Here is a 72089-nt window from a genome sequence, read left to right as displayed (position 1 = left end):
AATATCTCAATGAACACAAAAACAATTTCCAAAATGTTGACAAGATTAAGTTTTATATAACATCTGTTTAACTTATAACATGAAAGTAAGGTTAATAATATAACTTAGAGAACAAAATTTTTAGTTTTACTCAAATTAGGGTGATGCAAAAATGAGTACACCCCACTGAAAGTCTCTGGAGCAAAGCTAAATTTTAGACTACAAATGTCTAATTTAACAAGAATTCAACCATAGGTGAGTCTAATTATTCATTACACCTGTGTCCAGCAAACAGTTGACTATAAAAGGGTGTTAAAACCCCTTCCTATTTCATGCTGTCAGCAATGGCACCACATGGAAGAGAAATGTCACGAGAAAATAATTTCTTTACACCAGAAAGGTGAAGGCTACAAGAAGATCAGCAAAGCTTTACTTATCAGTCAGAATACTGTAGCAAAAGTGGTACAAAAATTTAAAAAAGATGGAACTGTAACCATCTCACAGAGATGTCCAGGTCGTCCACGGAAGTGGAAGCACAAAAAAAAGCCCGCCTAGAGTTTGCCAGGGCCCATGCTGACAAAGATGAAGACTACTGGGACTCTATACTCTAGAGTAATGAGACCAAGATAAATGTTTTTGGAACTGATGGCTTCAAAACTGTATGGTGTCACAAAGGTGAAGAATACAAAGAAAAATGAATGGTGTCTACAGTGAAACATGGTGGTGGCAGTGTCCTTTTGTGGGGCTGCATGAGTGCTGCTGGTGTCGGGGAGCTGTATTTCATTGATGGCATCATGAATTCACAGATGTACTGCTCTATACTGAAAAAGATGTTACCATCACTCCTTGTCCTTGGTCGTCGTGTACTTTTCCAACATGACAATGATCCTAAACACACATCTAAGGCCACTGTTGGATTTCTGAAGAAGAGCAGGGTGAAAGTGATTCAGTGGCTCCTGATCTGAACCCAATCGAACACCTATGGGGAATTCTGAAGAGACAAGTTGAGCATCACTCTCCATCCAGCATCCAGTCTCTAAAAGAGGTCATTCCTGAAGAATGGAAAAAGATGTTGCAAAATGTCGCCAACTTGTTTATTCCATGTCTAGAAGACTTAGTGCTGTCATTAAAAATCATGGAGGCCATAAAAAGTACTACATGTAGTAGTTTTTGTTGTGGGGTGTACTCATTTTTGCATCACCCTAATTTGAGTAAAACTGAAAAATGTGTAATGTAAGTTATATTATTAAACTTACTTTCATGTTATAAGTTAAACAGACGTTATATTAAACTTAGTCTTGTCAAAATTTTGGAAATTGTTTTTGTGTTCATTGAGATATTGTTTAAAATGTTACTTTTCAAAGGGGGGGTACTCATTTACGCTGAGCACTGTATGTATCTATAACTGTTCTTATAATGTGGTATAGGTCTTAATGAGTCTTTCTAAATATGTTTATAAAATTGTAATACTTGCTTATAAATAAGTTAGATGGAGCTATAATTCATTAAAAGCATGGTCTTCATAGAAAGTGTTACCAAAGTGACTTATAAACATCTAAAAAGCTTTATAATGTGGTAATAATATTTATAAGTGGTCTTTGTCTGCTTTAAGTAACAAAAGTTAGGTATTCTTATAAACATCCATAAGATATCATGAATGGGCTATAAGACATTTCCATTAGGGTAAAATCAAAGTTGTGTGGAAAACACAAAACAGTTTTTTTTTTTTGTTTAAATAATTGGATAAATGCTGAAACTTAAAATATGGATGTGTTGACAACATTTGAATGTAGCATTATTACATTTTTACACCTAAAACATAAAATATTTATTACTCTTTCATATCATAAAGTCAGCTAAATAATTTTCCCTTTTACCATTTATAGACATATGTTAGATCCCTAAACCCTACCCAAACCTAAACCATTTCATAGAGCAGTGGTTCTCAAACCTGTCCTGGAGTACCACCAGCCCTGCACATTTTGTGTGTCTCCCTATATCTGACACACCCATTTCCGGTCTTGACGTCTCTAATGAGCTCATGAGTTAAATCAGGTATGATAGATGAGGGAGACATAAAAAAAATGTGTAGGGCTGGTGGGACTCCAGGACAGGTTTGAGAACCACTGTTATAGAGAATATAAGAATACAGTGTAATGGACAGAAAAGTGTAGCAAAATGACAATTTTAGAAACAATATAGCATTAAAAATAGTGGTTAAATGGATCGTTGTTGATCCGTGATCCGTACGGACCAAGCCCCACAGTTCGGGATGCATGTGATTCGCGGATCATTTGCATGTTTAACTGCAATAGAGTGAAAGGTTATCATTTGCACGTGATTTGTCTTGCTAGTTTACACATTAAATAGATATAAAACCATTCCAGCGCTAGAAGAGGCAAAAGAGGATTTAATTCGGTATCGCACGCCACGCTGTTATCGGTGCACACAGACGCACATACATACAAGGCTCACGCGCACACAAGAGAGAGAGAGAGGCGCGTTTCAGATAGCTCGCAAACTCCAAATTGATTTCTCTTTCGTGTCCTCAATGCACTTGAATGGACACATACACGCATTATGTCAGTCAAAATACACCCCTCAGCAAGTATTCCCTTAAACATGTCTTAATTGAACAAGGTGAGAATTCGGATGTGTTTCTATCGGATGTATGAGTGCATGGGGTCTTACTCTTAAAGTGACAGCAACCTATAAATACCTACTGTTGTCTGTCATGTAAATCAAACAACATAACAGCTTTAACAAAGATTAATCTACATTAAATTTATACAGTGAACAGTGTAATTTTACATTTAATTATTACATTTCTGTACATGAAAATTAATACTACAGTTAGACCTTATACTTTATTTGTAACTATGTTGTATTTACCTATGCTTGTAATTGGTGTACAGTATTTGTTCTTTTTACAGCCTGTTCACTTGCCTTTAATAATGTATTAGTTAGGCTAGTAGTTTCTGCTGTGGTATCGGAGTAGTTAAAGTGGGCTAAGTAATAAATGCAAAAGTTCTCTTTGCTCTTCTCTGGGTGTATATAATAGTTTTGTATGAGGTACAGAGCAGAATTTAAGTTATTATTTGATGAAAATCTTATTTCCAACCAAGGCACGCATTTCTCATTCAAACCCCCAAATCACGGCATGTCGCAATCTGTGACGAAGCAGACAAGAGTCATTGAGCGTTTGATATCACTGCCGTAAAATGTGTTCTAACACTTCTTGACGTGGAAATTTAAATTCAAAAATTTTTTATGTTTATGGCCAATGTTTAGGACGGAGATAAGGATCAATGGAAAAAAAGACTTGAAATTGGATTTGTTCTTGCAATACTGATTCTAAATATTTGGATTACAGTGAACAAATGAATGTCTTTGGGAATTAATTTGGTGTATTTTATGGTTGTACAAACAAAATAAATATTGCATGATAATGTTTAAGCGATTACAGAAATGTTATTCATGGTAAGGTTTTAAAGTTTAGGTCTTTTTAACATTATGTGTAATCCTTCAAAACAAGTGCAGCACAAGTCACAAACAGAGTGAATGCTATTTCATATTAGTAGAATGAGTAAACTGCATTTAATAAATGTGACTGAAAATAAGTATATGCCTTCAATAGAATCAAAACATTATTGCCACGATTTTAATATTCGTAAAAAAAAAAAAAAATCTCTACACATTTGTGCATCTTGTTCATTCATAAGTAGTGTACATTTTAATGCTGTCAATATGTAAATAAGTAGTGAAAGTAAATGTATGTGTGGTAGAACAACACTTTATGTAAAAACATTTAAGTTGCAATAAAATCGCAATAAAAAAAAAGTTAAAAGCATTCATGATATCTTATGGATGTTTATAAGAATACCTAACTTTTACCTAACTTTAAAGCAGACAAAGACCACTTATAAATATTACTACTACATTATAAAGCTTTTTAGATGTTTATAGGATTTTGTTTTGTCACCATAAGCAGTAAAATTCCACTCATAAGATGTAGTATGATACTATGCAGATCTTCAGTAAACAAAAAGATATGAGACTTGGGAAATTAAAATATTAAACTATGGTATATACAATCCATTATAACTTAAGTGGATACAATTATGTTCATTTTGTGTTATAAATCATATTCTGGGTGATTTTAAATGTTCATGTTTGCTGTCTGTATAATCCTTTATCGCAGGAGTTTTTTTTTTTTTTTTTTTTTTTTTTTAATCTAATTGACGCTTTTAATTTATCTCAGTGGATCAAAGACTCAACTCATATTCAGGGCCATACGTTGAATCTTGTACTCTCTTATGGGTTTGACGTTACTGATATTGTGCTTTCAAACTTTTTACTCTCTGATCATAAGCTTATATTATTCTCACTGTCTTTTCCAGATCTATCTCAACTTTCTATGACATCTGTAACATTGTCTCAGTTCTACTCTCCACAGTTTAGCACAAACTTCAATTTGTGCTTTGCTGAATTTTGCTCACAGTTGCACTTGGATCAACCATTATCTCACTTGGATACTGATCAACATCTTAGCCTTTTAAATTCTGCCTGCCTCAAGGTAGCAAATGTGATTGCTCCCCTTAAGCCTCACAAGCACAAACCAAAATATGAATTTTGGCAAAATTCTGACACACGGCACCTAAGACAAAACTGTAGAAAGTTAGATTGCAAATGGAAAAAGGACAGGCTGCATATCTCTTTTCAAATTTTCAAAGACTCTCTGACATCTTAACAGAATGCTGCCCAGTCTGCGGAAACTGCATATTTTTCTAATTTAATTGAAACCAATCACTGTAAACCAAAGATCTTGTTTTCAGTTATTCAATCTGTTGTAAATCCTTCTGTTAACACCTTGTCTGCTGCCTCTGATGTTCTATGTGAAAGATTTGTTGAGATATTTCAGTAACAAAATTACTAACTTAAGACTTAGCGCCTGCCCTAATTTAACTGTCTCCCCAATCCCGTCTCTTGCTTCTGCTTTTTGGGATGTTTTCGAACCTATCAATTTCCAGGCACAGAAGGAAGTGATTGTCAAGCTCAAACCCTCATTTTGCCCTAACGATATCATCCACCCAAGCTTTTTAAAATTAATTATTGATTCGACTGGGCCGGGTTTGGTGTCTCTTATCAACAAGTGTCTCCAAACGGGCTCTGTTCATGCCAATCTTAAAGTGGCTACGGTCACTCCTTTGCTCAAGAAGCCTTCACTGGATCCTTCTGTTTTAAAAAAAATTCTGTCTTACCTTTCATTTCAAAGGTATTGGAGAAAATTGTGCTGCATCAACTCCAACATTTTCTGACAAGTAATTGTATCTATGAGGTTTTTCAATCTGGTTTTAAGCACTCAGCACTGAGTCTGCCCTCTTGAGAGTGTTAAACGATATTTATCTCTCTACTGATTCCGGAGATTCTGTGGTTCTGATTCTTTTAGATTTATCGACTGCATTTGATACAATCAACCACCCTACTCTATTATCTAGATTAGAGTCTTGGGTGGGTCTAAAAGCAACTGTTCTGAAATGGTTTCAGTCATACCTGTCTGACAGAAAGTTCTTAGTGAAGATGGGTAATTTCACCTCCTCCATGGCACTTTTGACCTGAAGGCCTTCCGCAGGGCTCTATTTTGGCTCCCTCTCTATTTTCTCTCCACATGCTTCCTCTGGGTTCTATTGTAAGGAAACATGGTGTGTCTTTTCATTTCTATGCGGACGACACTCAAATTTATCTACCAATCAAAAGAAACAATTCTGCAGTGATTACATCTCTTCTGCTATGTTTAGAGGAGGTTAAATGATGGCTAGCGAAAATATTTCCTCTTCTTAAATGAAGATAAGACTGAGGTTATTGTTTTCGGCCCAAATGAGAATTCTCAGCGTATACAAGTCCTGATTTGGAGAGTTTGTCCGTCTTTAGATCCTCACGGGTGCGGAACTTAGGTGTTCTTGTTGACCAGTCTTTAAAATTTGACAAACATATCTCCTCCGTAATTGGATCCAGCTTTTATCAGCTTCGTCTACTATCTAAAATCAAAGATTTTCTCACTCCAAAAACTTTAGAAATGGCTGTTCATGCATTTGTTACATTTCGGCTAGATTACTGCAACTCTTTATATTGCGGTATATCTAATTCTCAAATTGCTTGTCTTCAGCTAGTCCAAAACGCTGCGGCAGACTTCTTCACAAGTGTCGTAAACATGAACATATCACTCCTATTCTCAGATCTCTCCACTGATATATATCTCTCTCATATCTCTCATATAAATCTCTACATAACCTAGCTCCTGTCTACCTTTCTGAACTTCTTCATCCATACACTCCATCTAGAAGCCTAAGATCCTGCGACCGGGCTCTGCTGGTAGTCCCTCACTTTAGACTCAAGCGTAGAGGGGAGCGTGCATTTGCGTTGGCTGGACAACAACTCTGGAAAACCATGCTTCTAGAGATTAGAACGGCCCCTTCTTTGTCTGTTTTTAAATCTCTTTTAAACTCTCTAGTATATTGATTCTTTTTTCTGGTTGGTTTATTAATTTATATCTGGGTTTTGACTTCTGTTTTTGGTCCTGCTTTATGGTAACTCTTAGCTATGTTGCTCTTATTTTTTGTTTGATTTGTTTTCTATGCATGTTATATTTTCTTTTAATCTTGTTCTTCTGTAAAGCACTTTAGTCAGACTAGTGGCTGTTGTAAATGTGCTATATATATAAAATTGAACTTCTCTTAATAATTCTTAATAGTTATAACTACAAATAATTATTATTACTGCTGTCACGATTATTCATGATACAATACATTATAATTTTATTTATAATAAGGCATTATGTGTGCATTAAAAATACACTTATGATGCATTATAAATTCAGGGTTCATCTGGTGTTATACTGCATCAAAAGTTATAACCACAAATAGCTACGTAGTATTATGCACTATAACTACTGTTATGATTATTTATCAGTTGATACAACATGTTATAATGTTGTTTATAATGCATTATGCATGTATTATAATGCATTAAGTATACACTTATAATGCATTATAAATACAGGCTTCATAGAAAGTGTTACCATACTTTATTACTGTATACTTATTATAAAGTGTTACCCTCCAAACTGAACTTGTGATCGATAAACTTCATTTACTGCTATTGAGAATTAGTTTGGTCTAATCTGTAGTTAACTAATTCTCTAGGATCAAGTTGTGTTTTTAAATGAGAGTCTTAATAACAGTAAGCTTATTTAAATTTATAAATAAAAGTTTTTGGGGCATATCCTATTGACAATGATGAATTAATTACATTACCACTCTGTAGTCAGTTAAGTTGTCAGCGCCTTTACTTGTTTTTTTGTTTTTTTTCTTATCAGTGCAAAAGAGACTCGAAATAATAAGAGCTAATATATTATTAAAAACTGTGGAATGTCTTCTTTTATTTGTGTACACTCACAGTAAAAACAAAATGTTGTGCTTTTTGCAAAATAAAGAAAACTAACATGATGCGCGACCTGCCATCTCTATCTGAATGAAGTCCATTCTGATAGTTCTCAGAAAATGAACTGTAACTTAGAGAATACTAATCACAAACATGAGACATATGTCCAAAGAAACATTGAAATGTCAGGTTTTAATTCATCTAAGTCAAATCGAAAACAAATATTCTCTGTTTATGTAATCTGTTAGAAAAGAGAGATGGCAGTCGTTTGCGAGTCATCTCATTATCCACTAATGCGTCCACGCCCATGGAGCTCGTGCTCTATTCAAATGCAAATTTTGAGGCAAAATGCAACAGAGTGAACGCCTGCATCAGCTCGGAAAAATGCTTAGTCAGATTCATGTACATCATTTTGAGATGCAGTGAGCACTTTCAATTTCATTTCGATCGAGGATCAACTTGATCAAGCCGATGACTGTGAATGGTAAGTTTTTTTTATTCTTAAGTTCTTTATTCTAATCATCATATAGTGTCTGTGAATATTATAATACAGACATTTAGGCTCTATAACAAATATATTACATAAAATGTCACAGAGGTAATATGAATGTTTAGATGATTTCTTTGCATGCATATGATAATAAGATCACTGAGTGGAAGCAGTAGTTTTTTTTTTTTGTTTGTTTGTTTTTTCTTCCTGGATTTATTTCCAGGTATAACTGTGTACTCTAAATGTGTCTTTGACTCTCATTTATAACTATATTTTAAATAAACTACAAACAAAAAATATATATATATATTTTTTTTTGTCATTGCATTCTTTCTTAGTTCACTCAGTCACACTCCTGAATGAATGGCTCATATGTGGCTCATTAGGGGCAGGGTCTTAATCTCCTCAGGTGTGAATCACAGCATTATTCATGAAGATTCACACCTCAGGCCTTCCTAAACAAAAAGTGTCTTAGAAATTGAAAATCAATACATTGTTTTATGTGTCTGAGTAGGCAGATTGATAAAATCATCACTTTGAAGCAAAAACTCTAGACTAAAATATAAATTTCCCAAAAGTCTTGTGAAAAAATATTTAGTATGTGTTTTGAGGCCTTATTTCAGTGACTTATTTATTTTATAGTTTTTTTTGTTTTTTTGTTGTTGTTTTTTTCCAAAAACCATGCATATACATAATTCTCTCAAAAATACAAACATATACATACTTCTTGATCACATATTATTGTAGCCTAGTTTGTGCTGAATATAGTGTAATAAGACTTTTGTCATTAATGTGTGTATAAGCAACTGAAAAAAGCACAAATGTCAGGGCATGTCAAAATTTCTCCAGGGCCCCAAATGAGCCTCAGACCCCAGAAGGTTATGAAGACGATCTATAACTTCTGGAATCCTCTCTTTTAGCAGTTTAGTCGATTTAGGGTCTAACATGTTGTTGATTTAGAAGATTTAACAAGTTTAGACAATTCTTTCTCTCCTATTGCAAAGAATGAATGGAATTGTTCCTCATGGCAGGATCAGGGATAGCAGGAAGAAAGGCAAAAAGACATCGAGTTCACCTAGAGAAGAATAATCTGCTCAATGAGGGCAGCTAAACATGATGAATCCAATAAACAGAATAAGGCATAACGCAATACACGGGTAGATAAACCGTCTTCCTGAAGAAGAGAAAATCTGGTGAGTGATCACGTCCTTGGTTATGTTATGCTTCAGTGGGTGGTGCTAGTCTACACAAAAATTTAAATCTAATTATTTACTTACATGGACCATCAGAATGACAGTTTTCATAATAAGTTATAAGACAAATAATATATGTAACTTAATATATTATTCTATATTATTTTTTGATTAATCATTGAATAAAATAATTTCATTTACAACTAATTTAATCATTGAAAACTTGACTAATTCTGTTATTTATAATCAATTCTTCGGCATTTACTGGACAGCCAAGGTCATGCCATATGCGATTGAGGCCCCTGAAATCCCTTGAGGTTAACTGTTAGTTAGTTAAACATAGAAATAGTTTGTAACATTCTAAATGTCTTTACTCTCTATCATGATCTGTTTAATGCATGCTTGAAAGGAAAACAAAACTGACCCCAAACTTTTGAACGGTAGTGTACTTGTGCACTTTTCCAATGCAAATGTTCCAGCACATGCACAAAGACAATCCCCAAAACACACACACCAGCACCTCAACCCTCTGTCCTCTAGAGACACCGGGTGATTTTGGATGACTTCCTGGAGCTTGAAGCCCTTGAAGTCCTCACCCTTGAAAGGGACAATGTTTCAAAGCTCATTTGTTGTGCTTTTTCTTCGTGCCCAACTAGCGTGGCAAGGCTCACGCCAGCCTTCCTCTTCACAGTCACAAACAGGAGCCCATGCCAAGTGGCACTCAGTGACAAGACAGTCATGATAGAATGGTATCGTTCCCTTGTTAAATCCTGATGTTTTGACTTTTTTTTCATCTAAATTTTCCTCTTTTTCATGTTCTCCTGGGCCGTAACTTCAATTTGTGTGAGATAAGCTAATTTTACGACACAGAACACCTGTATTCATCTCCATATTAATCGAAAACAGGAAGTATAAATCCCAATTTAGCAGCAGCTGGTGTTGTGTTAGATGTACCTTCAGGGAGAAGTCTGTCTGCAGCACATTAAATATCACTCTATCCCCCTCTGTAGAGAGCTAAACTGCTCTGGTCCAAAACACATATCATAATTATGGTTGTCATCATAAAATCATCATTGTAAAACCTTTAAAAAAGGTGGCAGGTCTCAGCAAAGTGTACTATATCTAGTTTGAGTTAAAGGTACATGTGAGGCAGCAGCTTACAAGACATTTAAAAACATACTGTAACATACTCACATGCGCATAATGCAGAGGAGAGCCTATGCCAACTTAACAGAAGAGAGTACAGTCTATCAAATTGTACCACAGTACAGTAACAAATAGTAGTACTTCGATGTATACCATAGTGTAAAATCTTGGCCAGCATTTCTACAATTTAAGTCAACTTAAATACTTTTGTTCCTCTAATGAGTAACTCTAATTAGCATTTCAAGGTCTTTCACTTTTATGTTTGATTATCAAAGCCCACTACATGATATGGGCATTATTTGCCTCTTAAGTGGCAAACATATTACATATATTTCAATCATGACAACTCTCTGAGTAGCATGTTAATGAATATGGCCTTGTTAATGTATTTGGTCTCAGTGGACTAGATCTGCTACACATGCTGCTGCCGAGCAAGTATGGACTTGTTGCTGCCAACAGATACACAGACACGCTGCTGTGAACATGTAAGATATGCTGCTGCATGAATAGACATACATAAATCCAGTAACAGATCTAGCTAGGTGGAGCTGGGGGAGTAGGAGGGATCCAGGAAAGTAGCCTACAGTGAACACTGAACCAGACTATTTAAATGCTGAGCAAGCAATCAGAAATACAGTATGAAACTGTAAACCTTATGACAGCAAATTAACAGTAATAAATTAAACCTGTAAAATGTAAAGCAATGGTCATTTTTTTAATAATAGTTACCACATAATTTTTTAAAGCTGCAATGCAGGCTGAGGTCATGCACAATATATAACATGCACTGTAAAAATATTTGTTCATGACTCAATTCAAAAGGTTTTTATTATTATTAGTATTACTACTACTATTATTATTATTATTATTAGTCATCCATGCATTCATTACTTCACGCCTTGATTACTGCAATTCACTCTGTTATGGAGCTAACCAATCATCTATTGGGCATCTACAAATGGTTCAAAATGCTGCAGCCAGGCTGTTGACTGGAAGTCAAAAATTCGATCACATTATACTCCCCATTTTAACTTCTCTGCACTGGCTGCCGGTCAAATTGACAATAGAATTTAAATTTTTTAAATCATTACACGGCCTAGCACCAAGGCATCTATCTGATATTCTATATTGTCACAACCCATCTAGGTCACTTAGATCCGGCAACCTTGGATTGCTTTCTGTTTGTAGATCTAGGTTAAAACATTGAGGAGACCAAGCTTTTGCGATAACAGGCCCCAAACTCTGGAGTAGCCTACCAGTATTGATCCGAATGGTGTCATCACTCTCGACTTTTAAATCAAAACTTAAAACATATTTTCTTAATTTGGGTTTCTAATGTATTATTAGTTTTAAGTTTGTTACGTTATAGATTAAAATTTTTGTTTTTAATTGAGCATCATGATCTGTACAGCACTTTGGTCAACCTTGGGGTGTTTTTAAATGTGCTTTATAAATAAACAATGAATGAATGAATGTTTTTTTTTTTCAACATTTGTTAGAAAATCTTTTTGCAAGTTGGATTTTTACAGTGTACATATTGGTTCTTTTTTTTTGTTAGGACTGAGGGAACTTACAGAAGGATTTGACTGAATGAATGCTAATGTTCCCTTCATCCATCCTCTAATTCTCCTGCTTTCTATTCTGAGAGCCAGAAACTGTTGTAAGGTCACCCAGCACAAAGCTGGAATGATTGTAGGTGGTCTACCTCCACTCAATAAAAACATTACAGAGCATCAGTCTAATGAACTCAAGACAATGCTAATTACTGACAGAGAACAAAAGGCGCTTTAAGAATTCGATCCATGGGGCATGATCATGCTCAACACTAGCTCAACCATCATAATCTATTAGGAATATGTGGAGGTGCAGCATGTGTTGAGGCTAGTGCCAGGGTGGGTCAGAAGGGCTGGCAGTCTCAGAACCACGGATACATTCACCTGTGACAATCCTTTATGGATGCGATAAAATAAAGAAAGTCTCTCAAGGACCCGGAGAGATGACTCTGCTCCCAAACGTCCCTGGAGACCAAGTGTCAGAGTTGTCTATCAGCAGCTTGAAAGGAAAAAAGAAGTGTGTTAGCGGGAGCTATTGTGCTGCCGTTGTCATTGACTGATCGGGCCTATTTAACGAGCTTTCACAGAGAATGAAAGCACCTGAATGGATGAAAGAGACAGACTCCCCGACAAACAAGGAGTCCACGGAATATTCATGGAGGATCTGCACAGGAAAGATTAATGTATTAGAAATTAAAATGGGGCTCAGACATTATGATCTTGCTCTAACACTTGGCCAGACCCATGTCACCCGCGTTCGCGCTAACACCTGAAGTCGGCACGCCGCCGCTGCCAAGGTGGAGAGAAATCATTAAACGATCCGCTATTGTATGAGGAGAATAATCTAACTTCACCCCAGCCCAGCTGACAATGAATAATTCCAGAGCCATTTGCAATGTTAACAGCACCTATCGGAGCCATCCGTGCCGTTATGATAAGAGTGGCAAATATGCATTTCAACAGTTGGAACAGACGCCACCTCACCGGCATTTCAAAGGACACCTGTCATTCATCTGAAAGACCTGTCACTCTGTGTCTGGCACCTGAGCCAAAAAGAGACGAAAAGATAATCTTGACTTCCTTTCCCATTTTCCCCACCGTCTCTTTCTCTGGCTCAGCTGTTTATAAAAAGCTGTTTCAAGTAACGTGATAAAATGTGATACAGTGCTGCACTGATCATTGAATCTAACTGACTGAATCACATTGTACATGGTTCATTTAAATTAAGCATTTCAAAAATGTTTTATTAATGGCTTCAATGACTTCCCGATTAGATTATTGTAGTTCCCTTTTAATTGGTTTATCAATTAAACTGATAAATTACAATGTTCACAGCTTCCGCCAGACCACCTTCCTACGCCTACGCCTCCCCTATTCAACTTATGGAAAAAGTGTTAACTGACGCGACGCCAGTTTACACTTATTTCGTAACTTGAATACAGAAGGCAGTCTGGCGGAAGCTAGATATTTTACTTCATAACTTGTTTAAATATGGATTTTTTTTACACAAACGCATCACTTCGCTTCAGAAGGCCTTTATTAACGCCCCCCCCCCCGGAGCCGTGTGGAGTACATGTTTATGATGGATGGATGTGGATGGAAGCACTTTCTTCAGCTCATACTCGTAAACCCTGTTCACTGCCATTATAAAGCTTGGATGCGTCAGGATAATTATTAATATTTCTCCAATTATGTCAGAAATATGAATTATAAATTATGTCATAAAGAAGAAAGTCATATACACCTAGGATGGCTTGAGGGTGAGTAAAGCTTGGGATAATTTTCATTTGAAAGTGAACTAATCCTTTAATCTTCATTAAATGTTAATTTATTTACTAATACGTTATTAAAATCAAAAGTTGTATTTGTAAAACTAACTAAATTTAACAAGGATTAATAAATACTACACAAGTGTTGCTCATTGATAGTTACAGTTTTTTTTCAACTGCTTACACACTAAATCCTTACTTGCCACAATTTTTGAAACCTGACACTCAAACACCAGAACCACACACCAAATCTGCAAAACTATTCACTAATTTCCGGTCTTCAACTAAGTTTTCAATTTCATAAAACAGTTTTTGCACAACACAACACACAATTCTCTATGTAACACACAAAAATCTAACAGAAAGTATCTTGATTTCCTTTTCAAACACAACCATTGTTTCTATCCAACTACACATGGTTGATGTATTTCTTTTCTTTCGTACTGTGTAATACTGTATTCACAACCACAAATGCTTACAGTAAAAAAAAAAATATATATAGTTTGGTTTCAATCTTGTTTTCATGTTTACCATGAATTTTTCAACATCACTCTGCCAATTACTTGATCTTACTTATCAATCTTGTACAGAAATGTACATTAGAGCTCATGAAAGAAGAGCTTTAGGTTTTGAATAACTGTGTGTATATGATATATCCAAAAATTATGGCAAAGGTCTTTGCAACATAAAACAAATGTTTGCTTTTGAGATTTGTTTGTGATATTTTAAATGCAGTGTTTCATTTTGCAAGAGATGTGAGGCATTTTCTTGGATTTGTGTGTAAAGTTTTGAAGAAAAAAAAGAGGCAAAGTTTTGAAAATGTTGAAAACATAGAATGTCAGATAAACAGTAGTATAGATCAATGCGCATTATAGTTCCTTAAGTGCCACTGCTTCTAAACTTTGGAACAATCTTCCACAACATCTTGTGGTTGTCACGTTTGATCAAGTTATGTCTGAGTTTGAGTTTAGTTTCAGTTATTTTCTTTGTTGGTTTTACTTTTTTCCTTTTTTGTTTCCGTTGTTGGCATTTGTTTCCATGTTTATTCATTGGTTGATTTATGCACCACACCCGTTTCTCATTTCTTTCTTTGCTTTGAGTTAGTATATATTGAGCCTGTTTTCAGTTAGTATTTGTGCTGTTCTCGTCCGTGTATCATGGTTGTTATGTTTGTGTTTTTGAGATCTACAAGTATCCTGAGTACTTTGTCATCTGAGATTAAATAAACACTGTTGCGATTAGATCCTGCTCTTTTGTTTCTCTGCTGCAACTATTGGTGACAATTATTATTATTATTATTATTATTATTATTATTATTTATTTATTTTTTATTATTATTATTATTATTTTTTTTTTTTTTATTGTGTTAGTACAATACACACAATCACAAAGTATACTTTTCACTACACAAAATAAGTGTTTTTAAAGCTAAACTTTTCATTTGCATCTCTTCTTGTTCACTTTAATATATTTGTGTGTACGTGCGTGTGTGTGTGCGTGTGTGTGTGTGTGTGTGAGAGAGAGAGAGGGAGAGAGAGAGGGAGAGAGAGACTAAATAAAAAACATTGACTTTTACTTGAACATTTACTGTGCCATTATATACACTTTAATGGGAACTTATAAAACATTACATTTTTTACATGAGATACACTTTTACATAATGGCCAATAAACACATCTACACCATAACACTGAAAAAGTGTTCCAGTTTTTCTGAGATGTGCTCATGGCTTCATACGTGGGTCCTGTATGCCACCAGCAGCACCTGGCATTTACACTCCAGTGAAGTCGGCACACAATCTGGGTTTGGGCCCAGTCACTTTAACCCTACCAGCCTGTCCACAGGCTCTTCTCGCAGGGGAGGATGGGCTGGTCACAACGTGTTTGAGATGCTGGTGTCAGTCCTAAAGGCATGCTGGGAAGTCACACGCTTGGACAAACATACATGAGGACACACATTTTGTGGAGAACCTTGTCCAGCTAAACAAACATGGTTTTCGAAAAGGAAAAAAAAAAAAAAAAAAAAAAAAACATAATATTGTTATTATGTAAAGTGTTTGTGCTAGACAGCAATAAGATGAAATAGAGAGCAAATGCAGACTTTTGCTAAAGTCTCCAGCTTCTTAGATGTTTCTCCTAAGAAAAAGGTTACAGTAATCGCACGTGTCTCTTCCAGAGCTTCAAATGAGATCTCAACAATGTCCTAAACTGTGCTCAGATATGCCAAAATCTCTGCATAAGCAACACCATATTCACATTTAGCAGGTCTTAAAGGTAACTCTTCAAGTCTCATTTCTGTACCGTGTGCATTTAAATTAGGGATACAAATTCTCACCACCATTCAAAATATGACTACTTGGACAATTCAGTCCTAATCCTAGTCACAAATTAGTGTTCCTAATGGAGTCCTTTAGGAAAATAATTCAGCTTAACCACTAGAAACAGCACATTCAGCCTATAATTAGCTAATTTCAATTTGCTGCACTTAGTGTGCTCAGACTCGGCTCCATGTTGAGAGACGTGCTACACATTGCAGCCTTTCTGTATCCATTAAAAATAGCATATGGACCTGTCAACACATCACGGAAGTGCGTTGTAACGATGCCATTTAGCTGCACAGACTGGCCTGCCACTAGAATGAATGTGTGCAGCTGATGAATGCCCACAGACATCCAGCAATAGTAAGACACACTAGGACATCATCTGCCTGATTCCAAAAATGAGAGGTTTCACTGCATGTATTTTGTTTGTTGTTTTTTTTCCTCCCATAAATGTTAATACTACTTTCTGCACCCAAATTGCTATTTTGCATATTGTACATTTAGCTCAGATTTTTTAAAAAAGATTTAAATGGACTGAAAATAAGTTTAAGAATTTTGGTATAAAAAATACTTTGGCAGTGCAGAGCTGCAGAGAGCTGCCAACACACACAGGCAGCAATGCTTTGTTGTGGTATCATTGTTTGTGATGTGTGCGGAGAGCAGATATTGTTGTGCAGTGGGGCACAGCAGGGCAAGCTGCTATTGTTCAGGCTGGGTTTAAAAACACAAGCCTGGTTATCAATAACACACAGCCTCTCTTCAAGCAGTCTACTGTGCCTGACACCCCAGCATACCTCACTTTCAGACAGAATTTGCTTAATGCATTTACCATTTGTTCAAAGATCCTTCTGCTGTTTAATGAAAGCATACTCATGTGCTTATTTGTTAAAGGCCTGTTGACAACAGGAACGATCGGCATGAAAATTCGGCCATGAAAATTTTCGTATGTCTGTTTTCAATTTTTTTCTGTTCAGATCAATGCATAAAAAAGGGCAGAGGAGCTTAATGAAAATGCAGATTCAGATTAGTACCTGTGTCATCTTTTCATTAGGCTTGTTCGAGATGCAACGGCGCTGCACAGACCGATCGGCGTATGACATCAAAGTACCGCGAGAGTGATTCAAAAGAATAAGAAGTCGTCTGCTCTCTAATTGCTCTCGCAGCACTTCAATGTCATACGCCGATTGGTCTGTGCAGCGCCGGTGCATCTCAAACAAGCCTAATGGTTCTTTAGTTTATGTGTCATCTTCTCTCATTGATTCATTGTCTTATCAGTTCAGTTATTTCATTGGTTCTTGCTTCATTTGTTCTGTCTGTTCATTGGTTGTTTTTGTCATGTGATCCCCATAGTCATGTATTTAAGCCCTTTAGTTTGCCATGTTACTTTGTCGAGTATTAAAGTATGTTATGCTATTCCAGGTCATTGTCTCAAGTCAAGTTTATAGCTCATGTTTGTTTTGTTTCATGTTTTAGATTTATGTCATGGTTTCCTGTTTCACATTCTGGATTTTAGTTCACAGTAAATAAACTGCACTTAGGTTCACTAGATCATCACCTTCATCTGCTCTGTGTTGTTACAATAACTTTCTGTTTCTGACACCCATTTGTCACAGAGACGAAAGCCGCGAAGTCAAACCGTATTTATTTATTTATTTACCGTATCCATTCAGATTTTTGTATTCATTATTGTGTTGATCAAATAACACCAAATACAGTTAGAGAGAGAGTTAGAGAGAAGAGAGCTGATTCTGGGTTCTTTTCCCAGTAACTTGTAAAGTAACACATTACTTTTAACTTTACAACAAAATATGTGAGTTACTTTTTCAAATAAGTTACTTTGTTTTTCCATTTGTTGATTGACAGCTCTCCTGTCCCTATGTTGAGAGAAATCAGGAGTAAGTGCAGAGTGCATGCTGTGTGAACATGATAGTTACTGTAGTTTTAGAATAAATGTGAGCAGGCATCTTACTTGCAAAAAAAAAAAAAAAAAAAAACAGATTCAGCATTACTCAAAATGAATAAAAACTGTGAAATAAAAACTCAGAATATCAAACCTGCAATAATTAAATATATTAAATTACACAAATATACTTTATGTATTTAATCTCACATTATTAACCAATGTCTTTGCTGCTGACCTTCGATGATCCACTTCAACCATACTAATAAGCAAAAATTACTTTAGATAAACATCACATTTGTGTTTGTTTATTTATTTATTTAGTTAGTTAGTTAGTTAGTTGAAGTAAGAGTGTTAAACTTTTTTGTCCTGCAACCTATTCATCTTCAATCTGGAAAGGCAGCACAGCTGAAAGCCTTTTTTTAAACTGTGCCCTCTACTGTATGAATTAAGCATGAATTTGCATTTCTTTCAGCCTGAGGCTCATTCATTTCACTTTTGATGTGAAAGGGCCTTTACATTTGCCAAAAATAGAACTTTTTTGTTGTTATTTCAAAACAAACAAGCAAGCCCAGCCCAGATAAGAAAAAGTAATGCAAAAGTAATGTAAAGTATTACTTTCCATAAAAAGGAACACAATTAGTTACTTTTTAGGGTGTAACACAATATTGTAATGCATTACTTTTAAAAGTAACTTGCCCCAACACTGGCTGTTAGATCTTGGGTGTTATTTTTCAATTAAAGGGACCTATTATGCCCCTTTTTAAGATGTAAAGTAAGTCTCTAATGTCCCCAGAGTTTGTATGTGAAGTTTTAGCTCAAAATACCCCACAGATAATTTATTATAACATGTTAAAATTGCCACTTTTTGGGGTTGAGCAAAAATGCGCCGTTTTTGTGTGTCCCTTTAAATACAAATGAGCTACTGTTCCCGGCCTAAGAGAGCAGAGCTTCAAGAGCTGATGACCCGAGCTCTGGTGACAGAACAATCTCACGCACTAATAATGTCAGAAACACTTTGTAGCGGTGTTCAGTTCAAACCGGAGTCTGAAAATGAAGTTTACAGAGCCATAGAATACATGCTGCATGGAGATAGAACAGGTTTAGTTCAGTTTAATTGTGGTTATAACTTATGGATTTCATCTTGCTTTTATCCACTATTAGTACAAGCCTGTTGTACCAGACCCCGTCTGAATGATGGCCAAATCTTTACTGATGAGTTTTATAAAGTTTATTGTCTTTTATCTTTAAGTCTTTTATCTATAAACTCTCTCTCTGCCTTGTATTATCATCAACATACACAGCGAATTACACAAAAACACTCGTTACAACTAACAGTAAACAAATATACACAGACCTTGTGCCTTTTCAGGAGTGCTTAATGAACTGGTAAACTTTATATCCGTAAAACAACATGCGCACTCTCCCTTTATGTCGTGACCAGTATCGCCCCGGAGAGGATCACAAACAGTTTGTACTGATCCATCCTTGAGTAATAACTTCAACCATGGTGTCCTCCTCAGTGACTCAGATGGTGGGAGTCTATGGAGCCTTGTATGTTCGTTGGTACATGCAACAACAGAACATTTGTAATGTTTAAATTAAACTAATAAGTACAGTCAAATTAACTTTTATGAGTATTTAGCACTTTCTTTTTCTTTCAAGTTCACAGAACCAGCATATTTTGAGTAAACTGAACTGTTTCATTGTTTTTAGTTTTGTGAACTAATTTCTTTTAATTTAGAAAAACTTAAGTTTAACTGAAACTGGACTGGGATTTCTATTTCCCAGCATGCAGGATAATTTTAAGTTAAATGTATGAATTAGTTTACTCAAATATTTCAATTTAAGAACATTTAAAATGTATGAGTACAAAATAAAAATCTGCTAATTCTGCTTACTTAAACTTGGAATTTCTTCAAAATTTTGATGTAACCGATTGCCTCAATTTTTTTGATTGTGGCAAACTTATTCGGGTTTACAGTGAATAATCAAAAAGCAGTTAAAGGATGACATGCATTATTCAATTATTTATCTGACTTCTCTAAAATTAATCTGACTCAATTAAATTAGTAAAGAGTTGCACCCATATTCTCTCAGCCCTACAAGCTCAATCTTCACAGAGAGAGAGAGAGAGAGAGAGAGAGAGAGAGAGAGAGAGAGAGATGCTTTCTCCATACTGAAAGTAATTAATATAACTACATTTATCCTGTTGTTTGTCATATTTACTTATTTGACCAATGCTTTTTAGAAGTGTATTTTTGTATATTACTTGTAGGTCGTTAAATCAATCGGTCAAAAGATTCACTCAAAAAAAATAAAAAAAATATAAAAAAATAAATTAATTAATTAAAAAATGATGTAAAAAGATTCATTTAAAACAAATAATTGTTCACAACTAATACACAACTTGGGCTTACACTGTCTGCTTGCACTATTTTAAATCATTACATCCCTTTGGAAAGTGTGGTGTATATTAGGAGCTCGACAGGATTAAGACCTAATTAACCTGTGATCTGCATGTGACAGCAGAAACAGAGGCTGAGTGGCTGACTACAGCCCTGTGGAAGACCAGATCAGCCTGGAGGAGAAGAAGACGCTCTGTGCCTCTGCACTCTCTCTGTACCTGCAGCATAAAAGGAAATGTGTAAGCCTAGGGCGTCCTGTGATATTTCAACCATCCATTACGACCTGGACTACATCTAACAGAGCCAGACTGGGGGTCAGTGAGAAACAGAGGAAAGGGAAAAGAAGATCTTACAAGAAAATAAGAGAAAGAGATTGGGAATATGGAGAAACTGATAGCGAGAGAAAGAGTAAGGCCAGAATACTCAAACGCACAGACCTGAATGCTTGGCCAAGGCATTCCAAGTATGTGGTCATTTTAAAGTTGCAAGAGAAACAGTGGACAGTGAGTAGAATAAGACGGTTTATGCTAATGCCTGCAATGTCTACGCAAGCAAACAATGCAGTGCTATCTTTATTACTTTGTGCACTTGAAGTGTAGACAACTTTGCTTATATAAGGGCAGCATTCTAGTTTGATGTGTCGCCATGTCACATCACTCACTCTCAGTATAGATTTGGATTTTTTTTTCCCTCAAAGCATGCGTTTTCAGCAATATTGCCTTTAGATGTGCATTGTTTGGATTTGCTTTTAAGCATTAGCATCTAACTAAACTCATTAAGTTAAAATTCATTAATACTTCACTTTAGGGTTAATACATACTGTAAAAAAATGCTCTGACAGCTTTAGCCTCACATTCTTAGCCATGAACTGTAGTCTTCAGGAGGCACGGGGCCATGCGATGCATGTGCGTCTAATTACAGCCATCTCTCTGCTCTATTGTGTTATATTACCTCTCCTTTCTACCGCATTAAAGCCTAGTAGATGTGCTTTCATCCTGTCACTGTGCTTATTAAAACTTTACATATTCACAGCTCAGCAGGACAGATCCTTAATGAGCAGGAAAGGACTCACTAATGGAGTTTTTCCTGTCCGTTTCCATCACACAAACTTAGAGCAATAATGAGCAGGGTCCTAAAAGAGGGACATGGCTAGAAAAGGATCAGTTTCTATATAGTGCCAGTCAATAATATTCTACAGCGGGGAGAGTATCTTAAGCTATTGATTGCATTCATAATTGAAATACAAAAGTGAATTTGTGTAAGATTATTGAAGTGCTCTGGACACCAATACTATTCCTACACAATCAATTTAGATCCATGATCCTATTTTAGAGAGAGTTCCATAATACACAGCAACTCTCACATCAAAATCCTGAAGGAAACCAACTGCCTTATAGTGTGTAAGATGGTGGTTTTAAACAGGGCTCTGAAAACAAAATTTTAATAGGAACAAATTGTTTTTGTTTTGTTTTTTTTAAATGTAATCGTTCTAAAAAAAGAGGAGATCTGAAAAGTAAAATATTGTGTAATTATAGAAACTGATGGGTGTGAATGACAAAGAAACAGCATTGCTCAGAGTATATTGCAGGGTAGATCGATCTCCTGTGGGAGGTCCTAACAGTTTTCTGTTGTATGTAGCCCTTTTGTCTTCATGTATAAAGTTCTGTCCCTGTCTTGGGTTAAGATTCTTGAAGACCGACACGCTAACATCACTGCTGAAGAACTGTGCTATGCTACTACCTTCAATAAATTCTTCTCCCCACAAGAACTCAGGTCAAGCTAACTTATTTTATGTATTAGAGAAATCGAATACATTGGCGAGCCACCCAAACAACTGCTCGGCCAAATACAGCAAAATCTAACAAAAGTTTTATTTGACATTACCATTAACCTATTAATAATGTTTTTGTTTGTTTGTTCTGTTTAATATTTTAAAATTGGCTGTCAACCAATCATGAATTCAAATAGTCATCATAGGTATTTCGCAATGTCAGTGCACTGGTATTAGCTTTTGCATCTCAGGAGTTTTTCCAAGGATATGTCACCAACCGTTAAAGCATTACTTTCAGGTGAAAATGAATGGCGGGTTACATCCAGCATGGTGTGTTTTTAAACCAATGGAAATTGCAGGTTAGTGTAGTAAAACCACTACTATTTAGGAAATTAAATAAAAATTAATTTTTTTAAATAATTAAGTTGTCATTGTTTTATTATAATTTTACTAAAATCAAGCTCATATTTACAGTTGTATGGTGAAGAAAAAAGTATATGATGGGAGGAAAAATTATTTGTCAATGCTTTTGTGTTCCCTCACAAATGTTTTGCGTTCCCCAGAGAAACTTTGTGTTCACTTGCAAAATGTTTGTGTTCTCCCGAGAAATTTTGCGATCAACTTACAGGTTACAAAGTTTATTGTAGCTATGTGTGCGCTTATTTTTTTCTGTTGTTTAATGGGCCTACATTTGGCCAAGATCTTGTGTCATAAAAGATTAAGTGCTATGCACAGGCTGTAATGGATATGACTAGACAGCAAATACCAGGCGTGGGCATTTTCAGACCTGTAGATTGTTTGCTTTGTTCCGAAACAGGGACTTAAATTGTTACAATGTTGCATTTTCTTCTTGGTTCGGTTAGCTTTCACAAAGCAACATTTCAAAGCATACCAAAATGTGAATTTTTTTTAATGCATTTAACGCACTTGCCCCGCCCTCAGACCTACGTAGGTCATCTGACATTTCATACAGTTGATGAAGAATATGATGCAGGCTGGGCAACAACTCACTGTGTGATGGAGCCTATAGAAAGCAGAATGTCCATAAAATTCAAAATATGGGGGCAAAAATTCCCCTGTTTAAAGCTGCAATATGTAGATTTTTGCCACTAGAGGTCGCCTATTCAAAACAAAGGCGTAGCTTGATGGCGGCAAGTTTGAGCGTGGAAACTTAGGAGATGTCGTCTTCACCTCACAGTCAGTGGAAAAGAAGCAGTGTTGGGGGCAAGTCATGTTGGAGCTGAACGAGGCTGCTGGAATGACTGCTAATGAAAGAAGAACACGACACGTCTCGCGTGTAGCGGAACTTTTATTATGCCGCAGTCACCGCTTCCACTTCTTCCGGTCAAGCGTATGAGGTAACACAGCGCTGTTTATCATATTAGATACATTTGACTGTGTTGAAAATGGCTGCACGATTTATCGCAATTTTATCGCACGCGATTTGGCAAAGGCTGCGATTATTTTATGCACAGCTTGTCAAAGCTGTACAGCTCTATGATCAGTAGTAAATGCTTCTCCATCTGAAAGCCAGAGGGCGCTCTCGCGCAGAAACTGCCCTGCTGCCGAAGTAGAACACGCGTCATTCCAGGAAATCCCATACTATCGCTGTAGCTGAACAAACAGAAGATTGAAACATTTTGATTGATTAAACATGACTATTAAACACACGACTGCCTTATTCTGTGTAAGAAGCCACATCATCTCACAAAAGGATGCTCAACTATCGTTATGAAGTGAGTTTGGAGTAAAAACATATTATTAAATGTTGTCTTTTGTTGGACAAGATGTTAATAAATGCTTCTCATGTCTGGAAAGATGTTTGACGCGTGTTGCTTTTTCAAATGTACATTATAAGCGGTTCAAACTCGCAGTGCTTTCAGATGGATTAGCATTTGGAGCCATAGTTCATTGACAAGCCGCGCATAAAAAAAAATAAATAAATAAAATAATCGCACTAAGCCAAATAGTTTAAGTGCGATTTCAATGTTTTTTTTCTAATCGTCTGATTAATCGTGCAGCCCTACTTTCAGGACACAATAAAACATTTTGTGGCAAAAACCAAGACAATAATTTGTCATTTTCATCCTATTGTTTACTATATTTATTTGCTTGGTCAGTGATGTTGTGGGTTTTGTTTCTTTTGCGGTTGTAGGCTGTAGGACCTATTGAAATAACTGAAAACATTTGGCGAATTGATATGGAACTGCAGTGTGGTCAAGACCTGCCTAGAACTACTTTAGCTGTGCGTTTCCCTGAAAATAATTGCACACCTTAGAACGCTGGTCAACCAATCAGATTCGAGCATTCAGCAGCCCCATAGTATAAAAATATATATATATATATATATATATATATAATATTATATTATGTTATATTATATACACAACAAAAATTGTAGTTAGTAACATAATCCATTACTTTACACATTTATGGTGGTACAATCTGACTACTTTTAGATTACTTTTGACTAGAGATCGACCGATATGGGTTTTTCTATAACCGATGCCGATGTTTAGAGGTCAGGGTCAGCCGATGGCCGATATGTGCTGCCGATTTTTAGGGCCGATATCTTTTGAAGATATCGTTTCAAAAGATGAAGTTTTCCCCTTCATTTGCATGCTAAAATGTCACACTAATAATAAGTGGATGCACAACATTTCTAAACTTAACATCATTTATTGAACACTGACTTGATTTACATAAAAATTTTAGAGCATTTATCAAGCTGAATTTTTCAAGTTTGTAAACTTAAATGTAAACTTAAATATACATTTAAATAAAACAATTAAAAACTTTGTCATGTTGCACAGCCTTGTATGCAAGGACAGTGCTAAACTCTTAGTGATTTCTGACATTCTTGACGGTCAATGTTAGACAGGTTGGATGGAAACCCGGCTATTGTCTGCATCAAACCATGCTTCCTAACAAATGTCATACACTTCTGCGCAGTGGCGTAGCGCAAATCCGCGGGGGTTCAACCAAGAAGAGGAGCCAATGGATATCACACAAGAAGCAACGCGCAAACTTTGCGGAAAAGTTATGCCGGTAAAAGCTTAACCTCGGTCAGTATTTAAAGTGAAAGTAAAAGTGACGGAGCTGCCTGACGCTGCATTAACGGAGCATTTTCTCTCAGAGACGAATTTCAACATAATATGCTGATAACGGTATATAACTGTCTTAATTTATTCCATTATTTCTCTTGTTGCCCGTACATATAGTGAAACAAATGAGAAGAATAGTATTTCGTGTTAAACAGCTTGTTTTTTTTTTTTAAGTTGGTGCTTGAAGTAGCCTAAAGCTGCTCTTAATTTTCATTTATGACTGCAGTGTTAGGAAATATTATAGACTGTTAATAATTTTAATTATAGGTCTAATTCATTGTATAATAGACCTAAAAAATGTTTAAAACATTTTCAAAGAGGAGCTGATAGCCTAATCTTTTATTATCCTCACAGCACGTCAGTTATGCGGTGATGCGCTGTGAAATTATTGCGGGGCAAATTTATTATAATATTAATTTAAAAACAAAAGTAGCTTACCTAATAGTAATAATAATAGACTAGAAGAATGTAACAGGCTTACATTAATTGGAAATGCCAAATTCTCTTAATATTGCCAATATTTGTCGGAGTAGCCCTCAATCACGCTGCAGTGTTTGTCAGAGCTGCCGCCTTCTCCACCCCAAGCAGAGTGAAATTCTCCGACTCCGATACAGGAAAAATAAAACAGAACTTATAACTAATATGTTATGTATGGCTAATATGTTAGCAAGCAAGCTGCTGGTAGTTTTGGACTACAGTCCTTAAAGTTAACTACAAGTAAGCGAACCTTCAACCAGCTGTAGCATTATGCCAGTTCCCGACGGTTCTATGCTATCCGTTGTTTCTTTCACTAAGTGAAGCAACACTTCATAGTTTACTAGTAATATATAGTAAATATATGGCCATAGGACTTTGAAATATCAGAATTTAAGCCTTAGGCTACCTTTATCTCCCAGTACTTTTGTTGAATCTTCCAAAAGTTTCAAATCACATGCGGCAGCAGCACACTCCACCGCACCAATAACACAGGGCTGCCCGCGGACGTGCCTGGCTTTAAATCGGCGCTAGTAAACACGGATATCGGCCGATGCCGATATATTAAAAAAAGACAAATATCGGCCCGATATATCGGCCGACCGATATATCGGTCGACCTCTACTTTTGACCCGAATTTGTTTATCACATTGATTTGAATAGGAAAATCTTATACCATATTGGCATAAAAATACAAAGGGAATGAAAATATGTTCCATTCTTTGTTATAATCAACACGAAGTGCATTAAATATTATATTATGTCAGAGTTTCCCATACTGGGGTTTCATGATGGAACTGCAAGGGGTTTTGAGAGTTTAATGAAAACCTATTAATTAAATCATAAAGTTAAAATTAAAATAAATAACTTTAAACTAAAACAATCAAAATAATACACATACTAAAAAAGATGAAATATTTTATTTGTTTACCAGCATGTCATGTGAACATTAACCGACATCAGAAAACAGTGTACTGTTTATTAATTAATATTATTATTGACTTAATTTTATTATTGACCTAACTTACTGACTTAAAATCTCAGGGGGTACTTCAAGTAAATACAGTGCATCCAGAAATTATTCACAGCGCTTCACTTTTTCCGCATTTTGTTATGTTACAGCCTTATTCCAAAACGGATTAAGTTCATTATTTTCCTCAAAATTCTACAAACAATACCCCATAATGACAAAGTGAAAGAAGTTTGTTTGAAATATTTGTAAATTTAATAAAACTAAAAAAATGAAGGAAAAAAAAAAAAAAAAAAAAAAAAAAGATTTCCTCCAGACATGACGCTTGTTATTCAGGTCAAAGAGTTCAATCTTTGTTTCATCAGACCAGAGATTTTGTTTCTCATGGTCTGAGAGTCCTCCAGGCGGGCTGTCATGTGCCTTTTACTGAGGAGTGGCTTCCGTCTGGCCACTCTACCATACAGGCCTGATTGGTGGAGTGCTGCAGAGATGGATGTTCTTCTGGAAGGTTCTCCTCTCTCCACAGAGAAATGCTGGAGCTCTGTCAGAGTGACCATGCACATTTGTTATGTTTTGCATTCCGTGGCTGCCGTAGAACAAACTAGACTAAGGCCCTTCTGCCCCGATCGCTCAGTTTGGCCGGGTGGCCTGCTCTAGGAAGAGTCCTGGTGGTTCCAAGCTTCTTCCATTGGAGGCCACTGTGCTCATTGGGACCTTCAACGCTGCAGAAATTTTTCTGTACCCTTCCCCAGATCTGTGCCTTGATACAATCCTATCTCGGAGGTCTACAGACAATTCCTTGGATTTCATGGCTTGGTTTGAATTTACCACAGGTGAACTCCAATCAAGTTGTAGAAACATCTCAAGGATGATCAGTGAAAACAGGATGCACCTGAGCTCAATTTTGATTGTCATGACAAATGCTGTGAATATGTACATGTGATTTCGTTTTTTATTTTTAATAAATTTGCAAAGATTTCAAACAAACTTCTTTCATGTTGTCATTATGGGGTATTGTTTGTAAAATTTTGAGGAAAATAATAAATTTAATCCCTTTTGGAATAAGGCTGTAACATAACAAAATGTGGAAAAAGTGAAGCACTGTGAATCCTTTCCAGATGCACTGTATATTAGGTCAAAGATTTTCAGCTTACAAAAAGATGGGGAATGCTTGCATTGCATTACATGTAAATGTGAAATGACATGAATTTGTACATTTTAATCTGTTTGAAAGACAAAAGCCTTCCAAAAACAGTAATATATGGTTAAATTATTTACTGAGTGATAATTCAAATTAGGGCTGCACGATTTATTGTACGATATGAAAAATAACATTGAACTTAAATGCAATTATCGCTTAAATTCTTTCTATTATGAAATCGCAAAGGCTGCGATAATTTTTTTATGCGCAGCTTGTCAATGAAGTATGGCTCCATATGCTAACAGATTTTGCCAAATTGTGTGCAGTTTAATCGCGATAAATCATGCAGCCCTAATTCAGATAATAATTAATGTGTTTGTCATGAGTTGATTAGATATGCAATGAATGTTGCTATGTTGAGACACTTTTTAAAAAATGAAATGATTTCTGTAAATCCAGTGATCAAATGCTGCACTCAAAATGTTTAAACCTTTTTTTTTATTTTTTTTAGATTTGCTAATTTCAGTTGTATAGTTCCATCAAATTTAAATGAATAATCCTTACATATTATATCATGAATTAAGAATTTTAAATGAGTAAAAAAAAAAAAAAATACAGCTTAAAACAATTTGCATAAATCTTAATGGAACAAGGGAATGGACGTTTCAGTTTATGTGATTTGCCTTCGTACGTTTAAAAAATTCAAATATGGTTAAATTTATGAATATGAATCACATAAACTAAATGGTCCATTCCCTTGTTCCATTAAGACTTATACAAAATGTTTTATTAAGCTCTGTTTTTTACTCATTTAAAATTCTTAATTCATAATAATAATAAAAAAAAATATTTTTAAGCCCTGGTTTTAAACTGGTTTTGCTTCAGAACTTTATATCGACTGGACGACACTGTACAAAAATAAACAAAAATTTCCTGATAAAATCAAACTTTCAAATTTAGGCTAATATTATCATGCACTGCGTAGTCCCAACAATATGCAAAGATAGTAACACTGACATGACAAAAATCATATATAAACAGCAGCAGAAATGTGAGTTAATTTTTAAGCCTATTTTTTAAATTTAGTTTGGGTCACATTTTATTTCACACTAATGCAGTGGCGTAACAAGTCAGTCCCGGGCCAATATGCAAAGCCCCCCTAGCCCCCGTCCCCCAGGTACAAGACACATTTGGACGTTCACTGTAGCGTATCAAGAGAATACAATACCTAACAATACCATAAAAAACACACTCTACCCAACAACTTTTCACAACCAGAACGGAAGTTACTAAACAAAAAAAAAAGTCTAAAATAACCAAGGCTCAGCCAATGTCTAAACTACTGCATGCAAACACAAACGATCTTGGCACGGCGGCCCAAAATGTAAAAACAGAAAACTACTCACTCGTTTTGGTTGCATTCTCCGGGCCTTTCTTTCGGCAAATGCATCCACTATGTCCTTGGTGTTTAATTCACGGCTTCGTGCATTCTCAATGAGAAGAACTGCCAGTCAATCTGTTCTGCGACATGGTGCTCGGCAAATAATTTTTTATTAGCTTCAGTTTTGAAAATGAGCGCTTCGCTGAAGCAACAGTAACAAGGATGGTAAGAAAGAGAACTGAAACGGTGCACATGTCGCTGAAGCTAGATGTAATAGATGTTCTCTCAACATTCAAAAAACTGTCTATTTTGGGTAGTTTTTGTGTAGCAACTAACTACTCCACCCTCTCTTTCCTCTTTAAGGCCCCACTTTTTGATGTTTGTATTTGTACATCCTTTAATGTTCAATTAGCTAGCCACTAACCTCTCACAGTGTTTTATTTATTCATTTCTGTTTAATTTGGCGTGGCAATGCAGCGTTTGCACATGCAACGTCATTTAATAAAAAAAAAAAAAAAAAAATGACGGCGTTTGTTCTACGGCAGCCGCGGGGTGCAAAACATAACAAATGTGCACAAGAAATTACTGCACATGACAAGCATACTATATATATATATATATATATATATATATATATATATATATATATATAGTGGCCACGAATTAAAAATGAATTCCCTCGTTTTAATTAAAAGGTCTCCCTGGGCGGGCCCCCAATCTTCCAGGGCCCATTTCCCACGTGCATACCCTGCATACCCAGAGGCTAGCCTATGCCACTGACCCAGTGAAGTTTTGTTGATGGTTTTCAAGGATAAGGGCATGTCACATAACCTGTCTGTAACAATCATCCACTGAAGGCAAGTTAAATGAACCCAAGTACACTTTATTTAACACTTAAACATGCAAAGTAAACAGAACCAAACCATGTTTTGAACAAATTTGAACTTGATTTAAACATGAAAACAGTCTCACCAAACAGCGGGTTACATAAAACATAGCTAGACAAGAGACAACGGGGATATGAGGGTTATAAAATATATACACAATGACTAATGACTACCTGTGATTAATTAAGATGATAAAGCAATGACAAGACAGAACTGAGAACCACTTGACAAGACCAAAACAATGGAACCATAACACACAAACCAAAGTTTTATTTTATTTTATTTTTTAAATAAGTTTTTTTTTTTTACCTATTGTCCAAAATATATGCCCCACCAATTCATTGTTTTCCATCACATGACAGGTGCGGAGACCTGGCGAAACATCCATAGAACTGCATAATAGGTCTGTCAGTTTTCCATCTCTAAAGAAGAAAAACAAAAATGCAAGTTTTGGGCACTTGTGATGTATATACAGCACCTGCTGCAGTATTTCAATCACTAAAACAGCGGGACATTCTAAAACACTTAACATGAAAACACTTTAAAGTGTACTAAAACTGTTATTAAAAGACCAAATTCAGTATACACTTTATTGATGTTGCATACTATATACAGGCGAGCAGATTAGGCAAGAATATGAACACAAGGTGCTAAATGGTTAAGCGTATTCTTTATAATGGTTTACTATGGGGAAAACGTTTAACGAGAAACTGTGCATTGCGTTTATATTCTGGGTTCATCTGATTGCCTGTATATAGTATGCATCATTAATAAGGTGAAATTGGTATTTTAATATCACTGTCTTACTATATTAGTACATGGCACAAACCTGGTAAAAATGATTAGTGGGCAATGGCGGAAGGCTGAATTGAACTCATTCCATAACTGATCAACTTTACACAGTTATTAAACAGAACTGAATCAACACTGAACTGACTTCAGCTGAACAATATTTTATTTATAGAGCTGCTTTACAGCAGAATTGAATTCTGTTTGCATCACTGACTATTTAATGTTTATCATTGTAAATCTGCTTTAAAACAATCTCTATTGTATAAATATAAATATATAAATATAGGCTATATAAATAAAGGTGTCTTGACTTTAAATCCTTGTTTTGCCCTCCAGGTGGGCGTTTCTATAAGGGCGTAATGACATGTGAAAACTATGAATTTAAAAGGACAATATTTTATACATGGCGGGGTTCGACATTCAGCTTTCAGATTATTATGGTCTCCTCTACATTCATATACCATCAAATGGTAAACCTGCAAATGTGATATTCAACTAAAAATTAAAGTATGTTTCAAACTATGCTGTCAGCTTGTGGTTGCTCTTATAAAGCACTCCCCCATCAAATTGAGAGTAATGGAGCCACGCTCAAATTTTTCTTAGCCCTTCAAGCGCAAAATACGAAAAGCCTAGCTGGCTGCTACTACCTGATTCAATCAAGTGTACAACATTGTATACCCACGGGCTATACGCAGAGAGGGGGGAAGGCCGATTTGTGTTTTAATTAATATCATAATACTCCATTCCCACCAGTCAGGCCTGTAGCGTTTGAAGCTGTGTCTTTATTTTTCTGTGTCTTGTAAACACTGTAAAGACATACAAAAAATGCTTGAAGCCTTTTTCTCCCTCTGCACACTCTGAAATTATACTGTTTGGTTTACTATATGAGTGGCCTTAGTTCACTACATGCAAATATGCTTCAGACTAAATTTTAATGACAGCTTTATACTGTGGTTGAAAAACTATGTGTTAAGAAAATAAAAAGGCCTGTGTATTAATGATAGTGCATGCTGTTAGCATCTGGTATCATATGATGGAGCATTTTGTTTTCATGTTTCAGTGGTCCTATGTTGTTTTATGCATCATTTTGTACTCTTTAAAATCCATAATTCTAATCCTACCCTTTAATAGTGTTTTCTACATCCTCTCTGCAAGCTTTGTAATAACAGAATGGAGGCAGAGGAGACCAAAAACAATTGAGTTGGGGGGGGGACGAACAACAAAAGGTCTAAGAGGGGTGAGGGGAGAGATGAGAGACATTGCAATGGGTCACATGGTTAACAAATCAGACGTCAGAGATCCGGGTGAAGCTCTGCACCCTTAGGGCGGACCTGGGGACGTATGCGTTTCATGGAGGCTATATCACACACGGAACACACACACACACACTTAAGGCCTAATTCAATCTACTGTACCTGCCTTACGCTGAGCTAGGGATATTGCGAAGTAGCAATAATAGAACCATGAAAGACTATTTACTGTTTAATTATTTGTAATTAAATAATTAATAAAATAGAAAAATTCATCTGGCACAAACTTGTACAGATAAAAGTGCAAGATGGTGTATTTTAGAATAAATTGGAAGCTTTGTAAATTCATTTGATGTGACTGAAGAGAGAAATGGTGTGTTACTTAAATTTTATTATTCTCAAAACAAAAAACAAAAGCTATTTTTTATTAACAATCATTTTTAATTACTTGAGGTGAGTTTTCCGCACCAGGAGATCCGAAGTGATTATTCCAGCCCTGGGAGAGGAACTGTCTCCTTGCGCTCTGTCAAAAGGTCAATTATGGCCCGAAACCGCCACATGGCTGACACTGACCTGGAAGGACCAGCCACGACCCCACAACCACAGGCACCAATGACTGGATCATCTAACATGCAAGCAGCCTGCAGCCATGGAAAGCTGACATTTCTCCTTATTTAAATGAACACAAACAATATGCATCTCAGCCCTTTGCCCAACCTGGGCCAAATATAAATGCACTAGGACAAGAGGACACTGTCGCACTGTCCTCTGAACCCAAGTCCTTTAGCGTGCGTGCGTGCATGTGTGTGTTTGTGTGTGTGTGTGTGTATGTGGAGGGGGGGAAAAAAAGACTTATAATATATTGTATCATCTCATGAATAATTGTGACAACACCTATAATACTTAATTTTAGTGAATATAACTTTTAATAATATGATGATTGATAACACATGATGAACAGCATGTTATATCCACATTATAATGGATTCTAGTTCCCACAGTTTTTGTATTTTAAGTCTCATATCTTGACATTATCTTACATCGTATGAACGGTTAGGACTGGTTGTTCATATTTGAGTGTTTCTAGTGAGGCTAATGTTAATTAAATTGTGAGAAAGTTAAAGCTCACCCTTTTAAATCAGCAAAAATGATTTTATTGATATTACAATAAAACATGTTCAAAGCACATGTGTCATATAACCATTCACGATATTGTATGGCTGTTTAAAAGAAGACTTATATTGCTTTACATAAAGCTACTTGTAAAAAATATTATGACCACATTATAAAGCCTTTTAGACTTTTAGAAGACTCTGTATTTGTCACTTTAAAGTAAAAGACCACTCAGAATATGTAACAAGATATTGAGTAGATCTTAAACAATGTCAAGATATGAGATACTTATAATACATTTACTGTACATTATAATAATTGGAACTATAATAACTTAAATGGATATAATATGGTGTTCTTCATGTGTTATAAATGATCATACTCTTAAACCTTAGATCCACAAATAGTTAAGTATTTAATGTATTATAACTGTTGTTACAATTATTTATGAGTTGATACATATTATAAAGATTTTTACAGTTAAGGCTTTATTAAGAATTAAGAATACCCTTATAATACATTACAAATACAGGCTTCATGGAAAGTGTTACCCAATATCTTACACCACTGATGAGGAGATAATCCATGGATTTGTATTAACAGTGAATATAAATGAACGAGCATAAGTTAACTTAATTTCTGCAGTGAATCCTCTCAACAGGTGTTTTACCCTTTATGAACAGTCATAAGATATGAGTCAGGTCTCCTTTGAGGTCTGTATATTCCTCCTGATTAAGGAGCTTGCCTCAAGCTGTACTTCCCTTAGTAAATATTTATCTATGTGGACGAGCTTTCTCTTTCTGTCTGTGCTGTATCTGTGGACGTACATCAGCCACTGTTCAACGCACCACTGTAAGGGCTCTCGTGTCTGGAGGGGATATACGGATTAACCCCTGCATCACAGAGACGAGAAGAACAACGAGAGAAAGGTTGAGTGTAAACTCGGCATCCCCCTCCTCCAGTCCCTCAAACACCAACCCCCAACCACCCCCACTCCATCCTCAGCCTCACCATTCTCTGCAATCAGTTTTTGTAATATGCCTGGGCTACATCATACAGAGAGGCATTACAAATCACTACCCCAGCGCCCACAAAAAAAAAAAAAAAAAAAAAAAAACAATCATTATAGTCACCAAACACAAACAAAAAGAAATTGATGTCCAATGAGAAATGTGGAGGAAAAGGTATTTTTCACATTCTAATACAAAGGGAACACAAGAGCTCCATATATATCAGGTTATGCAGCTGTAGCCTTGGGCCATGCACAGCAGGCTGATATTAGTTTTAAATACAGATTGTGAGCAATAAAGCACCAGAAGGGGTTCTGTTCCAAATGCACACAGAATCGGCGACCGGCTCCTCTTCTCTGCCGGAGAGATGCAATCACAGACAGGAAATAAATGTACTTGTTTGGTTCTGTCATCTATAAAAACTGTTATTGATCTCCCAAATGAAATTTGTTCGTGCTGATCGATCAAAAGCATTATCTTTTTTCTTTTTCTTTTTTTTTATCCTTCCTCTACAGTCTATTACCAGTTACACAGATGTCTCCCCAGGCATTGAGAGCACAGAGGGGTCTGGGTGAAGTGGATTCCAGGCTGAAAGTGGTAGTAGGGTTGTTAAAGTCAGCCAGCGGACATAAGCACCAGTACTTAAAGGTAATGTAGTTACACCATGACTAAACAGCAGGGGCCTGAGGTGCAGAGCTCAATCCCCCCCACCCCACCCCACCCCACCCCACCCCCCAAGACGTAAGCCCGCCAGCTGGCATATCTCAGCACTTGGCAGGTCAAACAGACACGCGAGTTAAACCTATATGGCTTGTCCTACCCCTGCTCAAGTATCAGCAGAGAGCAGGATGACACCAGGGACAGTTCAATACTATCAGCTTGTGTTGGCTACAGGCCCACAAACATGTTCAGCTCATTGAAGGAGGAAAGTTTTAAAAAGAAAGTCTGTCCTGTATAGGAGCAATTGGTTTGGACAGGACAATATCAATATCAGTGTTAAAGGTGTTGTGTTAACGGCTTTCATGGTTTATTTGGGATTGTATGGTGGAATACCAAATGAGAAACTGTGATGTTTTGAAGGCTAAATCTCCTCTAGGGACACAGCAAAGATAATCCACTCAATCCACATTGTGACTGTCACAGCACAGACACATACATATGCACACAAACACATATAGACACAAACACCTAGAGGTAAAACGGTCCCTGGACCTTGGAGGCTTTTTGACCTATGGTTAACTCCAGGTGGTACTGCAAAAATATATTCACATATTGTTTTGGACTTTAGTAAATATGTAGTTGCAAACTTTATTACCTGCAAATGTCTGTGGCGTTTAGTTCATATTTAGTTACTCCACCTACAGTGTGGTAGCTGTCGCATCATCCACTGGTGGTGGTTGAGGAGACCCTCTGATATGATTGTAAAGCGCTTTGGGTATACAGTAGTATATAGTAAAGCGTTATATAAATGCTCCCTTCCTTCCTTCATTCCTTCCTTCCTACCTTCCTTCCTTCCTTCCTTCCTTCCTTCCTTCCTTCATTCATTCATTCATTCATTCATTCATTCATTCATATGGTATAGGGCCCTCCAAGATAGTGGGGGCACAAGATGGTTTATTTTAAATATTTATCATCAAGGAATGAGCCAAACTTTTTTATTTTATTTTCTGTGGCTGTTTTCTATTTTGCTCATTAGGAAAATGTTTAGACTAAACATCTGAAATTTTATATCGAACATAAATGTAGAGATATTTGTAGTCATTATTTGTGTGCAATAAAATTTGCTCAAAGCAAGTTGTTTGCTAGTTGATTGCCTGTTTATTGCTAAAGTGACATTATTTTGTGAGAAAGTGAAGCAGTAGCGACTTCTAATCATAAATTTAGGTAGATTTCAGAAAAACGTGATGGATAGTGATATAGCATTTTTTTTTTTTGCAGGTTGGATGCAGGTTGGACAACAACACACTGGGAAGCAAACAAGACAAGAATATAACTGACTTGACAGGACAATGACTGGGAAGACTTTAAAGATGACTTGGAAGACTGAAGATGACCTGGAAGACTTCAGTTAGGTAACGAAAAGAATCCTCAGGTGTGTAAAGCAGGTAAGTTAGTCTGTATGCTCTGACGAGGCCAGACACCAACTGTTGTGTGTGAGCGTGCTTTATAGTGCTACTGATGGGCTGTGATGAGTGACAGTTGCATGTGATTAGAACTCAGGGAACTGTGATCGCTGGTAGAGTGAGGTAGAGCCTTATTTTGGTTGGGCACTGTAGATGAGCTGAGGATGAGGTACCGAATTGTGCCTGTAACCCCTTGCACAATTGTGCATTCCTACTCGCGGGCTGCTTTACTAGATTAATCAGAAAGAGTTCTTTGAATAAGCAGCTTTGTCATGACAAAAAAAAAAAAAAAATCATGCTGCCTTACCAGCAAAATTTTCTAGTGCACAGCAATAACCAGCAATGCTAACATGGAAATTCACTCTGATTTTAGGTGGCCTATTCAGCGTGGTACACAGTAACTAGTCTGATGTTAAATGCTTAGCTGTTCTAAACAGTTTGCATGTCTTTACTTTCCTTTTTTTAGAAAGGATGGACTGGTAATGGACGTCTTCAAGTGTTTCACTATTACATTTACATTTATGGTAAGCAACTTACATTGCAAACAAGATACATATTTTTTTCATGTTCATGCATTCCCTGAGAATCAAACATGTTCTTACCGTTTCAAGCACCATTATACTCTGCTGTTTGAGCTAAAGGATCATTATACAACAAGATCAAATGTAATGCTCTGATGTTACACACAAAGTGCACAAAGCTAACTTTAAAATATTATTAATTAAAAGTGGTTTATGTCCAGCTGAAGTGCTCTGTCTTTAACACAAGACATGAGACAGACGCACAAGAGGCAACCACATTAAGCTTCTAAAAGAAGACTATTTCTTACAGTGCAAAATATTGGACATTTTTCTTTATTCAATTCTTCTTTTCTTTTCTTCCCCTCCCTTGTGTCTCCAGGTTTCTGCCTCTATCACTATGCTATTGATAAGATGTCTAAATTTATTGCAGAATAATTCTGAGGGAAAAGAGATAAAAGGTTTCTGAATAAAATATGAGGAACAGGCTGTAAATTGTAGCAATGCATATCATTTCATTCAAACGTAGACGCAATTACCATCTGCGACGCTCATCAGCCCTTCCTTTATGGCTTAATTATATGTTTAATGCTATCAGATCAAGGAAAGGGCAAAACAGATGAATGAGGCAGAGAGAAAAAAGATTCCACAACAAGACAAAAGGCATATGAAAAAAGTAACATAAAGGATAGAATTGATTTCATTTACTGCCAAATTGGGAAAGTTAATTTAGCCACATTGTGTGCTCATCTTCTTCTCTGTTGTATGATAATACAAAGACATGTGTGGCAATAGACCACACACAAATGTAACAAAGGGAGTCAAGTTCCCTCAAAACCACCACATGTCAACTAGCTTCTGCTGTAGAATTATTTGACTTGTTAATTCTTATAAAAAGGCTTTCTGGGTTTTAGATGTTTGACAGGATGTCTTTTGTGCTTTTTTCTCTCCATGATTTTTAGACCTTAATACACTGTCATTTGGAGAGACACTTACAAGTCCAATTCAATGAAATAATATTTGACATGAGTTTGTGATGGAAGGATGAGTGAATTTGAGCTTTACCATTTGTTTTTCCCTCAATAATTTAGCAGAATGAACAAAATATTTGTGAAACAGATACTTTTATACTTTCTTTATTTATATTCAAAATAAAATTTCACGGTAACACTTTCTATGAAGACCATGTGATTTATAACCACAATTATACTTATTTATAAGTAAGTATTACTATTCTATAAATATATTTATGAAGACTCATTAAGATATATACTGTATTATAAGAACAGTTATAGAAACATTTATATTATTTATATAATTACTTATAAGCCATGCATTTGCTTTTTCAATCTGCATGCTCATAAGCCATTATACACTGATTTATAAATGATCAAATATAAAATAGTTACAGAGACACTTGTTTGCTGTATCAGCTAGTTATTATGTCTTGAATAGCTAAAGTTTGCATTAGAGGTAATGAATGGTAATTTTGATTTGTTAAAATCTATATCTCCTCAGCCATTTGCATGGTATTGCTTTTAGCAGTTTGGAATTATACTTTAAAAATATTGTTGCATTGTTTTGCTAGTATGTAACATTAAAAAAAGATACTTTTTTCAACTGTTTGTATTAATGATTTCTGTTTTTTTTTTTTACAGGAATTGTTGTTCATTAGTTACATTTACAAGTAAGCAACTTAAAATGTAAAATGAGCACAAATTTGTGATTTCTTAACATTTGATTTAAGAAAATTGCATCCTATGTTTTCACCTTACTTAAAGCCAACAATGATGTATTTATAGAGATTAGTAACTATTATTACTCACAATAAGTATTTATAAGAACACAACACAGCTATTTATAAGAATATATTCACTAATTTGACAGAAATAAATCTGAATAAAAAGTCATTGTAACTATAATATAATAACATTATAGCAATGCAAGCTGCATCTTTATAAATACATTCATAGAACCATATGATGGACTAATTAATACTTATAAATCGGTGTATAATGAATTATGAACATGCATTGAAAAGGAAAATGCATGACTTACATTTATATTATTTTTATAATTACTTATAACTATAACTATTCTTATAATGTGGTATAGGTCTTAATAAGTCTTCATAAATATGTTTATAAAATAGTAATACTTGCTTATAAATGGAGCTATAATTCATTATAAGCATGGTCTTCATAGAAAGTGTTACCAATTTCACTGTTCAGTATACATTTCTCAAATCGTGAAAATGAATTGGCCACATAATCTTTCAACTAACAAACATCCATTTCAAAAATACAACCCCATTTCCAGAAAAGTTGGGACATTTTGTGAAATGCAATAAAATTAAGAATCTGTGATTTGTTAATTCTCTTTAACCTTTATTTAATTGACATAAGTACAAAGAAAAAATTTCCAGTGTTTTCACTGGCCAAATTAATTGTATTTTGTAAATGTAAACACATTTTGATTTTGATGGCTGCAACACACTCCAAAAAAGTGGGGACAGAGGCACGTTTACTACTGTGTCACATCACCTTTCCTTTTAATTACACTTTTTAATCATTTGGGAATTGAGGATGCTAATTGGTGAAGTTTTGCAAGCAAAATTTTTGCCCATGCTTGACACAAAACTTAAGCTGCTCAACACTCTGTGGTCATCATTGTCTGATTCCCCTTTTCATGATGGGCCATACATTTTCAATAGAAGTCAGATCTGATGGCCAGTCAGTCACATCCACATGTGTCTACGAAATCAGGCTGTTGTAGCACATGCAGAATGAGACCTGACATTGCCTTGATCTTATAAACCATGAACTTCCCATGAAAGGTGTCATCCTGAGGGCAGTGTATATCTCTGTACAATCCCAATATATGTCTCCACGTCAATGGTATCTTCACACATATGCAAGTCACCCATGCCGTTTGCACTGATGCACCCATATACCATGACAGATGTTTGCTTTTGCACTTGTCGCTGATGAACGTCTGGATGGTCACTTTCATCTTTGGGACTATGAACTCAACATCCTTTTTTTCCCCAGAAACAAGCTTAATCGTGGACTCATCTGACCACAGCACACATTTCCATTGTCTTCTGGACCAAATGAAATGAGCTCTGGCCTAGGTAACTCACTGCCGTCTCTGCATAGAATTGATGTATAGATTTGTCCTTGTGTAAAAGATTCAAGTTGCATTTCTTGATGCGGTGGCAGACTGTGTTCAGTGACACTGGTTTTCCATAGTACTCAAAAGCCTATATGCCTGTATTTAACACAGCAGCATGACAGTTTCTCATGCAGTGCCATCTGAGTGCTCAAAAGCCAGGCACATTCAACTGAGGTCTCCTGCCTTGACCTATGCGTACTGAGATTTCTCTGGATTCCCTGAAATATTATGCATGGTAGGTGGTGAAAGTCCTTTTTTTCTCGCAATTTCGCATTGACAAATGTGATTTTTGATTTGTCTGACAATTATCTCATGAAATTTGGCACAAAATGATAAGCCATGACCCATCTTTGCTGGCAAAGATGCTCCTTTTAAACCCAATCACAATAGACTGACATTACCAATACACCTGCTTATTGAGGACTGTTAAACAGTTGAACTTGGATATTCTATAAACTTTTCACTTTTATTATACTTCTGTCCCATTTTGGAGTTTGTTGCAGCCATTAAAATAAAAAAAAATTTATATTTACAAAATACATTTAAGTTGGTCAGTGAAAACATTGGAAATATTTTCTTTGTACTTTTGCCAGCTAAATGAAGGTTAAAGAGAACTAAAAATCACAGATTTTTTTTTATTTTATTGCATTTTACAAAATGTCCCAACTTTTCTGGAAATGCGGTTTGTAATTTTGTATAGAGTACAGCGGGGCTGAAGGCGCACCGGGGTGAAAGGCCTATTTGACTTTATTCTCTTTTGAACCACTAGATGGCACAAAAATTCATCTCAACACTTTTCTTAAAGGGATAGTTCACCCAAAAATGAAAATTCTGTCATCATTTACTCATCCTCATGTTGTTCCAAACCTGTATAAATTTCTTCGTTCTGCTGAATACAAAGGAAGATATTTAGAAGAATGTCACTAACCAAACTGAACTCGCCCCCCATTGACTACCATAGTATTTATTTTTTCATACTATGTTAGTCAATGGGGGGCTAGTCTCAGCCCATGCACCGTTGGCTAAACGTCTGATGCATGTGAAACACTTAACTGGAAACACTTCAGGATTTTCGAAGTCGTCATCTGGTTGGTTGAATTCTACAGGATGTCCGGGAGATGTGTGTGTTGCGTTCTTTAACGGTCCGCCTGGAAAGAAGAACGCAGTCGTGTTTACAAATGTGACAATGAACGCTTACCAGAATCAACTAAACACTGGATTTTCAAAAGTATGTGAAGTTCGCAACTACATTGTTGCAGTAAACTTGCACAATGTTCTTGAATGAATCATTTAATAGATGCATGCCAGTCTGTTATTATAAGGACATTGACTTTAAGTTTTCACACCCCTAAATATGACGTGGAACAAAACGAACTGTGGTTGGTTGCGTTACATGTCAGTCAAGCGTCCTCATGGGTGGTCCTTGGCCAATAAAAGCTGCGATAGAGTCCAGACCTTCTGCCGTCAGTCTGAAGGTCTGGCTACGCGAGACTAATGGGGGCGAGATCTGCTTGGTTACTGGCATTCTTCCAAATATCTTATTTTGCATTCAGCAGAACAAAGACATTTATATAGGTTTGAAACTACTTGAGGGTGAGTAAATTATGACAAATTTTTTTGTGTGAACTATCCCTTTAACAATCGCTTTTGGTGATGCACGTGGAAACTTGGCTCGCAGACAGAAATGCAAAGTTGATTCTGCACTAATTTGATCTAATATTTAACGGTTTTTAAATTGTTGTAGATTTATGTAGCAAATAAGAATCAATGAAATTATTGACTATATTTTGAGACAAATAATGATTTTTAGTTTTGTTCAAGGTAATTAAAGCAACAGTTTTTCAATAACGGAAGAATATTTAAAAATATGGTATTTGGGGTAAAAGGCGCCCAAGGTTGGCTGACTTTTCCATTTGTTGACTGTTAAATTCAGATGGTAAATATCAAATATTAAGTTGGGTGTCCACCTTAGAGATAATCACCATATTTATAAGGAAACCATCATATTTAAAAGTATGATATTACTCATACCATATAATAAAATATCATATTTATTTGTTACTACTGTAAAGCTATATTAAATTATTATGGGATCTCATTCAATGCTTTCAGAATCTTTACTTTTTAAAATAATTTTATTTCTGTTTAAAATTAACATATTTTAATGACAGTAAATTTATTGAACAAAAATTAATTATTTTATCTACCAAAATAAGCCGAAAATAGTTCTTTGCTAGAGTGATTGTTTTGAACAACATTACAAAAAAAATTATTTTAAAGTATTTGTGAAGTATTTGTGTAAATACTTTGTGCCTTTTGCCCCATGCTGGTGAGCCTTTTATCCCATGTGTGGGGTAAAAGGCCCACCTCGCCACCTCATACATTTTATATAAAAAAAAAAAAATGATACAAACAAACCACTATAATACTAAAATAATGATTTATTTTCACACAACATCTGTTGCTCCATCCATGTTCAATATAAACATATATATTTTGTCTGCAATCATACACTATGGGAGTAGTGAAAAGCAATGAAAAGGTATGCATTTCATCCCACTGTGCCTTATATTTATGAAAATTACATTTGTGTATTTCCTACACAAATGGATTAACAGGTGTTTGAGAATGAGTAATGTTCAAATTCTGTATTGAAGCATTTGGAGTCAGGCTGTTCATGAGGCTTCAGGCTGGCCACAGGGCATGGAGGGGCCAATAAAGTCTCTGTCCAAGCTCTGAGATGCTGTCCAGCTCGCATTACAGACTGACATTTAACACTGCTGCCATGCAAACACCTGCCACTGCTATCAGACTAACTCCCAAGCAGTACACCATAAAATGTTTTGTGAGGTAACATCTGAATTAATAGGTTTTATTCTAATCAAAATTACTGAATCAACTGAATGCATTTGGTTACTCTAAGTGAAGTGTTTTAAGAGTCAAATCAGTTAGAAATAGCTCTTAATGGAAGCAACTGCACATTTGTAGTTGTTACAGAGTAGAGTACTCTATTGCAGTAAGCTAGCGGTAAGTGGTTACTGTTCAATAAAGCCTACTGTTCATCAAGTGTGTGCCTACTTATTACTTAATAATAATTAACAGTTGTTGCTGAAGTAAATGTATAATTAAAATGCATAATGACAGGAAGGCTATTTTTTCTGTTAAAAAGATGTAGAATTAGTTTTCTTGTTTGTTTTTTTTGTTTGTTTTTTGTGTGCAAATGAACCTGATAAAACTTTTTTAAAACCTTAATTCTAAAGTGTAAATAGGTTTAAGGATTCTAAAACATTTCACAAATTAATCCCTGTGTCCCTGTGTTTTGATAGGCTACTCTTTTTTGATAGCATTATAGATATATGGACATAAACTGCATGCACAATAAAGGGCTGCTTCATTGATGCCAAATGCTTTGCTTCCTGTAGTAGGTTGTAGCTACAGTATAGGCTCTGTGTTATAAAGTATCCTGTTACTACTGTATTTTGATATGAGAAACTGGTGCAAACGATTCAGTGTGTGAGTAAGCTGTTCAAAGGAATCATAAACATAATCATAAACATAATCACTATTTTAGGCTTTGTTACAAACCTGTTTGACTGACTAGATCAATATTTGTGAATTTGTAATCACTGCTTCTGATTCTATTAATTATGAATATAAATGGTATGTTCCACTTTGTTCTTTTATGTGAGTTTACTCTTGAGTAAACTCTTTACTCTTTTTTGCACCGTTTTTGTTATAAATTTTTATAAAGTTTGCGTGTTTTGTTGCAATTATGAGCTGTTTATATTTTTAAATTATTTTTAAATGGCTTGTTAAAAGCTTAATTTGTATTAAATGTTTGTTTTGAATTTCATATGATTAAATAAAGTGTATTTGAATTAATGCTAAATTTGTTCAAATGCCCATACGTTTATTATTATTATTATTATTATTTGTAACAAAGTGAACATGAAGGAAATAATAGGCCTGCCTATCATAATACGGTCAAATTATCAGAGCACTGTTTACAGCATTTGTTAATATTGGTTAAGATAATTTAAACAATTATAATTATATTTTAAATTTAATAAAGTTATATGTTCTCATAAATTCATGCAATATGAAATAATAACAATGAAATAACAACAAAATGTGTTTGCATCCATTAGCACTGAATCTGCTTACTAATTGAAAAGTTACAGTATTGTCATTAAATATTGTAGATATCAATTATATCAAAATCCATGTGGTAATATATATAACATTTTGGAAATTGTTATTGTGTTCATTGAGATATTGTTTAAAATGTTACTTTTCAAAGGGGGTGTACTCATTTACGCTGAGCACTGTATATATATATATATATATATATATACAGTGCTCAGCGTAAATGAGTACACCCCCTTTGAAAAGTTTATAGTCAACTGTCTGCTGGACACTTGTGTAATGAATAATTAGACTCACCTGTGGTTGAATTCTTGTTAAATTAGACATTTGTAGTCTAAAATTTAGCTTTGGTCCAGAGACTGTATATATATATATATATATATATATATATATATACAGTGCTCAGCGTAAATGAGTACACCCCCTTTGAAAAGTAACATTTTAAACAATATCTCAATGAACACAAAAACAATTTCCAAAATGTTGACAAGACTAAGTTTTATATAACATCTGTTTAACTTATAACATGAAAGTAAGGTTAATAATGTAATTTAGAGAACAAAATTTTCAGTTTTACTCAAATTAGGGTGATGCAAAAATGAGTACACCCCACTGAAAGTCTCTGGACCAAAGCTAAATTTTAGACTACAAATGTCTAATTTAACAAGAATTCAACCACAGGTGAGTCTAATTATTCATTACACAAGTGTCCAGCAGACAGTTGACTATAAAAGGGTGTTAAAACCCCTTCCCATTTCATGCTGTCAGCAATGGCACCACATGGAAGAGAAATGTCACAATGTCACACCTGAGAAAGAAAATAATTTCTTTACACCAGAAAGGTGAAGGCAACAAGAAGATCAGCAAAGCTTTACTTATCAATCAGAATACTGTAGCAAAAGTGATAGGGAAATTTAAAAAAGATGGAACTGCAACCATCTCACAGAGACGTCCAGGTCGTCCACGGAAGTTAACAACTCAACAGGAGCGTCTTCTGATGAGAAGGGTTGAAGAAAATGAGCATGCAAGTTCACTGCAGTTATCTAAAGAAGTAGAAAGCCAAACTGGGGTGATTATTTCCCGTGACACAATACACTGCAGAGGAATGGCATGCATGGGTGCCGTCCACGAAAGAAGCCTCTCCTAAAGCCCAGGCACAAAAAAAGCCCACCTAGAGTTTGCCAGGGCCCATGCTGACAAAGATGAAGACTACTGGGACTCTATACTCTGGAGTGATGAGACCAAGATAAATGTTTGTGGAACTGATGGCTTCAAAACTGTATGGCGTCGCAAAGTTGAGGAATACAAAGAAAAATGCATGGTGCCTACAGTGAAACATGGTGTGGTGGCAGTGTCCTTATGTGGGGCTGCATGAGTGCTGCTGGTATCGGGGAGCTGCATTTCATTGATGGCATCATGAAATCACAGATGTACTGCTCTATACTGAAAGAGAAGATGTTACCATCACTCCGTGCCCTTGGTCGTCGTGCACTTTTCCAACATGACAATGATCCTAAACACACATCTAACGCCACTGTTGGATTTCTGAAGAAGAACAGGGTGAAAGTGATTCAGTGGCTCCTGATCTGAACCTAATCGAACACCTATGGAGAATTCTGAAAAGACAAGTTGAGCATCACTCTCCATCCAGCATCCAGTCTCTAAAAGAGGTCATTCTTGAAGAATGGAAAAAGATAGATTTTGCAAAATGTGTCCAACTTGTTCATTCCATGCCTAGAAGACTTGGTGCTGTCATTAAAAATCATGGAGGCCATACACAGTACTAGATGTAGTAGTTTTTGTTGTGGGGTGTACTCATTTTTGCATCACCCTAATTTGAGTAAAACTGAAAATTTTGTTCTCCAAGTTATATTATTAACCTTACTTTCATGTTATAAGTTAAATTTCATTGAGATATTGTTTAAAATATTACTTTTCAAAGAGGGTGTGCTCATTTACATTGAGAACTGTATATATATATATATATATATATATATATATATATATATTAGTGCTGTCAACGTTAACACCTTAACGCATGCGATTAATTCAAAATCCTTAACACGTTAAAATAATTTAAAGAATTTTACGCGAAAAAATTACGGAAGCATGTGAAATTGCATCATAACGTAATTTACATCACGCAGTTAGATGATCTTAAAGTCCATGCTGATTATATCAGAGATAGCAGAGACAATTATTCACTCCAGTGTCTGTTTCGCTTTAAAACACGAACTCTCTGTCATATTCTGTCATTGTATGTGAAGAGCGCGAGCCCTCCCGCATCACGCTATTCCTGTCTGAACGGAACGTCGAAACATCCCACCGCTGTATTGCCAGATGATATGAAAACAATGTTGTTTCTCGGCTGGATAAAGCAAACCAGCTTCTTGCTATGAAAGTTTTGATGGATGAGGATTGCAATCAAAGTAAAGACGATTGCGGTGACGTACAGCGTGAGTCTGTTATATTGATGTGCAAACAAATCATATGAGCGCTCTCGACGCACCGATCGCACATTGTATTTATGCACATTTATGTTGTACATGTACAGTACATTTACGTTGTTTTCACAGACATTCAGGATAATGTTTGGATTTGTCCTGTGTATGTTGCTGTGTACTTTAGTATATATGCAGGTCAAGGCGGTTGGTTTAGGATTTTTTGGCATCTCCATGTAGTCCTGTTCAGTATCGCAACTTGACTGGTCTAAAACGTAAACAAGCAGTTAAACAAGATAAATGGTGTATGCTTAATTTCACGATAAGTGTGTGATCAATCGCAACTAAGGGTGCACGATTAATCGCGATTAAAAATTGTTTTATCTATTGACAGCCCTAATATATATATTTACTAGTGGGTGCAGGACACTATAGTTCATTTATGTAAGTGAGGATAGCAAAATAAAGTAAACTGTGACATATTATACCCAAAAATTCTTCATACAGTGGACTACCAGTACAATTGATAAAAATTTGGAACCAAAAATTATTCAGAAACTTTGACCTGACCATGTTTTGCTTAAGTGTTATCTGACATAATTAAGATTATTTTTTTCTGACACAGTTTAACTCTGAGATATGTATTATCTTGTTATATTTTATTACCATTTTTTTTTTAACTATAGTTTAACTATAGTTTAAACTATAAACTGTATTAATGAATGAAATGTTCAAGGTGTCTGAATAAATTTTGGTTTGACTGTATATATATATATATATATATATATATATATATAAGCTATTACCACATGGATTTTGATTTAATTGATATCTATAATATTTAATGACAATACTGTAACTTTTCAATTAGTAAGCAGATAGCCCTTATGCGCCTGAGAAACAGAAATCTTTAGAATGTTTGAACTTCCTTTTTGCAATTTCACTGTATATTTCTATGGCATGCTTTCGAAGAGTAATTAGCTGGTGAAGTGGATTTACTTATTGTAGAGTTAACGAAAGTTATCATGAGCATTGTAATGTTTAAAGCGGATGTCATAACAAATGTCAGTAGACCAGGAAGACTTTAAAACAAGCGGTTCATTCATAAATCCGTATGATCTTACCTTCATGCTGTGGAAATACGAACCGGAAGACAGAACACAACAAACGCAACACTAAAAAGGGCTAGGGCTACATAGCTGCATCTGAAACTGAATACTTCCCTACTATATAGCATGCGATAAACAGTACGCCAACAGAGTAACATGTCCGAAAACAAAGTATTCGAAAACCAATAGGCGAAAAGTCCCCAGATGACCTACTACTTCCGCCAAGATTCTGAAGTATGCATCCTATGGACACTTTAGTATCCCATGAGGCACAGGAGAGGATGACTGGAGGTGAACCGATGCAACTGACTCTCGCAGGTCACATGATAATGACAACATAGCGGATGTAGTATGTCCAGATTACATTCATACTACACACATTCATATCATATATAACATACTTTTTTAACATACAAAATGGATCATTACAAACTGTTGGTGATGCAGCATATCAGATCACGTAAGTATGGCATGTATTTTGTGGATATTTGCTAACATTTGATTCTGAATGAGTTTGATAGTGCTGCACGGCTAACAGGGCTAAGGCTACACACAGTTGGAGAGCCTCGATAAGAATGCAGATGCGTTTAAGAATTATATAGACTACAAGTGTTTTCATGTTAAAAATGAAAATAACAACATGGTTCTGGTCTCCGTGAATACAGTAAGAAACAATGGTAACTTTAACCACATTTAACAGTACATTAGCAACATGCTAACAAAACATTTAGAAAGACAATTTACAAATATCACTAAATATATCATAATATCATGGATCATGAACAGTTATTATCGATCCATCTGCCATTTTCGCTATTGTCATTGCTTGCTCCACAACGTTAATACTGCTTTGAACATGGACTGGTATATGCAAAAGTTGGGGGCGTACATATTAATGACCCCGACTGTTGCGTCACAGTTGATGTTATGTTGAGATTCGCCTGTTTTTCCGTGGCGTTTTTCATGCACGAGATTTACATATGAAGGAGGAAACAATGGTGTTTGAGGCTCATGGCATGTCATTTCCATGTACAGAACTCTTATTATTCAACTATGCCAAGGTAAATTCAATTTTCAATTCTAGGGCACCTTTAAATTCAAATGTAGTATCTACTCAGACAGTATGCGATTTCGGACACACCAACAATATTGGAAAATATGAGGGTCCGTGGCTGTACCTTTGGAGAAAGCGTAGCGGCTAACTTGGATTACGTGTACATTGATAACCAATCACATTACAGCCTTGTGCCACAGTCAATCACTGTTTGCAGATACCATAGAAATGAATGAGAAGTGCCATAAACTGAATCATACCTGTCATGCAATTGTCCGTGACTTCTCTTATAAAACAGCACTTTTTTCGGTGTAAACTCTAAAAATAGATTAATCCAAAACAAATGCTTAAGAGCAAACCTGTTGAAGATTAGCTGATGGGCTGTCGATTCATTAAATGATGAGCTATTTCGTCACAAAAGTGGTTTATTCAGTGTAGTTTTAAAAAATGGATGTCAAAATGGATGTAAATTACACACACCCATAACGAAAATGCGAATTTTGAAGCAGTTATGTTCATTTTTGGAAACATGCGTTTTTTAATAAGTAACTAGATTAGATAGTTTGAGTGTGAGCAGTGTACGTTGTATAACAAAATGTCAAAGTATCGTCAAATTATGTTTAAGAGGCTTTATTTTACTCATAAATTGAAAAACCCTATTATAAAACCCCATAGGAAAATGTCAAAGGAACTAGCGGCGAATTAGACTGAAGTCATACCTGCACAACTTTGGTCGTAACTCTATTAAGACCGTATAGGCTCCATCTCACTTCCGCCCTGTGGCTGCTGTCCTAAAACTGCTTTTGTGTTCTAAACAGTTAAAACACACGACATGTAAATTTTCACGTAGATGTACTCCATCATCAGACATTTATATTATAAATATTTTTAGGTAATAATATAAGTAATTATATTCAAAAGTGATATTTCACTAGGCTCGTGCCCAGTAAAAGGGGTCTAGCGACACACCTTAATGTGACCTTTTCTCAGCACCAAATTTTGGGTACACTGGGTATGTTTATATTTACCTGTTATTAAATGAACTAAGCTGCCATCTAGTGACAGAGTGTTCAACAGCTGAAAAATACAATGAATCTCCCCACTTCCCGGCAGTGTTCCCTCTCTAATTTAACCACACCTTTATCTGAATCAATCACCTTAACTAATTAAGGTTCTTGGGTTTCGAAAATTACAGTTAGGTGTGTTGGAGCAAAGTCAGAACTAAACTAGAAAATGGATCTCCGGAATCTGGAATGAGGAACCCTGCTCTAGAATTTTATTGCATGGTGTAGCATTAATTTTATTCCACAGCAGAAATTACTGGAATAGAAGGAGGTGTCTATATACTGTACTTTTGATTATACTATGTCAGTATCTCTAGTTAAGTACAACACTGTACAAACCTCTCTCTCTATCATAATGCTTCATATAGGGGGGAATTCAGGTTGATTGGGACACTTTTTGCCATTGAGATGAATGGGAAAAAGTATCCCAATCAACTTGAATTCACCCCTAATGTAATTAGAAATTAACCTGTTATCTAACATTTTATATTGCATAATAAGGTATTTGTATTGTATCTTTAGTTGAGATTTACTGTCTCATGGATAAGTGTTTCTTTAAGTGTATCTAATACAAAGTGCTTTGATGGAAAAAAACAGTGATCATAAAAATCTGCCATGACAGAAGACATAGAGAGCCATATAAATGAACATAAGAAAAATCAACTGAAGATTTAAAAAGACTTAAAATGTTGTGTGTTTACAATAGCATTTTTTGTGTTTACAATATCATTTATTGTATTAAATTTAATGCTTTATTTATATTTATTGAGAATACCTGTAATGTAATATATATGTAAATAGATTTCAGTAATTGTTTTAAGACATTGATTTAATTGAAGCAATTGTAAATCAATTTATGCCACACTGTTTTCATGTTATCAAAATTGAAATCAATTTTCAGGTGGGCAAATATTGTGCCTTAATAGAGTGAGTTCATTTATAACATTGAATGTGATTATATACAATATAACTAGACTTTTTTTTTTTTTTTTTTTTTTTTACGTATTTTTGTTACTTTCTCCCTCTGCCACTCATGCTGATTGGCAGAAACTGATGGGCTGGGTTTGTCTCTGCCTGCAAAAGAGAGATTTACATATTTGAGGCGAGGTCCTGTTTCAAGGCTAGCGCTTGACATAATAGATGCACCATCTCAGCCCCAAACACTGTAATCCAGGACTAATTAAAAAGGGTGCTGCAGTGTGAGGATGGGTATACAACTAACCATTACAACAGTCCAATTCATTTATTTGACTGCTGCGGTAGCAGTGGTGGAGATGATCACTCATTACGGCTATTTACAGCTAATCACAGCTGCAGGAAATAGCATACAGATTTCCCACACACTGCCATACTAGTTAAAGGGAGTGAAAAAGGAAGCAATTGATTTCAAATTAATTGTTTGAAAGGTTTTCTCAATAGGAGCCATCTCTCTAAACAAGCTGCACATTTAGTATAAAATGTAATCATACTTAATTAAAGCCCTAACAAATTGCATACATCATAGTTAACATGGGCAGATAGTACAGCAGGAAATGTTATGAAGCAAATTAGCTCCAACAATGAAAGAAAATGACCTCACATAACTAAATATTACGGTCGTTTCCATGAGCCATATTTCTTAATGAATTCTCTAATTAATTTAATTCACACATTGTGCATAATTTGAAACAGGAAATGTCACTGGGTCAGATTTAACCATAGTCATGCTGGCTGTCGGTTTCAACAAGAGACACATTAGTTAAACATGACCTCTATGCAAATGAAAGACCAACTGTTGTAATTTTAATTCCAAATCCCTAATTAGCATGTTATAAAGACACAACGCAAGATTGTTCCACTCAACTCAGGACATGCCAGAGTCATTTTTGTGGGGTCTGGAAAGATCTCAATTAAGGGGGTTGTCTGCATTACAGGGCTCTTTTCAAGATAACATGTTCAACCACAGTAATTACATCTACCACTATTATATTCATTTGGAATAAACAGGTAGCATTTTGAGTCTACACTAATTTACCATTCTCTCCAGGGTTATTTAAGACACCAGTCAAAATGCTTCTTTTACATTTTTCTAATTCAAATACAATTTTCAATATATATGTTTTAAATAACAAGTGAACTGAAAAAAAAAAAAAAAAAAAAAAAATAGCATGAATTTTAGAATTTGTTAGTTTTTAGACTGTTTGCTATATGTTCCAGGTTTCCTTTATTGACAGCTCAACTTTATTAATCATTAATAATTAATCATTAATAATGTTGTCTATCTTATCTACTTTTTATTTATATATTGTCTCACATTAAAAAAAAAAAAAAAAAAAAACTTTAGCAATTCACCCACACTTTCGGATTTTATGTTTGTCGCTGAAGGTGTGTTGTGTGTGTAATAATACTGTGCTGTTTATTTCAAACCCTTTAGTTTATTCTAGAAGAACAAACACAGACAAGGCTTTCAGGTTTTGTCTATTGCAACAAAACAGGTTAGACCAGACTTTATCTAAATAACAGGTTTTAAATCTTTCACAATCTTTCACAGACTGTGAGATTACATAGATATAACAATGTTAATATCTTAAAATCCTCAACCTTATATACTCTAAAATTACTGTAGCAGTACCATGGTACAGGTAAGGTATCATGGTAATAATGTGATACTTTGAATTATACTATAGAAGGCAATTTTTTGATATGAATTATACTAATTATACAATATAGGCAATTGTGTGAATGAATCATGTATGAATTTCTTTAGAAAACTTTTTTTTTCATTTAATTTTTAAATGGATGAGTTGAAGCACATACTCAATACTAAAAAACATCCTTATTTCCTCATTAAGTTGACTGAGAGAATACAGATACAAATCTAATCAAAGAAATTAAAATATAAGATGTTACATATATATATACACTACCAGTCAAAAGTTTGGAAACATTACTATTTTTAATGTTTTTGAACGAAGTCTCTTATGCTCATTAAGGCTGCATTTATTTCATAATTAATACAGAAAAAAAACAATAATATTGTGAAATATTATTACAATTTAAAATTATGGTTTTCTATTTTAATATACTTTAAAATATAATTTATTTCTGTGATGCAAAGCTGAATTGTCAGCATCATTACTCCAGTCTTCAGTGTCATGTGATCCTTCAGAAATCATTGTAATATGCTGATTATCAATGTTGGAAACAGTTGTGCTGCTTAATATTATTTTATTACCTGTGATACTTTTTCAGGATTCTTTAATGAATAAAAAGTTAAAAAATATCAGCATTTATTTAAAATAGAAATCTTTTGCAACAATATACACTACCATTCAAAAGTTTGGGGTCAGTGTAATCATTTGACACTGAAGACTGGAGTAATGATGCTGAAAATTCAGCTTTGCATCAAAGAAATAAATTATATTTTAAAGTATATTAAAATAGAAAACCATAATTTGAAATTGTAATAATATTTCACAATATTAATGTTTTTTCTGTATTTATTATGAAATAAATGCAGCCTTAATGAGCATAACAGACTTCTTCAAAAACATTAAAAATAGTAATGTTTCCAAACTTTTGACTGGTAGTGTGTGTGTGTGTGTATATATATATATATATATATATATATATATATATATATATATATATATATATATACACACACACACTATTTTTACTTATTTATTTTTTCATTTTACATTCCCATTGGGTAGCCTATATTATCATTCTAATATGTGTAAAATAGTAGGAATTATCCCGCACTATTGACCAGTAATGTAGGCTACATATTATACCTAAATATACCATGCCATTGCCATGGTAATCCATCAACAACAAAAAAAAGTTTTGAACGAATGTATTGACTAACATGCAGTAATGAGTATGTCCGAAACACACCCTGATCAGGAATTCATTTCTGAATATCGCTCAAAATATTGACACGTCGCCACATAAGTGTGTGTAGCCTACGTGTAAAATAGGGCTGGTCTGATGTGCAGGACGCTAGCAGGAACTAGGCTTACAAGGAGGATGTCCTTAACCCAGTGGAACACATGAACATGTATGTGTGTGTGCTCAGAAGTGGCACCAGATAATTGTCGAATTGAACCTTTCAGAATATCGAAACGAGTGCCGAAAACATTCATTTGAGAAGACCGGAGCAGCACGAGTGTGATGACAAACTTCGCGACGACGATCTCACTAGGAAGTTTCACGCGACTATTTCAGCGTTCAATGAAACGAAATATCTAATGTGGATTTGCTGTGGATCTAATATGCCTTTGAGTGCAAAACTGCGGAAGTTTGCCAGGAGTTTTTAGTTCATACTGCAGAAATGTTGCCACGCAGTCGTTTTTGATTTCGGGATGTTTACTGAAGTAGTGCCCTTCTATGGCTAAGTTCTCACTCTCAGTGCTTGGCAATGACAACATTTACTAACATGTTTTGGTGCTCTTAAATTTACACCACCAGTCACAACTGGAATAAACATCGTCTGTATGGCCAGGTAAACTACAATCAAATCCCGTTTCTATTATCGCGATAACTAAAATAACGCCTGTAACCATAGCGACAGAGTTGTTTCATTTTAATTCTGCTAACCTTTGCGGCTTCTCTGCTATGTTGTTAAAAACGTTGGTTCCAATTGATCCCGTTCCTTTTGTTTAGTATTTCTATCTTGGCCCACATACCTAACAGAAAACATATCTGTTTCTAATTCATTTGCGACTTGTGAATATTTCAGGTAGTCAAGTCACCTTAAGAATGTGGATTCGGTCTATTTCAGTACTTAACTGTGTGAATATTTAAAAAAAAAAAAAAAAATGAAGTTTAGGAAGTATTTCAGAGGCAGTGGGAGGGTCCTGGCGTTTGTGTTTATTGCATCTGTAATCTGGCTTCTCTTTGATATGGCAGCATTGCGGATATCCATCAATGATGTGAATCAGGATCTCAAAGAGAGAGAAATTGTACTAAACCAGGGAAGGAGGAAAGGCAATGTAGAGGGTGTCTTGAAACATCCACTGCAAAAAGTAAACATAGACAAGAGGGAGTTTTTAAAAAACAGAAACAGGTTTGAAAGAAAAGTTGATGAGGTTTACAGAAAGTGGCCAAAGTTTAGGACAGAAACCCAAGCTCTGCTAAAACATGACAAACATTTGAATCCAATGTTAGTGGCTGGCAAGTCTTTTGTGGAACAAAAGGAGGTAATTAATCAAAGCAAAGTGAATCAAACTGTGAAATCACTTGTGAAAGGAACAATTATTAGTATCTCCCCCAAAATAAATGAGACAAAAACTGTTATTAACGGTAAAGTGAACAGTATAACTGCAAAGATGAACAAAATAAATGCTGCTGTTAATGGACAGACAGAAGCAAATCTAGATGTTAAAGCACATTTACTTACTAAAGCACTGCCTGCTGTCCAGGAGAAAATGTATCCTCCTGCGCTCAAAGAAAACACTGTGGTGAAAATACATCATAACAATGACACACTATTGATGTCACATAACGAAGTACATGTAGATGCGGGTTTACAAAAGAACTTGAGTAATGATTTGCTCAAACCAGCAGAGACTGATAAACCGAAAAATATTATTGACAATAGAGAGAACTATGTCAATACTTTCAACAAAACTAAACCAGATATTACTCAAAAAGCAGCAGAAGAGGTACTGCACTCTAGTGTGCGGACGAGGAGGTCAGGTGGGCTTCATAAGGTTATGGCCCTAGATGTGACAGACATGCCCAGAGATCTGCAGGCCATGGGACAGTTTGGACAGCCTGCAAGAGTTCCCAGAGACAAAGAACTGGAGAGTCGAAGACGTTGGAGTGAAGGATATTTTAATGTATTCCTGAGTGAACAGATACCAATAGATAGAGCCATTCCAGACACCAGACCCCAAACGTGAGTTTGAACCATAGAATAATTTTGTTGTATTCAGGCAGGTCAAATTTTATGTTATGGAAAGAACATGTACCACATTTATGTGTAACACCTCCATACCCTGTATTGTTTAGATGTTCAGAAAATCTTGTTCATGATGACCTGCCCAATACGAGTGTGATCTTCTGCTTTGTGGATGAGGTTTGGTCAACTCTGCTGCGCTCGGTACACAGTGTGCTCAACAGGTCTCCTCCACATCTGCTGAAAGAGATCATTCTGGTGGATGACTGCAGCACCAAAGGTCTGAGGGAACAATTCTGTGCTGATTTACTTACATTTTAAAGAAATTATGTGAATCATGTGAGCTTAGTGACAGGGTTTTTATCTAATAGTTAAAAGCTTTAGATCTTACACGTAGTGTTATGATCACAAGTGATCAGCACTAAATACAGAGGTAAACAGTCTTGTGTTTCACAGTTATCCATACAGTAACTGGTTAATTCTTCAATAAGGAACTCCTTTGACTACTTGAAATCTTGAAAAGTGAACTTAAGTGAAACCTTCAAGTGTAACTTATTAAACAATGCTTAATCTATGACAAAACATCACAAGTCCTGGAAAAAAAATATAAGCATGGATTTGATCATTGAAGAAAACGTTAGGAAAAGCCTCAGACTTATATTCTGACTTGTAGGCCTGGTTTCACAGACAGGGCTTAGATTGAGCCAGGATTAGGGCTTAGTTTAAAAAGGACATTTAAGTAGCTTTCATAAATGTGCCTTAGAATAATAAAACATTACTGTTGCGCATCTTTAGACAAAACAATGACAATGACATATCTTATATGTCATATGACAATGACATATCTTATATTTTAAGATATGTCAGTGCAAGTTGCTTTCAGTTAAAACAGCTCAAACATGCGTTTTAGTCTGGGATTAAGTTTAAACCTTGTCTGTGAAAACCGGGGGATTGACTTATATTAGACTTGTATATGTTATTATTATCTGTTCTTTAAAATGAAGCAAAATTTAAGCATTTTTGCTTTAAAATTGTCATAAAAGAAAAAAGAAAAATGTACCTCTAATTAAAGAAGCAATTGAAGGTATGTTAGTTCTCACATTTCTGTGGTTTTGTTTCTCTATGAGGGATTTTGTTTGTGTTCTAGACTACCTGAAGGAGCAGTTGGATGTTTATATGTCTCAGTTCCCTAAAGTACGTATCATCCGTCTGAAAGAGAGACAAGGCCTCATCAGAGCCAGGATGGCAGGGGCCTCTGCTGCTACAGGTACTGTACACTCGCATTCAGTTCAATTCAGTTTACTGAGAAAGTTTCAATATATACAGTAGCAGTATGGGTCGGGATTGTTCTTGGATTTGTGCTTAATTTAATCGGTTTGGGATACATGGACAGCTGTTATCTCTGCTATAAACAATACATTTTGTTTTAGTGTTTGGCTGTAATAGTTGTTTCAGCAGATGTTGTTTCATCTGCAGGTGAAGTGTTGACATTCCTGGACTCTCACATTGAGTGTAACGTAGGGTGGCTGGAGCCACTGTTAGAAAGAGTTTACCTGGACCGCAAAAAAGTGGTCTGTCCTGTTATTGAGGTCATCAGCGATAAGGACATGAGGTAATGAAGTATATTCAGTTATGCAATTAAAAAAACTGTTGAGCTCCCCTTTTGTACAAGGTACTTCAAAGAATAAAATGGTGTAACAGTAGGATACAACGGGGTAAAAGGCACATTTGATTTGATTTTCTGTTAAACCACTAGATGGCACAAAAACTTATATCATATAATAAAATATCATTTATTGTTACTAGTGTACATCTATATTAAATTATTTTGAGATCTCCTTCAATGCTTTCACAATCTTTACTTTTTAAAATAATTTTGTTTCTGTATTTTTAAAATATGTTTTTATATTAACATATTTTAATGACAGTATATATAAAAGAATTCATTTTATTGAACAAAAATTAATTATTTTATTTATCAAAATAAACAGAAAATAGTTAAAACTTTGCTAAAGTGATTGTTTTGAACAAGTATTAACTTATTAAAAACATTATTTTAGCTAAAGTATTTGTGCCTTTTGCCACATGCTGGTGAGCCTTTTACCCCATGTGTGGGGTAAAAGGCCCCCCTCGCCACCTCATACATTTATAAGATTTTTAAACAAAATAAACCTCTTTTATGATTTATTTTTACACAAAATATGTTGGTTCATAAATGTTTAATACAAACGTAGATATTTTTTTCTGCAATCATACATTATGGACGTAGTGAAAAGCACATTTTTTTTCTTAAGGTGTGCCATGTCCATGTCCTCATGAGACTAAATTCATGCGCTGAAATGTATTTATTTTCTGTTGGTTTTGTTGCAGTTACATGCTTGTTGATAACTTCCAAAGAGGCATTTTCAGATGGCCACTGGTGTTTGGCTGGAGTGCTCTACCTGAGGAATATATTAGAAAGAACCAGGTCAAGGATTCAGACCCCATCAGGTAACGTCAGCATAAACAATATATATACATTGCAAATAAGCCATCTAAACTTCACAAATCTTGGTACACATGGACAACAGGACATTCTGAGTAAACATGACAAATTTGTGATGAATTTCCAATGCTCAGTCGGGCTAATAGCAGTTTCTAATCTATCTAGTGGGAATGACAGAGATCAAGGCCGTAATACTAATGTTTGTCCACCAGAGAGAGCCACAGGATAAGAAAACATTTACGTCGCATTGATTTAGTTTGATAATTAAAAAGTTGTGATTTTCAAAAAGCCTATAGACAGTTAAATGTTACCTTAATTTATATATATCCTAATAAAATTTAAAACATATTTGTCAGTTGCCATTAGTTGCCAGACATGACTGAATGTGTTGCTGTCCAATTCAACAAAGATACAATATTATTTGTCTTTTTTAACATAATACATAGAATAATAATTCCCTAAATGGATGATATAGCCATGTATCACCATATAGTTTACATAAGTCGTGATTCACATTAAGAGCTCACATTCTGATTCACATTAAGAGCTGAACAAACTTATCCTGTTTAATTGGTCAGCAGATCCTCATTTACAGAAGAGATTCAGTTTTGTGTCCCAGTCCAAGTTCTATCATTTTGTTCAACAATAAGATCACCCAGCTCATCTCAGATCATGAAAAAAAGAAAGTTGTACACAAAAAAAAAAAAAAAAAAAAATCATTCAAAGTCATTTATTCTTTCATAAATGAAACACCATATTATGGCCCGGTTTCACAGACAGGGCTTAGACTAAGCAAGGATTAGGCCTTAGTTCAATTAGGGCATTTAAGTAGCTTTTATAAACATGCCCTAAGAAAAAAAACATTACTAGTGTGCATCTTGAGACAAAACAATGGCACCAACATATTTTAAGATATGCCAGTGCAAGTTGCTTTCAGTTAAAACGGCTACAATATGCATTTTAGTCTGGGACTAGCTTAAGCCTTGTCTGTGAAACCGGGGGATTGTATAATTGTTTTTTAATGTTCATGCAGATATTACACTATTACAAATTAACTATTAAGAATATTATAGACATAGTAGTTTCAGTATCAGTTCTAATTATAGCCTATACTCAATAATGTTTTAAGATGTAAGAAAATATATTAGTCTGAACTGCAGTTAAAGGTGTTTTGTGGCAGTTAGCATATGTGGTGTGTTTTTATTCTTGCACAGGTGTCCTGTTATGGCAGGGGGTCTTTTCTCTATAGATAAGAGATATTTCTATGAGCTGGGGGCATATGACCCAGGCCTGGATGTCTGGGGTGGGGAAAACATGGAAATCTCTTTCAAGGTAAATTAGCAAAGGTTTATTACCAGAGACCAATTTCTTTTCTTTTTTTTTTTTTTGATAAAAATAGTTTATTGTATGGCATTTTTGGCTGCTTTCTCTCCTTTTTTTCTTTGCATGCAGACTTACCCCCATGTCATCCAAGATGCATATGTCTTTCTTTCTTCAGTCGAAAAAAAAAAAAAAAAGGTTTTTGAAGAAAACATTCCAGGATTCCCAGCTGAGGAATAGGGCTCTTATCTAGTGAAACGATCTGTCATTTTATAAAAAAAAAAATATATAAATAAAAATTATATACTTTTTAACCACAAATGCTTGTCTTGCACTAGCTGCGTGGTGCATTATGTAATCACATTGGAAAGGTCACGTGTGACGTATAGGGCAAAAAACTTCATCTCATTTTCTCCTCCAACTTCAAAATCATTCGACATCGTTGTATTACCTTTTTTTTGTAAAGTCTGTTTGACTTAGTCTTTGCACGTTCACTTTTTGGATCGGTACCTCCGCCTACTGTACGTCATGCGTGACCTTTCCAATGTGATTACGTAACGCTTGGCGCATCGCAGAGCAGTACAAGACGAGCATTTGTGGTTAAAAGGTATATACATTTTTTATTAGAAAATAATCATTTTTTTTAGAAAATGACCGATCGTTTCGCTAGACAAGACCTTTATTCCACAGCTGGGATTGTGTAGAGCCCTTTGAAGCTGCATTGAAACTGCAGTTTGGACCTTCAACCCGTTGTACCCTGGTGAAGTCCACTATATGGAGAAAAATCCTGGAATGTTTTCCTCAAAAACCTTAATTTCTTTTCGAATGAAGAAAGTAAATTATCAGGAAATGTTAATTCTGAAGTGAACTAATCTTTAATGAAAAACAGAAAGATGACTATGTTTGCTCTATGAGCTATACTCAAATAATTGTATAGTCCCAGTGGCAGGTAATGTGTTATTTGTGCTGTAGATCTGGATGTGTGGTGGCGAGATTGAAATCATCCCCTGCTCACGTGTCGGCCACATCTTCCGCGGCGATAATCCTTACAAGTTCCCTAAAGACCGTGTGAAGACAGTCGAGAGAAACTTGGCCAGGGTTGTAGAGGTGTGGCTGGATGAATATAAAGAGCTCTTTTATGGCCATGGCTACCACCACCTGCTGGACAAAAGTGTGACTGATATAGGAAATCTGACAGAACAGATTCAGCTGAGAGAAAAACTCAAGTGTAAAAGCTTTAAATGGTACTTGGAGAATGTCTACCCAGACCTAGATGCCCCTCTGGTCAAAGCTGAAGGAGTGGTAGGTAGAGAATATATAAACTTCAGGGGATATTTATTATAGAGGATATATTATTTGCTGAATACGCCTAATTCTTGGAGAAATTCTGCTTGTATTGTTTGTTAGTTGTATTGTTTTCTGTTTAGACATTTTCCTTTCTTTTTTCAGATTTTCAATGCTGGAGCCAGAAAATGTTTGGTATTTCAAAATGGTATATTTTTTTTGGATAAATGTGATGTCACAAATAAGGTAAATCCAAATTAGATGTATTATTCACATGCATATTCTATTCTGCTATATAATCTTTCATCATAAAAGCACTGCTTATTTCTGCTTTCTCATGCCTCACAGAGTCAGCAGTTTAGCTACACCTGGTTAAGGATGCTTCGACAGAACACTTCCTGTTTGGCTCCTCAGGAAACACAGATTATCATGGAACCATGTGACAACACTAAGCCACATCTCCGCTGGATGCACAAGTCTGGTAAAGTTTTGGTAAGTCCTGGGCAAAATACAATCTCCAGGTATAGTATCATTGATACCCTTTAGCCATGACTTATTCACCATACAGCACTAGCCTTGAGTATCTTGCTTTTATAAAATGGTTACCACACAATACATATATTAAAGCCAAAAATATGTATCAATGCTACTTTCATGCAAAGTAAAATCTCTAAATCTCTAAAAGTCTCTGACCCTGAACAGCAAAAGAATGTTCCTGGGTGTAGTATGCGTCATCTCATGGAGCTCAAATAAAAACAGATTAGGAACCCTTCTCATGCACTGTCATTATTGTTTTTAAACACAGTATGTGATATTTCCTCGAACAAATACAGCTGTTTATCTTTCAGCATGAGAAATATTACTGTCTTTGTTTACAACATTGTTTCAGTCTCTTGCAATATAAAAGTCTTTGCTACTGACTCATTGAAAAAAAGACTAATCTTTGGAGTTCTAGCTACGGTCCAAGTTTGGTGCGGATCCGAGGCGGGGTTCCAGAGTTTGGCTTTTCCCCCCCAGAAATTTGAAAATTCGTATCTCGGCCGTCCCGGGTGCCGGTCTCGTTCAAAGCGTCTCCCTGAGATCTAGCTACGGCCCGAGTTTGGTGCAGACCCGAGGCGGGGTTCCAGAGTTATGGCCGTTTTTCCGCGGAAACAGGAAAAAATTCATAACTTGGCCCCCCGGGGGCCACGACCCTGGGGGCGGTCTCATTCGAAACGTCTCCCCGAGATCTAACGTTTCAAATTTGGTGTGGATCCAACGCGGGGTTCTGGAGTTATTCGCGTTTAAAGGAATCGAGTTGCACGTCTAATCCTCCAGGGCGTAAAAAGTGGAATTCTGGGCCAGGGAAGGCTCAGGGACCCCGGTTAACACTTGAGATCGCGCGCGACGTGGTTCTAGTGCTGCAGCACAGAACCATGGCCAGGGACCCATCTCGGCTTCGGGGAGGGAGGGTACCTGGGTGGCCGGTTGTCCTCCGGGCCGGTCCCCGTCACCCGACGCGCCAGTCACCCTCCCTAATTCCTCCGGGAGGGTCCCCGTCACCCAACTCTAGTGTCATCCTCGCTGACACTAGAGTCGGGTGACAGGGATCCGCCCGGAGGAATTAGTGAGGGTGACACTGGAGTCGGGTGACAGGGATCCGCCTGGAGGAATTAGCGAGGGTGACACTAGAGTCTGGGTGACAGGGATCCGCCCGGAGGAATTAGCGAGGGTGACACTAGAGTCGGGTGACTTGACATTTGACTTGACATTTGATATTCAACAGTGCTTTGATCTGCCTGCATTGACACTATTCTTTAAGAGCTGCTGTGCAGCCAAACAATGTACCAGTTATCAATGTAAAGCTGCTTTGACACAATCTACATTGTAAAAAGCGCTATAAAAATAAAGGTGACTTGACTTGACAGGGACCCGACCGGAGGAATCCGACCTCCTCCCCAAAACGAGTTGCGCATCCAAAGATCCATGGCTCTCAGCGTCCTCTTCCATGCCGGCGGAGGTGGCCCGCCGTGGGTCAGCGTCAGATTGAGCCGCCATCTGGAGGTAGTGGCTGGGCGCAGAAGCGTCAAAATGAGGCCATCGTAGCAATGGGTAGGGGGAGCTCCCACGGACTTTGGTTCTGATGCGACGTGAGGACATAGTCTCAGGAGTGAAAAAAAACTCCTCCGGGCGGATACCCATCACCCGACTCCACTCTGGGGGCTCATTGGGCTTACAAGGCAGAAACAGTGGCCCGTCCTGGGCAAGGAGCATATTCCGCCGCGGTGGTGGAACTCTGGGAGCTTGGGGAAGTCCCAGGGGGCTCATGTGACGAGACAAAGGGCCAGAGGCGGAGCCCCTTCGTGGGCATGGAGCCTATTCCTCCACTGCAGTGGTGGTGGATGTCTGGGAGCTTGGGCAACTCCCAGGGGGCTCATGCTTTCAGTATTTAAGAGTATCTGAACGTTTTCCATTCAAAAGCTGTGAGGGATTTTTCTCTTTCTCATCTTTACGGTTGTTTGATTATTACTGATGTCATCATAGACAGCTGAAGAATAAGCTGTATTCACAATAACGCACAGATCTCTTTTGAAATATAAGATGTTTTTGTCCTGTCTGTTTAATCCTTTAAGACATCTAACTGACTGTGTTTACATTAATTTAGTGTCATAAAAGCATTTCGAGATGCAAGTAAACATTTAAACACTTAAACGGAGTCTCACACAGCCACTTGCGCGAGCGCACTTCACAAAGTGCACGTGGAAATTGAAAGCAGCTTTCTGTCAGTGAGTTTCATATTTACAAAATATAAGCCCACAACACTCCAAACAACATAAATGATTCCGTCGTAGAGCATTTGTAAGGAAAATAGCCCTACCGGCAGGCGAGAACTCAAGCTGCAAGCATGTTTCTCTCATAGCGCATATCCTGTGCAGTGATGAACCATGCGAATGTCCGCGCAATGGGCATAATTCCCTCTAGCTTTTCCGAACTGTATGAAGGGGTTTTTTTTTATAGAAGGTTCAAGTGGTGTGTGTATGAGAGGAAATGGAAACAAGCAGAATACAGTTGTTCCCATTCAGTCAGTCACGTTCGACGTTACATGGATACTGACGTAATGGGGTCTCGCTTGGGAGCCCAATCTCCTCCAAGGGTACAAAACGAGCCAATGGGAATTGGCCAGTGAGATTTACATGCCGGGCCACACCCCCGGCATCCGGGTATAAATAGGACCGGCCTACTCACTTCCATTTATACTTTTTGCTTCGGAGCCGAGCGGTTGTACAGCGATCGCTCTTCCAATTCACCTCTACTGAGAGTAAATTTCTGAGCAAATAACAGCAATTTTAATTGCTATCAGGAGAACACTCTGAAAACAGCAATTTTAATTGCTATTTTGCTTGCAGCTCGTCGAGGGATCTCTCTGCAGGTGTGATGTCGCATTCCAGTGGTGTTTGCATCCAGCTTGCTGTTTACACAGGGCAGCATTCGCCCCTGGGCGTTTCAGCTATGAGTATTTCCCTAAAAGAGCAAGCACGGCAGTGCATTTATGCCCGCAGAGTGCTGCCACCCGGTGGAATCATCCATGTCTCCCATTTAGTGCCTGTGAGGTGATGGCAGCTCTAGATGTTAAGCCTTACAGTGCTGCTGGACAGACCACCTCCTTCTTGCATGCTATGGTCATCCTGCTGGCCAAGGCAACGCACGAGGGTAGTTCTGAGCCGGGGTTAATGCAGGACACGCGCATACTGACTGACCTTGCCCTCTGGGCGATAGAAGTCACAGCTCGGGCCCTCGGCCAGACGATGTCCACCTTGGTGGTCCAGGAATGCCATCTTTGGCTAAATCTTGCTGAGACGCGAGATGTCAACGAAGTGCGCTTTCTTGACGCTCCCGTCTCAAAAGGTGATCTCTTTGGCGACACTGGCAGGGATTGCACAGCAGTTCCCGACAGTGCAGAAGCAGACTTCTCCACTGTGGTCCAGTCTGCTTCTCACCAAGAACATCCCCCTGCGAGCAGTGCTCCGCTCCGGCTCTGCCGTGAGGCCAAGCCCTCTGCAGGAAGGTGATGCAGCCCGTCCCCAGGTCACCGCTAAACCTAATGGTTAGCGAGGCGGCCTTGGGATGGGTGACCCGGAGTTTCAGGGAACGGCTCTTTCTTAGGAGCTGGTGTACGCACAACTCCTTCCCCCGGAGGAGAATTTTACTACTGTTCCGCCATTGGCTCAATGGCCAGTGGTCCCAAATTCTCAAGAAAGAGTGGTTTCCTGACTCTCTGGTCATACAGGGTGTGAGCGACGCTCTGCTTCCTCCTTCCCAGCCCCTGTCGTTCAAGTTGCTTACGCAAGAATGCATCCTCGTGTGCGTTCACCCCACGATTGGTTTGCAGCGATTGACCTGAAGGACGTGTACTCTTGTTCACCTCGACAGACCGTTTTGCGCTCTGCTTCGAGGGTCGAGCATACCAGTACTAGGTCCTCCCCATTTGGCTGTCCCTGCCTACCCGTGTCTTTCCAAAGCCGTGGAAGCTGTCTTACCCTGCTCAGGGAGGTGGGCATTCGCATCTTGAACTATCTTCAGGACTGACCCATTCTGATTTACTCCCGAGATCAGTCATGCGAACACAGGGATCTGGTGCCCAGACACTACAGCCATCTGGGGTTTCGGGTCAACTGGGAGAAGAGCAAGCTCTTCTCTGTGCAGAGCATCTCTTTTCTCAGTGTGGAGACGGACTCAGTCAGTATGACTGTGTGTCTCGCCAGCGAGCACGCACAGTCGGTGCTGAACTGCCTGAATACATTCTCGCAGAAAACAGTGGTTCCACTGAAGCAATTCAGAGGCTCCTGGGGCATATGGCATTCGTAGCCTCAGTCACTCCGCTCGGATTGCTGCATATGAGACCGCTTCAGCACTGGCTACACAACCGAGTCCCGAGGTGGGCATGGCGCCAGGGCACGCTCCGTGTGATCATCACACCGAGCTGTTGCCATACATTCAGCCCATGGTCAGACCTTGCCTTTCTACGGGCCAGAGTGCCCCTAATACAAGTGTCCAGGCATGTTGTTGTCACAACAGATGCCTCCACCACCAGCTGGGGTGCCATATGCAGTGGCCAGGTGGCGTCGGGCTCCTAGACAGGACCCCAATGCCACTGGCATTTCAAATGCCTCGAGTTGCTAGCAGTACTCCTTGCCCTGCGCCGGTTTTGACATGGCAAACTTGTACTTGTCCGGACGGACAACACATCAACCGTAGCGTACATCAACCACCAGGGTAGTCTACGCTCCCGTCACATGTTGCCATCTCCTCCTTTGGAGTCAGCGCCGACATTTATATCCCGGGCGAGCTCAATCGTGCGGCCAATGCGCTCTCACGACAGCTTACGCTCCCGGGGGAATGGAGACTCCACCCCCAGGTGGTCCAGCTGATTTGGAGCCGATTCGGGGATGCACAGGTAGTCCTGTTCGCTTCCCACAAATCCGCTCACCGCCAGTTGTTACTCCCTGTCCGAGTGGGGACCCTCGGCACGGATACACTGGCACACAGCTGGCCCCGGGGCCTACGCAAATATGCGTTTCCCCCAGTGAGCCTTCTCGCACAGACACTGTGCAAGGTCAGGGAGGACGAGGAGCAGGTCTTGCTAGTTGCGCCGTACTGGCCCAACCGGACCTGGTTGCCAGAACTGATGCTCCTCGTGACAGCCCATCCCTGGCGTATCCCCCTGAGGAAGGACCTCCTTTCTCAGGGGCAGGCCACCATGTGGCACCCACATCCCGACCTCTGGAACCTCCACATGTGGTCTCTGGACGGGACGCGGAGGACTTTAGTGGCCTACCGCCCGCGGTAGTTGACACTATCACTTCGGCTAGAGCCCCCTCTACGAGGCGCGCTTATGCCGTGAAGTGGAGTCTGTTTGCTGAGTGGTGTTCTTCCCGTCGGGAAGACCCCCGAAAATGCTGGTCAGCGCTGTGCTATCCTTCCTTCAAATTGGCTTGGAGAGAGGCTGTCCCCCTCCACCTTGAAGGTCTATGTGGCCGCCATTGCAGCACATCACGATGTGGTCGAGGGCAGGTCACTAGGAAGGCACAACCTGATCATCAGGTTCCTCAGAGGCGCCAGGAGGTTAAACCCTCCTAGGCCTCGCCTCATTCCCTCCCTTCGAGCTCCTTGAGTCAGTCGAGCTGAAACATCTGTCTTTGAAGACAGTGCTCCTGACCGTGCTCGCTTCTTTTAGAGGGTCGGGGACCTGCAAGCATTTTCGGTCAGCGAATCATGCCTAGAATTCGAGCCGGCTTCCTCTCACGTTATCTTCCATTGGACCCCATTACGTCAGTATCGACGTAACGTCGAACGTGACTGACTGAATGGGAACGTCTAGGTTACTATTGTAACCCCTGTTCCCTAAAGGAGGGAACAGAGACGTTACGTCCCCTTGCCATAACCCTGAGTCACCGCTGAATGGCCGGGTGCCCTGGCTCGGCTCCTTAGCAAAATATGAATGGAAGTGAATAGGCTGGTCCTATTTATAACCGGATGCCGGGGGTGTGGCCCGGCATGTAAATCTCACTGGCCAATTCCAATTGGCTCATTTTGTACCCTTGGAGGTGATTGGGCTCCCAAGCGAGACCCCATTACGTCAGTATCAACGTAACCAATAGTAACCTAGACGTTTCTGACGGTGCGTGTCCACTGGCGCGGAGCAAGCGTATTCAGTTCATTCCTATGGAAGTTGAGCATCTTCAGGCTCACGAGAGTGAAGCTCAACTTCCATATGAATGAACTGAAAACGCTCGCTCTGCGCCGTGGACACGCACACTCAGCGTCATCTCGAAACTGCGGTTAAAAATAAGCTTGAATCGTTGAAGAGAGAATCGCGATGCATCGATTTTTTTTTTTTTTTTTTTTTTTTTTTTTTTCTCCCACCCCTAATAATTATATATGTTACAGCTTCAAAAAATGCTGTTATAATTGCTGTTATATTATGCATTTGTGTGGGGTAGTGGGGGGGGGGCAGTGTTCTGCATTGTAAATGTGTTCAAATCTGACCACTTCATATCTGTGTGAAGTCTGCATTGCGACTGATTGATTTTTATTTGAAAAAAAAAAACAAAAAAAAACCATTGCCCATATTCCTCACATTCCATTCATTCCTATGCAGGTCAAATTGACCCATGAGTTACTATTTTTATTACAACCACATAAACTCCTCGAATCCAGTCATTTTTGTGTGTGTGTGTGTGTGTGTGTGTATTCCAAGTTCAAGTGCGACAAAAGTCTTGGACCACTCCGATGAACACTCGATTAAAAATAAATAAATAAATAAAAATTAATTTCGGGTCAAAATGACCCGTGGGATGGATGAGGGTTTTAATGTCCTAAGTTATTGGAACTGTGAACTTAATTGTCTACCACCTGTACACTGTTAGGGCCAGATTTACTAACAGCTTGTACCAGTGCCAACCCTCTTTTGGCGTTAAAAACTACTGTCAGGATTTACTAAAAATATGTAGTGAAAAATTAGTGCTGGAAAGGCATATGCGAGAGTTGGCATTTGTAGGAATTTCCCTTTCAGATGCAAAGTTATTGGGAGGAGAGTATTTAAGTAAATCATGCAAGCTGATTTACTAAGGTTTGTGCTAGTCAGTTTACTGGTATTTGCCGCCCCCCAAAAAAGCATGTCACTAATTTGCCAGACGCTAATTTGCCCTGCTCTTGGTAGATTGCGTTGGTCATTATGGAAATGACGATTATCGTCATTAGGTCACGCATAAAACTTCCCACTCCCAGCTGCATATTTTATATATAGCTTTTTTTTTTTCTTTTTTTTTTTTGTGTGTGTGTGGGTACAGTACAGTATCCTGAAAAAGGGGCTTTTCTTTTTTTGGTGAGTTTTCCACAAGATTTTAGAATGTTTCTGTGGGAATTTTTGCCCATTTATCCAGTAGAGCAGTGGTTCTCAAACCTGTCCTGGAGTACCACCAGCCCTGCACATTTTGTATGTCTCCTTATATCTGACACACCTATTTCAGGTCTTGCAGTCTCTACTAATAAGCTCATGAGTTGAAACAGGTATGATAGATGAGGGAGACATACAAAATGTGCAGGGCTGGTGGTACTTCAGAACAGGATTGAGAACCACTGCAGTAGTGCATTTGTGAGGTCAGGCACTGATTTTGGATGAGAAGGCTCTGTTCCAGTTCATCCCAAAGGTGTTTGTTGGGGTTCAGGTCAGGGCTCTGTGCTGGCCAGTCAAGTTTTTCCACACCAAACTTATCAAACCATGTCTTTATGGACTTTGCTTTGTGCACTGGAGCACAGTCATGCTGGAATAGAAAAGGGCCTTCCCCAAACTTCCCACAAAGTTGTAAGCATAGCATTGTCTAAACCGTCTTGGTATGCTGAAGCATTAAGTTCTCCCTTCACTGGAAGTAAGGGGCCTAGCTCAACCCCTAAAAAATAGCCCCATACCATTATCTGTACTCCACCAAACTTTACAGTTGGCACAGTGCAATCAGACAGGTCATGTTAAACCGGTATCTGCCAAACCCAGACTCGCAAATTAGACTGCCAGAGCCTGGGTCAACTTTCTTATTTGCATATTTGCGGTGTCGGTGTCACTGGTTGGATAAACGCAGCACGCGACCTGTTTAGATAGCTCTATAGCATTGTGCATCCTCGTATTGCCAACTGTACTATCGAGTTAATACTGAATGGACATTTCAGACTATAAAGGTAAGAATGAAACGGTCTCTTCTTCACTCAAATTGTAGCGTTTTCTGTCAGCATTTGACGTTTTCTCTCAAATGCCGAATTCATACAATGCGCAGTGTTTCTGTGACTGTCCAAAGCAGGCAAATATGAATACGTGATTGGTTGTCTGCTAAGCGTCAAGCTGTAACATTCTAGTTCCGCATCATTTCAAACTGTACAAGTTTGGCACCACAATGCGGGGTTAAAAGCGGAACAGGGTTTCATAACCCTGGGTAAAAACTATATTTCAACTGCAACAACATTGTGAACTTTTATAAAGAAACGTTTGGTCATTATCTTTTAAAGGCATCACTATGCAAAAACACATTAGGAGAGTTCTCCGCATGAAAGACCCATGACTGGCAGATCAACTTGCTACTACATTTCTCTCCGATACAGTAGGAAATGAAATTGAATGTGGAGGATTTTTACTGTGACAAGATGATTGACAGGGCAGTTAAAAACAGAGATGAGATGCACATATTATAGCAACAGAGTGGTCTGTTAAAGACGTAATTATGACGAATTAGTATGTCCCAAAGCTTGCCTATTATTCTGCTACACAATCAAGAGTATGTACTTTTTCTTTGCAAAAATGGTACATAATTTTAAGGCATAGTATAAGTAGGCGAACTGGGACACAGCATCAATCTTCAATTTAAACAATTTTGTAAAATAAAATAAAAAAACATTTAAAAATACAAAAAAAAAAAAAATGGTAGAACAAATAAATAGCCTATATATTAATTATCTTTTATTGTGCAAGACTATCATAGTATGAAAGGCTCCAATACAGAGTGGCACAAAAGCACTTATGCATATGATGATGTACTTAAAGCAACATGGAGTCCCAGGTATATGTTATATTGTGTGCACAACACTAAGAGTATCTGTCCAACTGTTTACTGAACCTTTGTCATTGTCATTTTTGTTTTGTTTTTATTCTAATTACTGTGTAAATGACATGTTTTATTCAGTCCTTTCCTCTGATAGTGTGCACCACACCATTCAGAATCACCCATAAAAATCATCCCAGAAAAATAGTAATTTTAAACAAATGCCCTGACCTTTATGTTCAGATTACGCATAATAATGGGAACATTGGAACATCTTGGAGAGAGTATTATTATGCTGACTGTAGTAAATGAATGCGACACTGTTTGAAGATTCTGAATGGAGAATGACATTTGACAGCTGCTGCAAAGGGAAGAGTTTCGGTGAACTTGAAAAGTTTAAAACACTTGAAATAAAATGCACTAAACCTTTTGTGGTGCCTTTTTGTCCTTTTTTGAGCTTTTGACCGATACCCGATCTGACAAAAAAATTCCGTATCGGTGCATCCCTAGCTGTATGTACTCTTGGGAACCTGGCTCAAGTGTGTTTAGTTCAAGTGTGTAATCATTGTTTGACTAAAGTCTGCCTTCTATATTTCTGTCTAGACGGATCATGTGATGATAGAGAGTCATTCCCAACCCATCTGTCTGGAAGCTGGAGTTAAAGCTGGCATCTACCTTAAGAACTGTGATGCCATCAATACTTTTCAGAAATGGCAGTTCACGCACTACTACGCTCAGTGAAATGCTCCTGAATATCACTCGCATCACAACTCTGTCTCCTCTGTCCATTGATTTTTGTTTATTATTATTATTTTCTTTGTTTGTTTGTTTTTAAATATGTGTGGTTTGAGGAAATGGGTTTTGGTCCATTTAATATCTTTGTCCATTTGAGTAATGCAGATGTGCAATTGGTTTTTTTTTTTTTTTTTTTTACATTCTTACTCATAATTGTTTGGGGATCACATTAAGAATTCAGGTCTCTCTTTTGGCCGATTCAGATTATTCATATTTTAGGGTTTTTGTGAGAAATATTTTGGATATTGATAGCAAATCATACACAGGGGTTTTGCACAACAAAAAACATTTTTAAATACCCTTATGATGATTCTTCACAATAAAGTTCTAGTTGTTTCTGTCAAGGATTTCATTTTTCACATCTTGTTGAAGTTGGTAAGAAATGTCTGGTATGAAATGACTGTTATCTTATTGTGTATTTCCAAGTGAAACAGCTTATCAAACAAAAATGTAGATTGGATTGTGAAAAGTGAGTGTTGCATACTTCTAAGGGCCACTGACCAAACGACCATTTCCAGTGTTGTGGCTGAAGGTTTTCTGTGCATTCTGTATTTTCCTTGCACTATTGTGCATAACACTTAAGTTATTGCAGTTTAAGTTATTTAGTTGTAGTTAAATCACTATTTGACTCCATTTTATCATGACCTTGAATTTAGGTTGGAATGCCAATTGATAATTGGTCATTTATATAATAATTTGTCTTAACATTTTTGATTTTCCAATCTTAGATAACTCACAATCATAACTAACTTAGACAGAAGTACAATATTATTGACAATATTATTTAGATGTCCATCCAGGTTTTTTTTTTTGTTTTGTTTTTTTTTTTTTTTAACTTAAGTGCCCAGACCAACACAAAACATTCTACAAATGGAGACTTGAACTAACCATTTTTGCACTAAACAGGATCCTATTTGTCTAACAAAAGGCCCGCAGGCCAAAACTGTCCAAAACCTCCATTTCATTTCATGTGGCCCATGAGTTAATTTCTAAAAAAAAAAAAAAAAAAAGTACGATTGAAATGTCTTAACAATG

At 36.9% G+C, this 72089-nt stretch overlaps 1 protein-coding gene and 1 long non-coding RNA gene across 3 annotated transcripts; one reads left to right on the top strand and one right to left on the bottom strand.

The window, feature by feature from the left end:
- Positions 1-30023: 30023 nt before the first annotated feature.
- On the bottom strand, positions 30024-47792 carry LOC127518820 (uncharacterized). The gene is made up of 3 exons (XR_007931671.1): positions 47618-47792; positions 40960-41054; positions 30024-30348 (listed from the first exon to the last, which is right to left on the bottom strand). It is a non-coding gene; the product is annotated as an uncharacterized LOC127518820 (long non-coding RNA).
- Positions 47793-47926: 134 nt separating this feature from the next.
- LOC127518796 (polypeptide N-acetylgalactosaminyltransferase 5) lies at positions 47927-71398 on the top strand. Of its 2 annotated transcripts, none has more exons than XM_051905932.1 (10): positions 47927-48062; positions 55718-55884; positions 56752-56871; positions 57081-57216; positions 57975-58094; positions 59304-59421; positions 60382-60711; positions 60859-60939; positions 61042-61185; positions 70863-71398. In XM_051905932.1, exons 3-10 carry the CDS (start codon positions 56781-56783, stop codon positions 70998-71000), a joined length of 1158 nt encoding a protein of 385 aa, XP_051761892.1. In that variant the 5' UTR covers positions 47927-48062; positions 55718-55884; positions 56752-56780; the 3' UTR covers positions 71001-71398. The 2 variants fall into 2 exon arrangements, with proteins under 2 accessions (XP_051761892.1, XP_051761891.1); XM_051905931.1 differs by lacking the exon at positions 47927-48062 and adding an exon at positions 53477-55604.
- Positions 71399-72089: the final 691 nt, after the last annotated feature.

The sequence above is a fragment of the Ctenopharyngodon idella genome, chromosome 9 (genome assembly GCF_019924925.1).
Source record: "Ctenopharyngodon idella isolate HZGC_01 chromosome 9, HZGC01, whole genome shotgun sequence".
In the NCBI taxonomy this organism is placed as follows: domain Eukaryota; kingdom Metazoa; phylum Chordata; class Actinopteri; order Cypriniformes; family Xenocyprididae; genus Ctenopharyngodon; species Ctenopharyngodon idella.
This window is presented reverse-complemented; position numbering and strand designations above follow the sequence as displayed.

What these genes read in the sequence shown, in the direction of transcription:
- LOC127518796 (XM_051905931.1), top strand. Translation starts at nt 54,523, where the DNA reads ATGAAGTTTAGGAAGTATTTCAGAGGCAGTGGGAGGGTCCTGGCGTTT. An exon ending in AGGGGCCTCTGCTGCTACAG is followed by an intron (nt 56,872 to 57,080) that starts GTACTGTACACT and finishes TTTCATCTGCAG; the next exon opens with GTGAAGTGTTGACATTCCTG. An exon ending in AATGTGATGTCACAAATAAG is followed by an intron (nt 60,940 to 61,041) that starts GTAAATCCAAAT and finishes CATGCCTCACAG; the next exon opens with AGTCAGCAGTTTAGCTACAC.